Below are 72089 nucleotides of genomic sequence, written 5' to 3'. Positions count from 1 at the left end.
GCATTGGGGGGTTCTTGGGGTGGGGTTCATTCTCTTGGTTGTTGGTGCGTTGGGGGTTCTTGGGGGTGGGGTTCATTCTCTTGGTTGTTGGTGCATTGGGGGTTCTTGGGGGTGGGGTTCATTCTCTTGGTTGTTGGTGCATTGGGGGTTCTTGGGGGTGGGGTTCATTCTCTTGGTTGTTGGTGCATTGGGGGTTATTGGGGGTGGGGTTCATTCTCTTGGTTGTTGGTGCATTGGGGGTTCTTGGGGGTGGGGTTCATTCTCTTGGTTGTTGGTGCATTGGGGGTTATTGGGGGTGGGGTTCATTCTCTTGGTTGTTGGTGCATTGGGGGGTTATTGGGGGTGGGGTTCATTCTCTTGGTTGTTGGTGCGTTGGGGGTTCTTGGGGGTGGGGTTCATTCTCTTGGTTGTTGGTGCGTTGGGGGTTCTTGGGGTGGGGTTCATTCTCTTGGTTGTTGGTGCATTTGGGGGTTCTTGGGGGTGGGGTTCATTCTCTTGGTTGTTGGTGCATTGGGGGTTCTTGGGGGTGGGGTTCATTCTCTTGGTTGTTGGTGCATTGGGGGTTCTTGGGGGTGGGGTTCATTCTCTTGGTTGTTGGTGCGTTGGGGGTTCTTGGGGGTGGGGTTCATTCTCTTGGTTGTTGGTGCATTGGGGGGTTCTTGGGGGTGGGGTTCATTCTCTTGGTTGTTGGTGCATTGGGGGTTCTTGGGGGTGGGGTTCATTCTCTTGGTTGTTGGTGCATTGGGGGTTCTTGGGGGTGGGGTTCATTCTCTTGGTTGTTGGTGCATTGGGGGTTATTGGGGGTGGGGTTCATTCTCTTGGTTGTTGGTGCATTGGGGGGTTCTTGGGGGTGGGGTTCATTCTCTTGGTTGTTGGTGCATTGGGGGGTTATTGGGGGTGGGGTTCATTCTCTTGGTTGTTGGTGCATTGGGGGTTATTGGGGGTGGGGTTCATTCTCTTGGTTGTTGGTGCGTTGGGGGGTTCTTGGGGTGGGGTTCATTCTCTTGGTTGTTGGTGCGTTGGGGGGTTCTTGGGGGTGGGGTTCATTCTCTTGGTTGTTGGTGCATTGGGGGTTCTTGGGGGTGGGGTTCATTCTCTTGGTTGTTGGTGCATTGGGGGTTCTTGGGGGTGGGGTTCATTCTCTTGGTTGTTGGTGCATTGGGGGTTCTTGGGGGTGGGGTTCATTCTCTTGGTTGTTGGTGCATTGGGGGTTCTTGGGGGTGGGGTTCATTCTCTTGGTTGTTGGTGCATTGGGGGGTTCTTGGGGGTGGGGTTCATTCTCTTGGTTGTTGGTGCATTGGGGGTTCTTGGGGGTGGGGTTCATTCTCTTGGTTGTTGGTGCATTGGGGGGTTCTTGGGGGTGGGGTTCATTCTCTTGGTTGTTGGTGCATTGGGGGTTCTTGGGGGTGGGGTTCATTCTCTTGGTTGTTGGTGCATTGGGGGGTTATTGGGGGTGGGGTTCATTCTCTTGGTTGTTGGTGCATTGGGGGGGTTATTGGGGTGGGGTTCATTCTCTTGGTTGTTGGTGCATTGGGGGTTCTTGGGGGTGGGGTTCATTCTCTTGGTTGTTGGTGCATTGGGGGTTCTTGGGGGTGGGGTTCATTCTCTTGGTTGTTGGTGCATTGGGGGTTCTTGGGGGTGGGGTTCATTCTCTTGGTTGTTGGTGCATTGGGGAGGTTCTTGGGGTGGGGTTCATTCTCTTGGTTGTTGGTGCATTGGGGGTTCTTGGGGGTGGGGTTCATTCTCTTGGTTGTTGGTGCATTGGGGGTTCTTGGGGGTGGGGTTCATTCTCTTGGTTGTTGGTGCATTGGGGGTTCTTGGGGGTGGGGTTCATTCTCTTGGTTGTTGGTGCATTGGGGAGGTTCTTGGGGGTGGGGTTCATTCTCTTGGTTGTTGGTGCATTGGGGTTCTTGGGGGTGGGGTTCATTCTCTTGGTTGTTGGTGCATTGGGGGTTCTTGGGGGTGGGGTTCATTCTCTTGGTTGTTGGTGCATTGGGGGTTCTTGGGGGTGGGGTTCATTCTCTTGGTTGTTGGTGCATTGGGGGTTCTTGGGGGTGGGGTTCATTCTCTTGGTTGTTGGTGCATTGGGGGTTCTTGGGGGTGGGGTTCATTCTCTTGGTTGTTGGTGCATTGGGGGTTCTTGGGGGTGGGGTTCATTCTCTTGGTTGTTGGTGTATTGGGGGTTCTTGGGGGTGGGGAATGGAATTAATTGTATTTTTATTGTCCTCGGGGAGGACTGTGGGAGGATCTTGACTGGTTGAGGGACAGCTATTGGGGAACTGTGGGAGGGATCTTGACTGGTTGAGGGACAGCTATTGGGGAACTGTGGGAGGGATCTTGACTGGTTGAGGGACAGCTATTGGGGAACTGTGGGGGGGATCTTGACTGGTTGAGGGACAGCTATTGGGGAACTGTGGGGGATCTTGGAGGGTTCGGGTTTCACAAGATTGTAATCATGAAAAAGGAAACTATGACATATTTCACATCACTATCATGCACACGCACCCTCACACATATGGATGGCTCTGTTGCAGAAAGACTGATACATGTTTGATAGTAGTAGTAGTAGACACCCTCACACATAAGGATGGCTCTGCTGCAGAAAGACTGATACATGTTTGATAGTAGTAGTAGTAGACACCCTCACACATAAGGATGGCTCTGCTGCAGGACGACTGATACATGTTTGATAGTAGTAGTAGTAGACACCCTCACACATAAGGATGGCTCTGCTGCAGAAAGACTGATACATGTTTGATAGTAGTAGTAGACACCCTCACACATAAGGATGGCTCTGCTGCAGAAAGACTGATACATGTTTGATAGTAGTAGTAGACACCCTCACACATAAGGATGGCTCTGCTGCAGAAAGACTGATACATGTTTGATAGTAGTAGTAGACACCCTCACACATAAGGATGGCTCTGCTGCAGGACGACTGATACATGTTTGATAGTAGTAGTAGGCAGCCTCACACATAAGGATGGCTCTGTTGCAGAAAGACTGATTCATGTTTGATAGTAGTAGTAGACACCCTCACACATAAGGATGGCTCTGCTGCAGAAAGACTGATACATGTTTGATAGTAGTAGTAGACACCCTCACACACAAGGATGGCTCTGTTGCAGAAAGACTGATACATGTTTGATAGTGGTAGTAGACACCCTCACACATAAGGATGGCTCTGCTGCAGAAAGACTGATTCATGTTTGATAGTGGTAGTAGACACCCTCACACATAAGGATGGCTCTGTTGTGGAAAGACTGATTCATGTTTGATAGTAGTAGTAGACACCCTCACACATAAGGATGGCTCTGCTGCAGAACGACTGATACATGTTTGATAGTGGTAGTAGACACCCTCACACATAAGGATGGCTCTGTTGTGGAAAGACTGATTCATGTTTGATAGTAGTAGTAGACACCCTCACACATAAGGATGGCTCTGCTGCAGAAAGACTGATACATGTTTGATAGTGGTAGTAGACACCCTCACACATAAGGATGGCTCTGCTGCAGAAAGACTGATACATGTTTGATAGTGGTAGTAGACACCCTCACACATAAGGATGGCTCTGTTGCAGAAAGACTGATACATGTTTGATAGTAGTAGTAGTAGACACCCTCACACATAAGGATGGCTCTGCTGCAGAAAGACTGATTCATGTTTGATAGTGGTAGTAGACACCCTCACACATAAGGATGGCTCCGTTGCAGAAAGACTGATACATGTTTGATAGTGGTAGTAGACACCCTCACACATAAGGATGGCTCTGCTGCAGAAAGACTGATTCATGTTTGATAGTGGTAGTAGACACCCTCACACATAAGGATGGCTCTGCTGCAGAAAGACTGATTCATGTTTGATAGTAGTAGTAGACACCCTCACACATAAGGATGGCTCTGCTGCAGAAAGACTGATACATGTTTGATAGTAGTAGTAGTAGACACCCTCACACATAAGGATGGCTCTGCTGCAGAAAGACTGATACATGTTTGATAGTAGTAGTAGACACCCTCACACATAAGGATGGCTCTGCTGCAGAAAGACTGATTCATGTTTGATAGTAGTAGTAGACACCCTCACACATAAGGATGGCTCTGCTGCAGAAAGACTGATTCATGTTTGATAGTAGTAGTAGTAGACACCCTCACACATAAGGATGGCTCTGCTGCAGAAAGACTGATACATGTTTGATAGTAGTAGTAGACACCCTCACACATAAGGATGGCTCTGCTGCAGAAAGACTGATTCATGTTTGATAGTAGTAGTAGACACCCTCACACATAAGGATGGCTCTGCTGCAGAAAGACTGATACATGTTTGATAGTAGTAGTAGACACCCTCACACATAAGGATGGCTCTGTTGCAGAAAGACTGATACATGTTTGATAGTAGTAGTAGACACCCTCACACATAAGGATGGCTCCGTTGCAGAAAGACTGATTCATGTTTGATAGTAGTAGTAGACACCCTCACACATAAGGATGGCTCCGTTGCAGAAAGACTGATACATGTTTGATAGTAGTAGTAGTAGACACCCTCACACATAAGGATGGCTCTGTTGCAGAAAGACTGATACATGTTTGATAGTAGTAGTAGACACCCTCACACATAAGGATGGCTCTGTTGCAGAAAGACTGATTCATGTTTGATAGTAGTAGTAGTAGACACCCTCACACATAAGGATGGCTCTGTTGCAGAAAGACTGATACATGTTTGATAGTAGTAGTAGACACCCTCACACATAAGGATGGCTCTGTTGCAGAAAGACTGATACATGTTTGATAGTAGTAGTAGACACCCTCACACATAAGGATGGCTCTGTTGCAGAAAGACTGATTCATGTTTGATAGTAGTAGTAGACACCCTCACACATAAGGATGGCTCTGTTGCAGAAAGACTGATACATGTTTGATAGTAGTAGTAGACACCCTCACACATAAGGATGGCTCTGCTGCAGAAAGACTGATTCATGTTTGATAGTAGTAGTAGACACCCTCACACATAAGGATGGCTCTGTTGCAGAAAGACTGATTCATGTTTGATAGTAGTAGTAGACACCCTCACACATAAGGATGGCTCTGTTGCAGAAAGACTGATTCATGTTTGATAGTAGTAGTAGTAGACACCCTCACACATAAGGATGGCTCTGTTGCAGAAAGACTGATTCATGTTTGATAGTAGTAGTAGTAGACACCCTCACACATAAGGATGGCTCTGTTGCAGAAAGACTGATTCATGTTTGATAGTAGTAGTAGTAGACACCCTCACACATAAGGATGGCTCTGCTGCAGAAAGACTGATTCATGTTTGATAGTAGTAGTAGTAGACACCCTCACACATAAGGATGGCTCTGTTGCAGAAAGACTGATTCATGTTTGATAGTAGTAGTAGTAGACACCCTCACACATAAGGATGGCTCCGTTGCAGAAAGACTGATACATGTTTGATAGTAGTAGTAGACACCCTCACACATAAGGATGGCTCCGTTGCAGAAAGACTGATACATGTTTGATAGTAGTAGTAGACACCCTCACACATAAGCATGGCTCCGTTGCAGAAAGACTGATTCATGTTTGATAGTAGTAGTAGACACCCTCACACATAAGGATGGCTCTGTTGCAGAAAGACTGATACATGTTTGATAGTAGTAGTAGTAGACACCCTCACACATAAGGATGGCTCTGTTGCAGAAAGACTGATACATGTTTGATAGTAGTAGTAGTAGACACCCTCACACATAAGGATGGCTCTGTTGCAGAAAGACTGATACATGTTTGATAGTGGTAGTAGACACCCTCACACATAAGGATGGCTCCGTTGCAGAAAGACTGATACATGTTTGATAGTAGTAGTAGACACCCTCACACATAAGGATGGCTCCGTTGCAGAAAGACTGATACATGTTTGATAGTGGTAGTAGACACCCTCACACATAAGGATGGCTCCGTTGCAGAAAGACTGATTCATGTTTGATAGTGTCTTGATGCTGTAGTGTTTGATAGTGTCTTGATGCTGTAGTGTTTGATAGTGTCTTGATGCTGTAGTGTTTGATAGTGTCTTGATGCTGTAGTGTTTGATAGTGTCTTGATGCTGTAGTGTTTGATAGTGTCTTGATGCTGTAGTGTTTGATAGTGTCTTGATGCTGTAGTGTTTGATAGTGTCTTGATGCTGTAGTGTTTGATAGTGTCTTGATGCTGTAGTGTTTGATAGTGTCTTGATGCTGTAGTGTTTGATAGTGTCTTGATGCTGTAGTGTTTTGATAGTGTCTTGATGCTGTAGTGTTTGATAGTGTCTTGATGCTGTAGTGTTTGATAGTGTCTTGATGCTGTAGTGTTTGATAGTGTCTTGATGCTGTAGTGTTTGATAGTGTCTTGATGCTGTAGTGTTTGATAGTGTCTTGATGCTGTAGTGTTTGATAGTGTCTTGATGCTGTAGTGTGTGATAGTGTCTTGATGCTGTAGTGTGTGATAGTGTCTTGATGCTGTAGTGTGTGATAGTGTCTTGATGCTGTAGTGTGTGATAGTGTCTTGATGCTGTAGTGTTTGTCCTTCATGTTCTAATACTTTAATGTTACCCCTTCCTTGTTTTTTGTAATAAAAAAGATAGAAGCCACTGCTCCAAAACCGCCATAAAAAGCCAGACTACGGTTTGCAACTGCACATGGGGACAAAGATTGTACTTTTTGGAGAAATGTCCTCTGGTCTGATGAAACAAAAATAGAACTGTTTGGCCATAATGACCATTGTTATGTTTGGAGGAAAAGGGGAGGCTTGCAAGCCGAAGAACACCATCCCAACCGTGAAGCACGGGGTGGCAGCATCATGTTGTGGGGAGCTTTGCTACAGGAGGGACTGGTGCACTTCACAAAATAGATGGCATCATGAGGGAGGGAAATGATGTGCATATATTGAAGCAACATCTCAAGACATCAGTCAGGAAGTTAAAGCTTGGTCGCAAATGGGTCTTCCAAATGGACAATGACCCCAACCAACCCCAACAAAGTCAAGGTATTGGAGTGGCCATCACAAAGCCCTGACCTCAATCCCATAGAAAATTTGTGGGCAGAACTGAAAAAAGCGTGTGCGAGCAAGGAGGCCTACAAACCTGACTCAGTTACACCAACTCGGTCAGGAGGTATGAGCCAAAATTCACCTTACTTATTGTGGGAAGCTTGTGGAATGCTACCTGAAAGGTTTGACCCAAGTTAAACAATTTAAAGGCAATGCTACCAAATACCAATTGAGTGTGTGTAAACTTCTGACCCACTGGGACTGTGATGAAATAAATAAAAGCTGAAATAAATCATCCTCTACTGTTATTCTGACATTTTATATTCTTAAAATAAAGAGGTGATCCTAACTGTCCTAAAACAGGGGATTTTTACTAGGATTAAATGTCAGTAATGGTGAAAAACTGAGTTTAAATGTATTTGGCTAAGGTGTATGTAAACTACAGACTTCAACTGTATAGACAGTGAATCGACCATATGTTTGAAAAAAATGTAGATATGATTTTTAGGCCATGTACGCACACCGATCGTGCTAGCCCCTGTACGCACACCGATCGTGCTAGCCCCTGTACGCACTGATAGTCCTAGCCCCTACAGGACTGTAACTACTCATTGGATATCATGAAATTGGGGATAAAAAGGGGCAAAAAAAATAAAAATTCACAAAAGAAAAAGTGATTTTGAGGTCAAAAAACCTGAAGACAAAAACTTGGGTTAATCAGTCTTTTTGCTGGGTATCAAGTATTGATTTTTCCAATTCTGCCCTCTAGAGGATTTAGCAGAAAATTACAAATGGCATTGAAATCTGCAATAAATAAATGTTGTACTTTATTTTAAGTCTCTTTTTGCACTTTAACAGCTACAATAAATCCAAATCAATGTAAAAATCTAAAACTTTCTTCGTCACATGCGCCAAATACAACAAGTGTAGACCTTACCGTGACATGCTTACTGACAAGCCCTTAACCAACAGTGTAGACCTTACCGTGACATGCTTACTGACAAGCCCTTAACCAACAGTGTAGACCTTACCATGACATGCTTACTGACAAGCCCTTAACCAACATTACAGTTCTAGAAAGAGTTAGGAAAATATTTTCTAAATACACTAAAGTAAATTATAGAAAACACAATGACATAACAATAACGAGGCTATATACAGGGGGTACCGAGTCAATGTGCGGTGGTTCAGGTTAGTAATGAGGCTATATACAGGGGGTACCAGTAGAGTCCATGTGCAGTGGTTCAGGTTAGTAATGAGGCTATATACAGGGGGTACCGAGTCAATGTGCGGTGGTTCAGGTTAGTAATGAGGCTATATACAGGGGTACCAGTACTGAGTCAATGTGCAGGGGTTCAGGTTAGTAATGAGGCTATATACAGGGGGTACCAGTACTGAGTCAATGTGCAGGGGTTCAGGTTAGTAATGAGGCTATATACAGGGGGGTACCAGTAGAGTCCATGTGCGGTGGTTCAGGTTAGTAATGAGGCTATATACAGGGGTACCAGTAGAGTCCATGTGCAGGGGTTCAGGTTAGTAATGAGGCTATATACAGGGGGTACCAGTAGAGTCCATGTGCGGTGGTTCAGGTTAGTAATGAGGCTATATACAGGGGGTACCAGTAGAGTCCATGTGCGGTGGTTCAGGTTAGTAATGAGGCTATATACAGGGGGTACCAGTACTGAGTCAATGTGCAGGGGTTCAGGTTAGTAATGAGGCTATATACAGGGGGTACCAGTACTGAGTCAATGTGCAGGGGTACAGGTTAGTAATGAGGCTATATACAGGGGGTACCAGTACTGAGTCAATGTGCAGGGGTTCAGGTTAGTAATGAGGCTATATACAGGGGGTACCAGTACTGAGTCAATGTGCGGTGGTTCAGGTTAGTAATGAGGCTATATACAGGGGGTACCAGTACTGAGTCAATGTGCAGGGGTTCAGGTTAGTAATGAGGCTCTATACAAGGGGGTACCAGTACTGAGTCAATGTGCAGGGGTACAGGTTAGTAATGAGGCTATATACAGGGGGTACCAGTACTGAGTCAATGTGCAGGGGTTCAGGTTAGTAATGAGGCTATATACAGGGGGTACCAGTACTGAGTCAATGTGCAGGGGTTCAGGTTAGTAATGAGGCTATATACAGGGGGTACCAGTACTGAGTCAATGTGCAGGGGTTCAGGTTAGTAATGAGGCTATATACAGGGGGTACCAGTACTGAGTCAATGTGCGGTGGTTCAGGTTAGTCGAGGTAATTTGTACATGGAGGTAGGGGTGAAGTGGCTATGCATAGATAATAAACAGAGAGTAGCAGCAGTGTACAAAACAAATGGAGGGGGGGGGGTCAATGTAAATAGTCCAGTGGCCATTTGATTAGTTGTTCAGCAGTCTGATGGCTAGAAGCTGATAAGGAGCCATTTGGTCCTAGACTTGGCGCTCCGGTACCGCCTGCAGTTTCAGTGAGCGGGAAAAGGTGTTGTCGTGCCCTCTTCACGACTGTCGTGGTGTGTTTGGACCATGATAGTTATTTTGACGATAAACACAAGGGCATGCTAATTTAAAAGATGGCTAGTCATCATTAGCCTGGTTCTGTATGGAGGCACATTATGGAACACTAACGAAATGGTGCAACCAACTGAAAAGGTTGGTAGCACAGTAGTAATGTTACGGTTGTTTCCAAAGCTCCGAGGCATCGACATTGCTAAGCAGTTTCATTCGAAACAGTGTGCTGATGCTTGTATCACTTTATCAGAAATACGTGATCAATTACGTCCGATGCTTATTTTTGTCGAACAACCACCTGAGAAGATAAAAGGCTACTGGCATGTGCGACGTCATTTATAATAATGTGGCTATTCTAAATGATTTTGACCAGCAGGTGCGACTAGCCCCTATTTAGCAGTGTCCCCAACACCATTGCTGAGTCCAAACTAGCCCCTGGCCTTACCCCTCTTAGTCTAGACCAGGATGGGACAACTCCAGTTGAGGCCTAATTGGTGTCCCCAGCTAATAATCAACGAATCATGATCTTCAGTTAAGAATGCAATTCGTTAATCCGCTGTGTTTGTTCGGGATGTGGAACACCGCTCTGACCATCTCAGGTAACACATTCTGCTGTGTCAGATGGAAACGTATCGTAATAGTGAACTGGTTAGTTAACGTTAGCTAGCTAACTACCTCGTATAAGTCAAATATAACAGCAGGTTAATTACATAACAATCTCGTTAGATCGGGTCCGTCGTGCAGATAACTTGGTCGATGGACCGGATCTAATGACTACCGTTAGCGAGCATATAGTCAGTAAAACATTACAACACCGGGATCGTAACATTACCTTCAGAAGCACGTCTGTCAGATAGACGAAGCACCAGCCGCACAAAACACACACCACGAGCGGCACGGGAATCATGACGAGAGAAAGAGCAGACACATAGAGGGGGAGAAGAAATATAACACACTCAATCTCTACACGGTTACAGACAAGCTCATCATCTTCCCCACTGTGCGACGCCACTTCCGGGACGATGCCGCAAGGCCAGAGCAGTCGATAAGGTCAGACAGTAGTGTAGAATGATCGTCCGGGTAAATGCCGGTGTGGTGCCGAAAATCTCCCCCTTCCCGTGAAACCGCACACACTCAGTTCTTCATTGGTGCGACTTGCTTGATCGTTGACACTCCGTTGTCAGTTTAGCCAACATTTCACTGATCTTAGAAAGCATTTTTTTATTTGTGTCCTTCAGGGCAGCTGTCAATGATCACGTTAGGCTGCGTTACATTTTATTTTTATGGCGGTTTGATCGCGGGGGAGGCACTAGTAATGTCTGCAGTTTTCGGTTTGGTTATTTGTTTCAAGTGTATTAGTCTATAAATACATCTATTTGTCAAAATGCGTCATCTCTCCCAAGTCTTATTCGACTAGTAGTTGTTCTAAAATGTTTATATCTTACCTACATTTTACTCCCTCTTTTGTTTAATATGAGTTTTGAGTTTATTTTATTTTTACATGGACAGTGCACATTAATCAACGTGCCGGTTTTAGCCAGCGGCTAATTTTCAACCGCAGTCCCTGGGCAGGTTATTAAAACATAGAACATAGAACAAAAAGCAGCAAGACAAAATTCAGAAAAGCAACAAAGTGTTTCCACACCTCACAAGCTACAGACAACAGATAACATGGAGAGCGGCAACACACAGCTAGGGACCATGTTCACAAATCTGATTGACCTTTAGCCATGTCTTCATGCATTTTGTGAAAGTGTGATAGGTGGTGCAGTTATGTCTGGAATACACTGCCATCAGACACACATGGGAAGCTCTCACAGAGAAAAGGGATTTACTAAACTATACAGTCACCTCTCATGGCAGACCTTGTGGATCTGCTGCCATATGTTTGGGTTTTCTTTTTAACAAAAATACTGAGTGGAGGGGGAGCCAGGCCATTTAGGATCTTGAATACAAGACATGCGTAGGTGTATTGCACAAGATTTTACCAACTCAGGAGCTCATGCTTTCTGAGGATGTAACAGTGATGATGGCTATTGGGCTTCCTATCAAGCACTTTGATAGCCTGTTTGTAGACCGACTGAATAGGTCCTAATGTTGTACAGCAAGCTTGGGCCCAACTAGTCAAGCAGTATGTTAAGTGGGGGAGTATCATAGATTTGAAGTACAGTTTTGCTACCTCTGTAGTCAAACAATTTCGTATAAATCGGAAATTAGCTAGGTTGAATTTGGTTATTTGAATTACCTTTTTCACATGCTTTTTAAAAGAGAGGTTGGAATCAAGTATGATGCCAAGGTACTTAAAATCAGATACCACCTGGAGCTTCTCCCCTGACACATAGACATCTGGCTCAGTAGCATCAGATACCACCTGGAGCTTCTCCCCTGACACATAGACATCTGGCTCAGTAGCATCTGTTGCCCTCTTTGTGAAGAACATGCAAACAGTTTTTTTCACATTGAGATGCAAACACGAGTCACTGAGCCACTTTGTAACCTGGACCATTACAGTAGTGAGTTCTTGTGCAGCTTGTTGTTTGCTCTTTGCATGCACATATATCACTGTATCATCTGCATACATTTGAACTTCAGACCCAGTACAGACAGAAGGCAGATCATTAATGTACAGGCTGAACAGGAGGGGCACCAGTATTGACCCTTGGGGCACACCCACATCATAGCTAAGAGTGGGCGACAGCTCATTGCTCCCTCTGACACACTGAGTTTTGCCTTCAAGGTATGATTTCATCCATCTCAAGGCATCAGGGGAAAAGTTGAACTTGGACAATTTTGTGATGAGAATCTCATGATTAACAGTATCAAAAGGCCTCCTTAGGTCCAGAAACACAGCCCCAACAACGACCCCTTTGTCCATCTTGGACTTCACATTTTCCAGAAGAAAGCAGTTGGCCGTATCTGTGGAGTTTTTCGCTCTGAAGCCAAACTGCATGGAGTGTAATGTGAAGGGACTGTTGAGGTGGGCAATCAGTTGTTCTGCTACACACTTTTCAACAACCTTTGACACCACAGGTAGAATACTAAAACACTGTAGTTACACATACATCAATTATTCATTTCGGTTGCCTATCCTGACGTGAAGTTTGTTCTAGAGAAAGTATTTCACTCTGATCTGTGCCACAGAAAGTATTTCACTCTGATCTGTGCCACAGAAAGTATTTGACTCTGATCTGTGCCACAGAAAGTATTTGACTCTAGTGACAAAATTAAGGAAATTAGAAGGGGGGGGGGGGTAGTGTACCATCTGTGTATAAACTCAGCAAAAAAAGAAAACGTCCCTTTTTCAGGACCCTGTCTTGCAAATATAATTCATAGAAATCCAAATAACTTCACAGATCTCCATTGTAAAGGCTTTAAGCACTGTTTCCCATGCTTGTTCAATGGACCATAAACAATTAATGAACATGCATCTGTGGAATGGTCGTTAAGACACTAACAGCTTAGGCAATTAAGGTCACAGTTATGAAAACTTAGGACACTAAAGAGGCCTTTCTACTGACTCTGAAAACCCCCCAAAAGAAAGATGTCTCCCTGCTCTTCTGCGTGAATGTGCCTTAGGTATGCTGCAAGGAGGCATGAGGACTGCAGATGTGGCCTGGGCAATAAATTGCACTGTCCGTACTGTGAGACGCCTAAGACAGCGCTACAGGGAGACAGGACGGACAGCTGATCGTCCTCACAGTGGCAGACCACGTGTAACAACACCTGCACATGAACGGAACATCCGAACATCACACCTGCGGGACAGGTACAGGATGGCAACAACAACTAACCAAGTTACACCAGGAACGCACGATCCCTCCATCAGTGCTCAGACTGTCCGCAATAGGCTGAGAGAGGCTGGACCAAGGGCTTGTAGGCCTGTTGTAAGGCAGGTCCTCACCAGACATCACTGGCAACAATGTCGCCTATGGGCACAAACCCACCGTCACTGGACCAGACAGGACTGCCAAAAAGTGCTTGTCACAGTTTTGTCTCACCAGGGGTGATGGTCAGATTCGTGTTAATCGTCGAAGGAATGAGCGTTACACCGAGGCCTGTACTCTGGAGCGGGATCGAGTTGGAGGGTCCGTCAAGGTCTGGGGCAGTATGTCACAGCATCATTGGACTGAGCTTGTTGTCATTGCAGGCAATCTCAATGCTGTGTGTTACAGGGAAGACATCCTCCTCCCTCATGTGGTACCCTTCCTGCAGGCTCATCCTGACATGACCCTCCAGCATGACAATGCCATCAGTCGTACTGCTCGTTCTGTGGGTGATTTCCTGCAAGACAGGAATGTCAGTGTTCTGCCATGGCCAGCGAAGATCCCGGATCTCAATCCCACTGAGTACGTCTGGTACCTGTTTGATCGGCAGGTGAGGGCTAGGGCCATTCCACCCAGAAATGTCCGGGCACTTGCAGGTGCCTTGGTGGAAGAGCGGGTAACATCTCACAGCAAGAACTGGAAAATCTGGTGCAGTCCATGAGGAGGAGATGCACTGAAATACTTAATGCAGCTGGTGGCCACTTTCGATTTTGACCAAGCCCCCTTTGTTCAGGGACACATTATTCAATTTCTGTTACTCACATGTCTGTGGAACTTGTTCAGTTTATGTCTCAGTTGTTGAATCTTGTTATGTTCATACAAATATTTACACATGTTAAGTTTGCTGAAAATAAACGCAGTTGACAGTGAGAGGAAGTTTCTTTTTTTGCTGAGTTTAGCCCCACTATTGTTATTTACTGCTGCTCTTTAATTATTTGTAATTCTTATCTCTTACTTTTTTAGGGATTTTCTTAAAACTGCATTGCTGGTTAAGGGCTTGTAAGTAAAGTAAGCACTTCACTGTACATCTGTTGAATTTGGCACGTGACAAATTACATTTGATTTGATTTTAAGAACCATCCACATTGCAATAAGAGTATTCTTCCATTTACTTAGCTATGTCAACAGCAGTTATTCAATTCCCAGTTTCTCTCCCTATGATTTTTACTTCTTAGGTGTGGGTGCTGTTTAGGTAAGGGTGTGATGTCTGTACAAAAACAAAACAGGTTATTTTAAGTTACCCATATAGAAAATGTTTTGAACAATTAGACACCCTATAACCCATTTACTCATGTATCAATCTGACTAATGGATTGTGTTGTGCAGTAAGCAGGCTCAGGTGTATAGCAGTGGCTCCTTACACCTTCAAAGAATAGGCCAGAGGACCGACCATGGAGAATACTCCTTCCGGCACCGACAGAGATCGCCGCCTCGCTTTGCGTTGCGTTGTTTTTTTACATTGGTACCCCAGGTCATCTTAGGTTTCATTACATACAGTCGAGAAGAACTACTGAATATAAGAGCAGCGTCAACTCACCATCAGTACGACCAAGAATATGACTTTCGCAAAGCGGATCCTGTGTTCTGCCTTTCACCCAGGACAACGGAATGGATCCCAGCCGGCGACCCAAAACAACGACTTCGTAAAAGAGGGAAACGAAGCGGTCTTCTGGTCAGACTCCGGAGACGGGCACATCGCGCACCACTCCCTAGCATACTTCTCGCCAATGTCCAGTCTCTTGACAACAAGGTTGAGGAAATCCGAGCAAGGGTAGCATTCCAGAGGGACATCAGAGACTGTAACGTTCTTTGCTTCACGGAAACATGGCTCACTCGAGAGACGCTATCGGAGTCGGTGCAGCCAGCTGGTTTCTCCACGCATCGCGCCGACAGAAACAAACATCTTTCTGGTAAGAAGAGGGGCGGGGGCGTATGCTTTATGGTTAACGAGACGTGGTGTGGTCACAACAACATACAGGAACTCAAGTCCTTCTGTTCACCTGATATAGAATTCCTCACAATCAAATGTCGACCGCATTATCAACCAAGGGAATTCTCTTCGATTATAATCACAGCCGTATATATTCCCCCCAAGCAGACACATCGATGGCTCTGAACAAACTTTATTTGACTCTTTGCAAACTGGAATCCACATATCCTGAGGCTGCATTCATTGTAGCTGGAGATTTTAACAAGGCTAATCTGAAAACAAGACTCCCTAAATTGTATCAGCATATCGATTGCGCAACCAGGGCTGGTAAAACCTTGGATCATTGCTATTCTAACTTCCGCGACGCATATAAGGCCCTCCCCCGCCCTCCTTTTGGAAAAGCTGACCACGACTCCATTTTGTTGCTCCCTGCCTACAGACAGAAGCTAAAACAAGAAGCTCCCGCGCTGAGGTCTGTTCAACGCTGTTCCGAATAATCTGATTCCACGCTCCAAGACTGCTTCCATCACGTGGACTGCGATATGTTTCGTATTGCGTCAAACAACAACATTGACGAATACGCTGATTCGGTGAGCGAGTTCATTAGAACGTGCGTTGAAGATGTCGATCCCATAGCAACGATTAAAACATTCCCAAACCAGAAACCGTGGATTGATGGCAGCATTCGCGTGAAACTGAAAGCGCGAACCACTGCTTTTAATCAGGGCAAGGTGACTGGAAACATGACCGAATATAAACAGTGTAGCTATTCCCTCCGCAAGGCAATCAAACAAGATAAGCGTCAGTATAGAGACAAAGTAGAATCGCAATTCAACTGCTCAGACACGAGGTATGTGGCAGGGTCTACAGTCAATCACGGATTACAAAAAGAAAACCAGCCCCGTCACAGACCAGGATGTCTTGCTCCCAGGCAGACTAAATAACTTTTTTGCCCGCTTTGAGGACAGTACAGTGCCACTGACACGGCCCGCAACCAAAACATGCAGACTCTCCTTCACTGCAGCCGAGGTGAGTAAAACATTTAAACGTGTTAACCCTCGCAAGGCTGCAGGCCCAGACGGCATCCCCAGCCGCGCCCTCAGAGCATGCGCAGACCAGCTGGCTGGTGTGTTTACGGACATATTCAATCAATCCTTATCCCAGTCTGCTGTTCCCACATGCTTCAAGAGGGCCACTATTGTTCCTGTTCCCAAGAGAGCTAAGGTAACTGAGCTAAACGACTACCACCCCGTAGCACTCACTTCCGTCATCATGAAGTGCTTTGAGAGACTAGTCAAGGACCATATTACCTCCACCCTACCTGACACCCTAGACCCACTCCAATTTGCTTACCGCCCAAATAGGTACACAGACGATGCAATCTCAACCACACTGCACACTGCCCTAACCCATCTGGACAAGAGGAATACCTATGTGAGAATGCTGTTCATCGATTACAGCTCAGCATTTAACACCATAGTACCCTCCAAACTCGTCACAGACCCTGGGTCTCGACCCCACCCTGTGCAACTGGGTACTGGACTTCCTGACGGGCCGCCCCCAGGTGGTGAGGGTAGGTAACAACATCTCCACCCCGCTGATCCTCAACACCACAAGGGTGCGTTCTGAGCCCTCTCCTGTACTACCTGTTCACCCACGACTGCGTGGCCACGCACGCCTCCAACTCAATCATCAAGTTTGCGCACGACACAACAGTGGTAGGCTTGATTACCAACAACGACGAGACGGCCTACAGGGAGGAGGTGAGGGCCCTCAGAGTGTGGTGTCAGGAAAATAACCTCACACTCAACGTCAACAAAACTAAGGAGATGATTGTGGACTTCAGGAAACAGCAGAGGGAACACCCCCTATCCACATCGATGGAACAGTAGTGGAGAGGGTAGTACGTTTAAGTTCCTCGGCGTACACATCACAGACAAACTGAATTGGTCCACCCACACAGACAGCATCGTGAAGAAGGCGCAGCAGCGCCTCTTCAACCTCAGGAGGCTGAAGAAATTCGGCTTGTCACCAAAAGCACTCACAAACTTCTACAGATGCACAATCGAGAGCATCCTGTCAGGCTGTTTCACTGCCTGGTACGGCAACTGCTCCGCCCACAACCGTAAGGCTCTCCAGAGGGTAGTGAGGTCTGCACAATGCATCACCGGGGGCAAACTACCTGCCCTCCAGGACACCTACACCACCCGATGTCACAGGAAGGCCATAAAGATCATCAAGGACAACAACCACCCGAGCCACTGCCTGTTCACCCCGCTATCGTCCAGTAGGCGAGGTCAGTACAGGTGCATCAAAGCTGGGACCGAGAGACTGAAAAACAGCTTCTATCTCAAGGCCATCAGACTGTTAAACAGCCACCACTAACATTGAGTGGCTGCTGCCAACACACTGACACTGACACTGACACTGACTCAACTCCAGCCACTTTAATAATGGGAATTTATGGGAATTGATGTAAAATATATCACTAGCCACTTTAAACAATGCTACTTAATATAATGTTTACATACCCTACATTATTCATCTCGTATGTATACGTATATACTGTACTCTATATCATCTACTGCATCTTTATGTAATACATGTATCACTAGCCACTTTAAACTATGCCACTTTGTTTACATACTCATCTCATATGTATATACTGTACTCGATACCATCTACTGCATCTTGCCTATGCCGCTCTGTACCATCACTCATTCATATATCTTTTATGTACATATTCTTTATCCCTTTACACTTGTGTGTTTATGGTAGTAGTTTTGGAATTGTTAGTTAGATTACTCGTTGGTTATTACTGCATTGTCGGAACTAGAAGCACAAGCATTTCGCTACACTCGCATTAACATCTGCTAACCATGTGTATGTGACAAATAAAATTGATTTGATTTTTGATTTTGAATAATAAGACACTCCATTAGTTCTATAACTACGCTGTATGGTTTGTCCTCGTGTGTCCGTTCATGTTTTTCAGCATAAAGTATAAAGCATGTAGGATTCCTGTTGAACACTGTCGCTTTAACTACTACAGTCTCTCTCCTTCACTTCATCCCTCTCTCCCCTTCTCCCTAAATGACCTAGGTTATATCAGTTGTGTCGGTGAATCCCTCCCACATGTGAACTGGCTACCTAGAGGGCACAGCATGATCAGAGGTGAGCGGTCACTTGGTCAGGTCAACAGGAATTATTATTAAAGAGATGCTTTACATTGCAATATAGAGATGCAGTAGTCCCAGAGTTAATGATCCAAGATCAGTTTTGCATTTCACCTGCTGACGATTATGATGACTGAGAGCATTAGCATGTTTAATCCTTGTATTTTTAAAATATATTTTTAAATTCTATCTCTCTCTCTCTCTCCATATGTAGGTATGTTTTGATGTGAGAGAGGATGCCAACCCCCAGTCCCATTATCACCACATCGTTACCCGCTCTTAAAATAACCTTCGGGCCAACTGGGAGCCCAAGGCTGGTTAGGAGACACCACTAGAGACACTATTATGTAATTGTGATGAACTGAGAGAATATTAGGGTAGCACTGTGATTCATTAATCATATGCTGCCTTCCCTGTTCTTACCTCTTTCCCTTTCTGTCTTTTACACCTCCCTCACCACCTCTTTCTTCCTCTGTTTTTATAATTCACAACTGATGTGCATTGAAGTACAGATTGAACTTGTATTTATTATATATTATAATATTTATAACGCATGTATTTATAACACTTGGATAATTAACTTATCCTGTGTTTATCAGATCAATGCAGATGAAGGAAATTACATATTGAGATGAACCAGTTTTAAACTATTTACATGATGCATTGGAAGTGTAGTGTACTGTTTTATTTATATTTCTGTATATATTAAATACAAATCAGCCTTTAACTAGTTAAATCATGTTTCTAGTCTATTACATAGTTGTATAATCTGAATGACATCAATGAAACCTATGGATTGAGTAGAATAAAATAACTTTGTGCCAAGGATGCAAGTTATTAACATGCATGAGATCCCCACATTGGAGCACATTTAATATATTCACTGATCATGTACTGTACATTGGCAAAAAAAAAGGTGCAGTTCCGTTATGAATGTCTGGGATTATTTTTCAGTCCTATCCAATACCAGGAGTATCAAATTCCAGTCTTTGAATGATGCCGTGTCTGCATGTTTGTATTACAATTATAACAATTAACACTTCAACAGTGTTTACCAATCTTGGTCCTGGGACATCAATGGTTACACATTGTGCATCGAGGACGTTGTCCCCACAGTGACTGTACGTACATACCCCCACCAGAAGCCATGGATTACAGGCAACATTCGCACTGAACTAAAGGGTAGAGCTGCCGCTTTCAGGGTGTGGGACTCTAACTAGGAAAATTTAAAGAAATCCTGCTATGCCCTGTGACGAACCATCAAACAGGCTAAGCGTCAATACAGGGCTAAGATTGAATCATACTACACTGGCTCCGACGCTCGTCAGATGTGGCAGGGCTTGCAAATTATTACAGACTACAAAGGGAAGCACAGCCACAAGCTGCCCAGTGACACGAGCCTACCAGACGAGCTAAATCCCTTCTATGCTCGCTTCGAGGTAAGTAACACTGAGGCATGCATGAGAGCTCTCCGTCGCCAATGTGAATAAGACCTTTAAACAGGTCAACACACACAAGGCTGCGGGGCCAGAAGGATTACCAGGACATGTGCTCCGGGCATGTGCTGACCAACTGGCAGGTGTCTTCACTGACATGTTCAACATGTCCCTGATTGAGTCTGTAATACCAACATGTTTCAAGCAGACCACCATAGTCCCTGTGCTCATGAACACAAAGGCAACCTGCCTAAATGACTACAGACCCGTAGCACTCACGTTTGCAACCATGAAGTGCTTTGAAAGGCTGGTCATTGCTCACATAAACACCATTATCCCAGAAACCCTAGACCCACTCCGATTTGCATACCGCCCAAACAGATCCACAGATGATGCAATCTCTGTTGCACTCCACATTGCCCTTTCCCACCTGGACAAAAGGAACACTTATGTGAGAATGCTATTCATTGACTACAGCTCAGCTTTTAACACAATAGTACCCTCAAAGCTCATCACTAAGCTAAGGAACCTGGGACTAAACACCTCCCTCTGCAACTGGATCCTGGACTCCCTGACGGGCCACCCCCAGGTGGTGAGGGTAGGTAGCAACACATCTGCCACGCTGATCCTCAACACTGGAGCTCCCCAGGGGTGCGTGCTCAGTCCCCTCCTGTACTCCCTGTTCACCCACGACTGCATGGCTAGGCACAACTCCAACACCATCATTAAGTTCGCAGACGACACAACAGTGGTAGGCCTGATCACCGACAATGACGAGACAGCCTATAGGGAGGAGGTCAGAGACCTGGCCGGGTGGTGACAGAATAACAACCTATCCCTCAACGTAACCAAGACTAAGGAGATGATTGTGGACTTCAGGAAAGGAGCAGCGAACACACCCCCATTCTCATTGACGGGGCTGTAGTGGAGCAGGTTGAGAGCTTCAAGTTCCTGGGTGTCCACATCAACAACAAACTAGAATGGTCCAAACACACCAAGACAGTTGTGAAGAGGGCACGACAAAGCCTATTCCTCCTCCGGTAACTAAAAAGATGGCATTGGTCCTGAGATCCTTAAAAGGTTCTAGGTTCTGCAACATCCAGAGCCTCCTGACCGGTTGCATAACTGCCTGGTACGGCAATTGGTCGGCCTCTGACCGCAAGGCACTTCAAAGGGTAGTGCGTCTGGCCCAGTACATCACTGGTGCAAAGCTGCCTGCCTTCCAGGACCTCTACACCAGGCGGTGTCAGAGGAAGGCCCTAAAAATTGTCAAAGACCCCATTTACCCCAGTCATAGACTGTTCTCTCTACTTCTCTCTATTACCCCCAAGCCATAAGACTCCTGAACAGGTAGCCAAATGGTTACCCGGACTATTTGCATTGTGCCCCCCCCCCAACCCTCTTTTACGCTGCTGCTACTCTCTGTTTATCATATATGCATAGTCCCTTTATTAACTATGCATTCATGTACATTCTACCTCAATTGACCCGACATACCAGTGCTCCCTCACATTGGCTAACCGGGCTATCTGCATTGTGTCCCACCACCCGCCAACCCCTCTTTTTACGCTACTGCTACTCTCTGTTCATCATATGTGCATAGTCACTTTAACTATACCTACATGTACATACTACCTCAATCAGTCTGACTAACCGGTGTCTGTATATAGCCTTGCTACTGTTATTTTCAAATGTCTTTTAGTGTTGTTTTATTTCTTTACTTACCCCCCACACACACACACACCTTTTTTCCACACTATTGGTTAGAGCCTGTAAGTAAGCATTTTACTGTATTTCACCTGTTGTATTCGGAGCACGTGACAAATACACTTTGATTTCAACTATGTAATAGACTAGAAACATGATTTAACTAGTTAAAGGCTGATTTGTAATTCATTTATATTGAAATATATTTAAACAGTACACTACACTTCCTATGCACCATGTAAATATTCAAACCGGTTCATCTCAATATCTAATTTCCTTCATCTGTCCCCCTCATCTGTTTCACCTGTTCCTTTGATTGTCCCCACCCCCTCCAGGGGTCGCCTATTTTCATCTTGAATGTTTAGTCAAGTCAACCAGCGTATTTTTCCCATTCTCCTTTTGCTATTCTCCTTTTTCTAGTCCTCCCGGTTTTGACCCTTGCCTGTCCCTGGACTCTGTAGCTGCCTGCCTGACCATTCTGCCTGCCACTTTGTACCTCCTGGTTTTGACCTTTTTGCCTGTCCACGACCATTCTCTTGCCAACCCCTTTGGATTATTAATCATTGTAAGACTCCAACCATCTGCCTCCTGTGCCTGCATCTGGGTCTCGCCTTGTGCTTTGATACCATCTGCATTGATCTGATAAACAGAGGATATGTTTAATATTTCATCAAATGAGAGACTTGATTTCAACCAGTAGAGAAAGTGAAATGCTTTATTGAAAGAAGTTAATAATCCAAGTGATATAAATACATGCATTATACATACTTTAATTGTAATATATAATAAATACAAGTTCAATCTGTACTTCAATGCACATCAGTTGTGAATTATAAAAACAGAGGAAGAAAGAGGTGGTGAGGGAGGTGTAAAAGACAGAAAGGGAAAGAGGTAAGAACAGGGAAGGCAGCATATGATTAATGAATCACAGTGCTACCCTAATATTCTCTCAGTTCATCACAATTACATAATAGTGTCTCTAGTGGTGTCTCCTAACCAGCTTTGGGCTCCCAGTTAGCCCGAAGGTTATTTTAAGAGCGGGTAACGATGTGGTGATAATGGGACTGGGGGTTGGCATCCTCTCTCACATCAAAACATACCTACATATGGAGAGAGAGCGATATAATTAAAAAAAATACAAGGCTTAAACATGCTGTCAGTCATCATAATCATCAGGAGGTGATATGCAAAACTGACCTTGGATCATTAACTCTGGGACTACTGCATCTCTATATCTCAATGTAAATCATCTCTAACAATACTTCATGTTGACCTGACCAAGTGACCTCTCACCTCTGATCATGCTGTGCTCTCTATGTAGCCAGTTCACATGTGGGAGGGATTCACTGACAACTGATATAACCTAGGTGATTTAGGGAGAAAGGGAGAGGGATGAAGTGAAGGAGAGAGACTAGTAGTTAAAGCAACAGTGTTCAAGAGGAATCTGTGTGTGTGGCCTCACCTGGTGTCCACACTAAGTGGCTGCAGAGTACTTTATGCTGAAAAACATGAACGACACACACGAGGACAAACCATACAGCGTAGTTATAGAACTAATGGAGTGTCTTATTATTCTCCGTGGTCGGTCATCTTATCTATTATTTGAAGGTGGAAGGAGCCACAGTTATACACCTGAGCCTGCTTACTGCACAACACAATCCATTAGTCAGATTGATACATGAGTAAATGGGTTATAGGGTGTCTAATTGTTCAAAACATTTTCTATATGGGTAACTTAAAATAGCCTGTTTTGTTTTTGTACAGACATTACAGACATGCTACAGACCTATATCTATCCTACCCTGCCTTTCTAAGGTCTTCGAAAGCCAAGTTAAACAGATCACCGACCATTTCGAATCCCACCGTACCTTCTTTGCTATGCAATCTGGTTTCAGAGCTGGTCATGGGCGTACCTCAGCCACGCTCAAGGTCCTAAACAATATCATAACTGCCATCGATAAGAGACATTACTGTGCAGCTGTATTCATCGACCTGGCCAAGGCTTTCGACTCTGTCAGTCACAACATTCTTATCGGCTGACTCAACAGCCTTGGATTCTCAAATGACTGCCTCGCCTGGTTCACCAACTACTTCTCTGACAGAGTTCAGTGTGTCAAATCGGAGGGACTGTTGTCCGGACCTCTGACAGTCTCTATGGGTGTGCCACAGGGTTCAAACCTCGAGCCAACTCTCTTCTCTGTATACATCAATGATGTCGCTCTTGCTGCTGGTGATTCTCTGATCCACCTCTACGCAGGCGACACCATTCTGTATACTTCTGGCCCTTCTTTGGACACTGTGTTAACTAACCTCCTTCAATGCCATACAACTCTCCTTCCGTAGCCTCCAACTGCTCTTAAATGCTAGTAAAACTAAATGCATGCTCTCCAACCGATCGCTGCCCACACCTGCCCGCCCGTCCAGCATTACTACTCTGGACGGCTCTGACTTAGAATACGTGAACAACTACAAATACCTAGGTGTCTGGTTAGACTGTAAACTCTCCTTCCAGACTCACATTAAGCATCTCCAATCCAAAATGAAATCTAGAATTGGCTTCCTATTTCGCAACAAAGCATCCTTCACTCATGCAGCCAAACATACCCTCGTAAAACTGACCATCCTACCAATCTTCGACTTTGGCGATGTCATTTACAAAATAGACCCCAACACTCTGCTCAACAAATTGGATGCAGTCTATCACAGTGCCGTCCGTTTTGTCATCAAAGCCCCATATACTACCCACCACTGCGACCTGTACACTCTCGTTGGCTAGCCCTTGCTTCATACTCGTCGCCAAACCCACTGGCTTCAAGTCATCTATAAGTCTCTGATAGGTAATGCCCTGCCTTATCTCAGTTCACTGGTCACCATAGCTGCACGTGCTCCAGCAGGTATATCTCTCTTGTCACCCCCAAAGCCAATTCCTCCTTTGGTCGTATTTCCTTCCAGTTCTCTGCTGCTGGAGACTCTTACCTCCCTCACTAGCTTTAAGCACCAGCTGTCTGAGCAGCTCACCTATCACTGCACCTGTACATAGCCCATCTGTAAATAGCCGATCCTACCTCATCCCCATACTGTATTTATTTATCTTGCTCCTTTGCACCCCTCTCTCTCTACTTGCACATTCATCTTCTGCACATTAATCACTCTAGTGTCTAATTGGTATAATGTAATTACTTCACCACCACGGCCTATTTATTGCCTTAACTCCCTTTTATTAACTCATTTGCACACACTGTATATAGATTTTCTTCAACTGTATTATTGACTGTATGTTTGTTTTACTCCATGTGTAACTACATGTGTGTTGTTGTTTGTGTCGAACTGCTTCGCATTATTCTTGGCCAGGTTGCAGTTGTAAATTAAAACTTGTTCTCAACTTGCCTACCTGGCTAAATAAAGGTAAAAAAAAAAATCACACCCTTACCTAAACAGCACCCTCACCTGAGAAGTAGAAATCATAGGGAGAGAAACTGGGAATTGAATAACTGCAGTTGAAATAGCAGTTGATGGCTCTTAAAATAGCCTTTGGTTGTGCATAGTGTAGTCTATGGTGTTGCCAGGGAACAGCACCCTGTTCGAAGAAGTAGGAGTTGGAAATCTTCCGCACACAGATTGCCTCTCTTGCTGTGTTGTTGGTCCCCATCCTTGAACCCTCCTGCAGTGCAGCAGACTTCTCCTCTGGCACACAGCGGCGAGCTGCAGATCCCCTCCTGGTCCTTGTGTCCATCCTCATGAAGTTATGCAGGACACCGGTAGGGTTCACACACATGAATTCCTCCAGGAGGCAGTCCCAGATGGCCCTGGTCACCCAACCTTGCAGTGCCCTACACGTTAACTGTAGGCAATCGTTTTGAAGGGATCTCCAGTTACAAGGTATCTGTAGGAATATGGAACACAATGTAATTATTAGACTGTTACATCACCAGGTCATTGTGGATTACGAAAGTATAATATCCCTGATAACAAATCATGATCACATTGGATTGATAGATGCATGTGTACACACATATGTGCATGTGTAGCATGTGACAATAACAGGATTGTATCAAGGATGGCATCACAAATTAATACATAAAGCATGATGATGACTTGATCATTTGAATCAGCTGTGCAGTGCGAAGGCAAAACAAAAATGTGCCCCTCTGAGTCCCCAGGACTGAGAACCACTGCTCTTCATTGGGACCTCTTCATATGTAGACTGGCTTTCACAGCTCTCTGCATCTGAGGACTGAGAACCACTGCTCTTCATTGGGACCTCTTCATATGTAGACTGGCTTTCACAGCTCTCTGTATCTGAGGACAGAACACCTTACAAGAAACACTTCATAATACTCAAATTACACAGCATTGAATATTATGTTACTATTATCTCCATCCTCACTTCTAGGGACTGGAACTACACAAAAGTACCTGCCCTATCCAGAATAGCCTACTCTCTCACCTTGAAACATTATCCTTTCACCCTCCTCCATGGCTGTTAGCTAGATACCTACAAATGCATTTGGAGTTGTTTTTACAGTGATGAATACATCAAGATAGCTAATATTAAGTTAGGTAGCTGGTGATATTTAATGAACTTAGTCAGCTATCTATGCAGTATGTAAAGTTGCCTAGATAGATAGCCATTTAGCAGCTCATTTGAGTTAGTCTGCACTGTAGCTAGTTAGCTAATAATACATTGTTTTTCCCACATTTTCTGAATGTATGGACTTACTTGAATAGGTTCACCCAGCCATGTGAACGACCGGAAACAGTGCAGCAAAGTTCGCGCTTTCAGCATTCGTGTGAAACTGAAAGCGCGAACCACTGCTTTTAATCAGGGCAAGGTGTCTGGTAACATGACCGAATACAAACAGTGCAGCTATTCCCTCCGCAAGGCTATCAAACAAGCTAAGCGTCAGTACAGAGACAAAGTAGAATCTCAATTCAACGGCTCAGACACAAGAGGCATGTGGCAGGGTCTACAGTCAATCACGGACTACAGGAAGAAATCCAGCCCAGTCACGGACCAGGATGTCTTGCTCCCAGGCAGACTAAATAACTTTTTGCCCGCTTTGAGGACAATACAGTGCCACTGACACGGCCTGCAACGAAAACATGCGGTCTCTCCTTCACTGCAGCCGAGGTGAGTAAGACATTTAAACGTGTTAACCCTCGCAAGGCTGCAGGCCCAGACGGCATCCCCAGCCGCGCCCTCAGAGCATGCGCAGACCAGCTGGCCGGTGTGTTTACGGACATATTCAATCAATCCCTATACCAGTCTGCTGTTCCCACATGCTTCAAGAGGGCCACCATTGTTCCTGTTCCCAAGAAAGCTAAGGTAACTGAGCTAAACGACTACCGCCCCGTAGCACTCACTGCCGTCATCATGAAGTGCTTTGAGAGACTAGTCAAGGACCATATCACCTCCACCCTACCTGACACCCTAGACCCACTCCAATTTGCTTACCGCCCAAATAGGTCCACAGACGATGCAATCTCAACCACACTGCACACTGCCCTAACCCATCTGGACAAGAGGAATACCTATGTGAGAATGCTGTTCATCGACTACAGCTCGGCATTCAACACCATAGTACCCTCCAAGCTCGTCATCAAGCTCGAGACCCTGGGTCTCGACCCCGCCCTGTGCAACTGGGTACTGGACTTCCTGACGGGCCGCCCCCAGGTGGTGAGGGTAGGCAACAACATCTCCTCCCCGCTGATCCTCAACACTGGGGCCCCACAAGGGTGCGTTCTGAGCCCTCTCCTGTACTCCCTGTTCACCCACGACTGCGTGGCCACGCACGCCTCCAACTCAATCATCAAGTTTGCGGACGACACAACAGTGGTAGGCTTGATTACCAACAACGACGAGACGGCCTACAGGGAGGAGGTGAGGGCCCTCGGAGTGTGGTGTCAGGAAAATAACCTCACACTCAACGTCAACAAAACTAAGGAGATGATTGTGGACTTCAGGAAACAGCAGAGGGAACACCCCCTATCCACATCGATGGAACAGTAGTGGAGAGGGTAGCAAGTTTTAAGTTCTTCGGCATACACATCACAGACAAACTGAATTGGTCCACTCACACAGACAGCATCGTGAAGAAGGCGCAGCAGCGCCTCTTCAACCTCAGGAGGCTGAAGAAATTCGGCTTGTCACCAAAAGCACTCACAAACTTCTACAGATGCACAATCGAGAGCATCCTGGCGGGCTGTATCACCGCCTGGTACGGCAACTGCTCCGCCCTCAACCGTAAGGCTCTCCAGAGGGTAGTGAGGTCTGCACAACGCATCACCGGGGGCAAACTACCTGCCCTCCAAGACACCTACACCACCCGATGTTACAGGAAGGCCATAAAGATCATCAAGGACATCAAACACCCGAGCCACTGCCTGTTCACCCCGCTATCATCCAGAAGGCGAGGTCAGTACAGGGTCATCAAAGCTGGGACCGAGAGACTGAAAAACAGCTTCTATCTCAAGGCCATCAGACTGTTAAACAGCCACCACTAACATTGAGTGGCTGCTGCCAACACACTGACACTGACACTGACACTGACTCAACTCCAGCCACTTTAATAATGGGAATTGATGGGAAATGATGTAAATATATCACTAGCCACTTTAAACAATGCTACCTTATATAATGTTACTTACCCTACATTATTCATCTCATATGCATACGTATATACTGTACTCTATATCATCGACTGCATCCTTATGTAATACATGTATCACTAGCCACTTTAACTATGCCACTTGGTTTACATACTCATCTCATATGTATATACTGTACTCGATACCATCTACTGTATCTTGCCTATGCTGCTCTGTACCATCACTCATTCATATATCCTTATGTACATATTCTTTATCCCCTTACACTGTGTTTAAGACAGTAGTTTTGGAATTGTTAGTTAGATTACTTGTTGGTTATTACTGCATTGTCGGAACTAGAAGCTCAAGCATTTCGCTACACTCGCATTAACATCTGCTAACCATGTGTATGTGACAAATAAAATTGGATTTGATTTGATTTTGTTTGTCAACAGAGCATTTTAGAGAATATTACTATTGAACTATGTACCCATTTAATTACCCGACCTTCATACAAACTCGCTCTGCTGAATTCTTTACGCACAATCGAACAGCTGCCTTATGTGAACATTCCCCTTCAGTAGCCAGATGCTTTTGAGAAGTTACTTATCCACCCAATGTTCAAAAGCTTTTAAAACTCAGAAGCCAAACTTGGAAACGATGGATACAACTTCCCTCAATGCTTGTGTATTAACATAATTCATGTGCCCCACTAGAAATCCCTGTATAAGCATGTTTCTGTTAGCTGATACATCATATTACTGTCCTGCTAATGCGCCTGGACCTTGTAGGCTAAACTGCTGATTAAAAAAACAAACACAACTGATCCAAATGGGTTCCCAGTCACGCAGGCTAGATGCACTTATTTTGAAGTGATGAATATTCATTCAAAATGCTAGGCTTTTGAGTGGTTATTCAAATAACATAGGCTATTCACAGCAGTTTCAACTGAAACAATGGAGTAGCTTTCGGAGCTGCACAAGTCCCCCTGACCCCAGGGTGCAATTCTGGGCCGGGCTCAATGTGGGCGGAGTCAAACGGGTGGCCCCGCCCACTTTTGACCATCTGAATTTTGACAGTCACACACTGAACACAAACGGAACACAAACACACTGAACACAGTCACACACTGAACACAGTCACACACTGAAGACAAACACACTGAACACAAGTACACGTTGAATACAGACATATTTCATTTTTGAAGAGTGTAAGAAATATTTTATAAAGCGGCACCAGCAGATGTGTTGCAACACTTTTTGCTTCATGCTATATTTGAGACAAGCTACTGATATTGTTGCAGTGAACTACAGACTTGTGTATGTACTGTTAAAATTGTGTTGACAAATATTATAACTATAAAATTATATAATTTCATTGAGCATACAGACACACACACACTTACTACCTGTCCTGATTTATAATGCTATTTACTTTCCTCATGAGAATGGAGACAGACTATACTATATAGACATACTGACAAGCTGAATGTGCTTTGTTCATTCAGTTATACCAGCTCCAGTACAGAGATCAGAGACTCGGGTGACTTTTACATCATCTTTACTAAACAACACAATTAACAACTGAAACAATTAACACAACAAAAACAAGGTTTGACCTCTCCTCAAAAATGGCTTGACTCCTGCTCCTCAGCAGAGGCAAAGACAGTAATGTTCTTGTTGTCAACTGCCTCCACGTAGAACATCTCATAATCTCTCTGTAACATGAATGGTTCCTTGACGAGAATATGTTTCTCTTCATCCAGGCCATCATACAACCGTAGTTCTTAAAGGGTTGTAATGCGATCTTCCCTGTAGATCCCAATTAGACCTGGGAGGGAAACGGTGCCTTTAAATGTTTGGCGTTTGCACCACCTTGATGCATCAAGGGTGTCCCTTAGAAGGACATCTGCTTCCTTGAAGAAAAAGGAAGAATATATATTAAGAGTAGTGCCTCATTAGATGATCAAGACAAACTACACCCCACTTTCACAATACCACCATGCAAACAAAAGACACTATTACTAAAGGGGTTTTCAGTGATATCTATAACTACTCAACAAGTCATCACAACTATTATATCTCACCATGCTACAAGCCTTCAGCATTACACACAGTAGACTACATACCCAGTTCACCATGCTACAAGCCTTCAGCATTACACACAGTAGACTACATACCCAGTTCACCATGCTACAAGCCTTCAGCATTACACACAGTAGACTACATACCCAGTTCACCATGCTACAAGCCTTCAGCATTACACACAGTAGACTACATACCCAGTTCACCATGCTACAAGCCTTCAGCATTACACACAGTAGACAACATACCCAGTTCAGGGCTCCCAGTTCGCCGTGCATTTTTTTTCAGTATCATCTAGAAAGAAAACAGATTGTGGTCATTAAGTAACGTAAAGGAACATCTAGGGATGTGTGTACAAGAATGCACCTTACTTTAGCTAATAGCCTATATAGGAGCTGATCCTGAAGGGCTGGATGCTGATGTGACATGCTGGGACTTCTTGGGGGGGGTTACCACTCATCATATGAGGTTGGGGGGTCAAGTCTTTAAACATTGGTTTAAGACTATACCACTCACCATATGAGGGTGGGTTTAAGGAGGGTGGGGGGTTAAGTCTTTAAACATTGGTTTAAGACTATACCACTCATCATATGAGGGTGGGGGGTTAAGTCCACTTTAAACATTGGTTTAAGACTATACCACTCATCATATGAGGGTGGGGGGTTAAGTCTTTAAACATTGGTTTAAGACTATACCACTCATCATATGAGGGTGGGAGGGTCTTTAAACATTGGTTTAAGACTATACCACTCATCATATGAGGGTGGGGGTTAAGTCTTTAAACATTGGTTTAAGACTATACCACTCATCATATGAGGGTGGGGGGTTAAGTCTTTAAACATTGGTTTAAGACTATACCACTCATCATATGAGGGTGGGGGGGTTAAGTCTTTAAACATTGGTTTAAGACTATACCACTCATCATAGGACACCTCCTACCTGTAGTGTGTTTTGTTTTTGCCGCCTCTCTTCTTCAGACCTTAGTGAGTGAATGACATAACTGAATATATGTTCATATTGAATGTATGTCAGGTCAGTCTGGCTACAGTGAAACAAGTGATTTTAAGGATGGAAGACTTAAGGCATGGGAAAGTTCTGCAGGAGAACCAGGCACCACCATTGCCTAATTTGATGCGTGTTTTCCTTTGAAACAGAAAATCACACAGTCGGATGGTTTTCCCAAAAAACATTACATCCACTATTGATGAGAATTTCCTACATACCTCAGTGAAATCACATCGTGCTCCCAGTGCAATGTACAGAACGTACTGTAAGTTAAGAAAGAGGAGGTTGTTAAGTTTGATAGTTAAGATAACAACAATAATGATAATAGTAAATCATAATAACACCCCCCCAGGAATATATTTCAGGATGTAGAAGACACACCCCCCAGGAATATATTTCAGGATGTAAAAGACATCCTCCCACAAGAAGTCACAGCATGTCACATCAGCATCTAGCTCTGCAGGAGTTTGATGTATGAATTGTGTATGTAGTGTAAAAACTGTAGGAAATAGGTCCTGCAGGTTCCCGGACATTTCTGGGTAGAATGGCCCTAGCCCTCATCCTCCGATCCAACAGGTCCCAGACTTTGCTCAACGGGATTGAGATCCGGGCTCTTCGCTGGCCATGGCAGAACACTGACATTCCTGTCTTGCAGGAAATCACGCACAGAACGAGCAGTACGGCTGGTGGCATTGTCATGCTGGAGGGTCATGTCAGGATGAGCCTGCAGGAAGGGTACCACATGAGGGAGGAGGATGTCTTCCCTGTAACACACAGCATTGAGATTGCCTGCAATGACAACAAGTTCAGTCCGATGATGCTGTGACACACAACGCCAGACCATGACGGACCCTCCACCCTCCAAATCGATCCCGCTCCAGAGTACAGGCCTCGGTGTAATGCTCATTCCTTCAACGATAAACGGGAATCCGACCATCACCCCTGGTGAGACAAAACCGCGACTCGTCAGTGAAGAGCACTTTTTGCCAGTCCTGTCTGGTCTAGCAACGGTGGGTTTGTGCCCATAGGTGACGTTGTTGCCAGTGATGCCTGGTGAAGACCTGCCTTACAACAGGCATACAAGCCCTCAGTCCAGCCTCTCAGCCTATTGCGGACAGTCTGAATACAGATGGAGGGATTGCGCGTTCTTGGTGTAACTCGAGCAGTTGTTTTTGTCATCCTGTACCTGTCCCTGCAGGTGTGATGTTCGGATGTACCGATACTATGCAGGTGTTGTTGCATGTGGTCTGCCACTGTGAGGACGATCAGCTGTCCGTCCTGTCTCCCTGTAGCGCTGTCTTTGATGTCTCACAGTACGGACATTGCAATTTATTGCCCTGGCCACATCTGCAGTCCTCATGCCTCCTTACATTATGCCTAAAGCACATTCACACAGATGAGCAGGGACCCTGGGTATCTTTCTTTTGGTGTTTTTCAGAGTCAGTAGAAAGGCCTCTTTAGTGTCCTAAGTTTTCATAACTGTGACCTTAATTGCCTACCTTCTGTAAGCTTTTAGTGTCTTAACGACCGTTCCACAGGTGCGTGTTCATTAATTGTTTATGGTTCATTGAACAAGCATGGGAAACAGTGTTTAAACCCTTTACAATGACGATCTGTGAAGTTATTTGGATTTTTACTAATTATCTTTGAAGGACAGTATCCTGAAAAAGGGACGTTTCTTTTTTGCTGAGTTTATATGCATAGAGATGCAGTTGCACAAATAATACAGCAGGTGGCCCCACAACTACACATTCACACACTTAACCTGGCTGCTTAATTACAACAAAACTTATACAACTAAGGATGTCTATTTCAACCATGTTACTCATATTTAAATACAAAAACACAGTCTTGGGAAGCACAAATAAAACGTCACAAATCAACCAGAAAAACTGTTATCTTCCTCAACAAATAAGTCCCCAATGACTTTAAATTGCCTGAACAGCACCAGAACCGCAAGATGAAATGTATTTAGAATTTTGTTCCAGTAATATGGTGAATTAAAACTAAAAGCAGAAGGAGTTTATGAAGTAGGGCATTGTATACAAAAAGGGATTCATGTAGAGATCTGTGGGTCTATAGCGAAGTCCAGCCAACCTTTTGATACAGGATGCAGTGATGAGTATCAAAACTTTCCCCTGTTAGAAAACAAAGGGCACTATGGTAGATGGTATCCAAAGGTTTAAGAGTAGTAGCATCTGCACTTTGATAAATAATATCACCATAATCAAGAACAGATTAAAGGTTGACTGTAGGAAAGATAACTTTTAATGTTATCTTTTCAAACAGCTCATCTACTGTGTAGGTTTTCTAAATGTAAAATTTGTATCAATCCTAATGCCTAAGTATTTATATGCGGGAACATGTTTAATTAGAGAACCATCTAATGGTATATACCCACTCAGTTTGAAGAATATAACGTACAAATTCCTCATGAGTTTAGTTCAACTGTCACACTCCATCAGAACCCAACATATAATATTGTTTTTTCTCCAATGTTTGTAAACAAAGTAAATGTAAGCAAACACAATACAGCCTCAAAATATGGTTAAAACAATAGTTTTGATATCATGGATGGTCAGTCCTTGCATCCATAGCTATGTCTATTAATCTGAGAGTGGTCGTATTTCTCCAGGCCCATCCATCAGCTTTTTAAGAGTTGAGCGCATATGAACCCAGTCCAAAACCTATTCTGTGGATCTTATCTTTTTGTCAATGAGAGCGTAATGGGTGAGATTCAACAGTGAGTGCAGTACAAAGAAATCCATCTCAACTGGATCACCACAGTTCTCAGTCATCTATCCTGTCCCTATGTACAGTATATTTGGATGACTGTAGGAGCAGCTGCCCTGAGATAGCATATACTGTATCATATATTCCGATGATACTGTTATTCTTGATACATGGAATTCTAGGGTGAAGACATGGGTAGATGATCGGGAGGGAATGGAAGAGGGGGTGTCTGTAAGTAGAGGTCTGTCAAAAAAGTCTAATCAAATGTGAGTGTGTTTGTCTCTGCTTGCTTACTCACTCAGTCAGTCAGTCACTTCGTCAATCACTCAGTCAGTCAGTCACTTCGTCACTCACTCAGTCAGTCACTTCGTCACTCACTCAGTCAGTCAGTCACTTCATCACTCACTCAGTCAGACACTCAGTCAGTCAGTCACTTCGTCACTCACTCAGTCAGTCAGTCACTTCATCACTCACTCAGTCAGTCAGTCAGTCAGACACTCAGTCAGTCAGTCAGTCATTCCGACACTCAGTCAGTCAGTCACTCCGACAGTCAGTCAGTCAGTCAGTCAGTCAATCACTCAGTCAGTCACATGTTTGGGCAGTTAAGATTAAAACCTGCTATTTGATCTCTTAATGTTCATCGTTACATAATATAGTCCAGACCTCTTCAACTGGTCTCCTCTATTTACCCAATGTAAGGAATCTACTTCAATAGAACCACATAACTCGCTATATATCTTTATGCTGACTGTCCAAGATCATTTTCTGAAGGCACAAGTCATTCTAAACTCCAGAGTGCTAAATTGAAATCAGTAAGAACGTATGAGCATATGATGGTCAAAGAGCAATCATGTCTTCCACTTGTTAAAACCAAAACATTACCCTGACTCCATTCATGTGCAGTATGTGTTACATCAAAACCATTCCACAGATCTGAATGCATTTCCTCTGTGTGTTACATCAAAACCATTCCACCGATCTTAATGCATTTCCTCTTCATCAAAACCATTCCACCGATCTGAATGCATTTCCTCTGTGTGTTACATCAAAACCATTCCACAGATCTGAATGCATTTCCTCTGTGTGTTACATCAAAACCATTCCACCGATCTGAATGCATTTCCTCTGTGTGTTACATCAAAACCATTCCACTCTGAATGCATTTCCTCTGTGTGTTACATCAAAACCATTCCACAGATATGAATGCATTTCCTCTGTGTGTTACATCAAAACCATTCCACAGATCTGAATGCATTTCCTCTGTGTGTTACATCAAAACCATTCCACCGATCTGAATGCATTTCCTCTGTGTGTTACATCAAAACCATTCCACCGATCTGAATGCATTTCCTCTGTGTGTTACATCAAAACCATTCCACCGATCTGAATGCATTTCCTCTGTGTGTTACATCAAAACCATTCCACAGATCTGAATGCATTTCCTCTGTGTGTTACATCAAAACCATTCCACAGATCTGAATTCATGTCCTCTGTGTGTTACATCAAAACCATTCCACAGATCTGAATTCATGTCCTCTGTGTGTTACATCAAAACCATTCCACAGATCTGAATTCATGTCCTCTGTGTGTTACATCAAAACCATTCCACAGATCTGAATGCATGTCCTCTGTGTGTTACATCAAAACCATTCCACCGATCTGAATTCATGTCCTCTGTGTGTTACATCAAAACCATTCCACCGATCAAAACATCATTCCACAGATCTGAATGCATTTCCTCTGTGTGTTACATCAAAACCATTCCACAGATCTGAATGCATTTCCTCTGTGTGTTACATCAAAACCATTCCACAGATCTGAATGCATTTCCTCTGTGTGTTACATCAAAACCATTCCACCGATCTGAATGCATTTCCTCTGTGTGTTACATCAAAACCATTCCACAGATCTGAATGCATTTCTCTGTGTGTTACATCAAAACCATTCCACCGATCTGAATTCATGTCCTCTGTGTGTTACATCAAAACCATTCCACCGATCTGAATTCATGTCCTCTGTGTGTTACATCAAAACCATTCCACTGATCTGAATTCATGTCCTCTGTGTGTTACATCAAAACCATTCCACCGATCTGAATTCATGTCCTCTGTGTGTTACATCAAAACCATTCCACCGATCTGAAATTCATGTCCTCTGTGTGATCTGAATGCATTTCCTCTGTGTGTTACATCAAAACCATTCCACCGATCTGAATGCATTTCCTCTGTGTGTTACATCAAAACCATTCCACAGATCTGAATGCATTTCCTCTGTGTGTTACATCAAAACCATTCCACCGATCTGAATGCATTTCCTCTGTGTGTTACATCAAAACCATTCCACCGATCTGAATGCATTTCCTCTGTGTGTTACATCAAAACCATTCCACAGATCTGAATTCATGTCCTCTGTGTTACATCCAAGCCCTCTCACCTTTCTTGCATGAAGATGTCACTATGGCTTAGACTTAGACCCCCGTGGCTCCAGTTCATGCCGTAGTGTCTTGATGAACAGCTTAAGAGCTGTCTGGGAGAATCCATATGCTGCTTGGCAAAGGAAGAAATGTAGATAAGATGTAACATAACTACATTACCTACTTCTACACCAAATGATTGACTTTAAAAAAGTAAATAATGTACATGGCTCTGTTCATGATTAACGGGTTGGGCTGATATACAATAACTAGACACTAACCAATATTATCGGCCAATATAATTCCACCAATAATCGATATTCAATAACCAGGATTAAAAAGAGAAACATTATTATCTGACCCCTAGCGGAAGGTTACCAGGCCAACAAACTGGTCAAATGTAATGTCAAAAAGAGGGGTAGAGATGAACTTGCAGGTGGGAGAGGTAATATTTTTTTTCAGTTTGACTACATTGAAAAATTGCAAAAGAAGTGTGACTACAGAGTAAAGCATATTTCATGTTCATACCACAGGCTAAACTCAGTGGCAACACATCATCAAAGTGGTTGAAAGCATACCACATAGTAAATTACCTAGTGGACATCTACCTTGAGGATGATCAACATGTGCAACCAGTGTACAGATGACTTAATTAAGGACCGAGTTCATAAAGGACCTCACTACCATGCTCTACCAGACTTGGAGGAAGTCCCCTAATCCTGGGGGGCTATTGACAGAGGTCATTTAATTAAGCAATAAGGCCCGAGGGGGTGTAGTTCTGTTCTTATACAGCCGTTACCTGTGGTATATTGGAAATATATCACAAAACCTAGAGGTGCCTTATTTCTATTATAAACTGGTTAACAATGTAATTACAGCATTAAAAATAAATGTTTTGTCATACCCGTGGTATACAGCTGTCAACCCAATCAGCATTCAGGGCTCGAACCACACAGTTTATAATGTCAAATAAATTATTGCCAAAAGTTGAGAAAAGTGGTTATTGTTAAAGTGCATTAAGATGTGGTACAACCACCAGTGTTGCAGTGAGAATGACAACAGGAACAACAGCTGGTATTCAGGGTACGAGCAATGCCGTCGGGGGTACGCCAGATAAAATGTGATTCACATTTTATTTTATCATTCTTCACACTTTCAAACAGTACATTTATATTTCCTACGTCAAAAGCGTGAGGAAAAGACGAAGGAAAAGAGGACGCTGATCAGGCTGACTTTTGAGAATCCGTAGGCGAGCGAGTAAACTCCCACTGCCATCAATTATACTTGCTAACATCCAATCATTAGAAAATAAAATGGATGATTTACGATTATCCTACAACCGGGAAATTACAAACTGTAATATCATATGTTTCACAGAGTTGGGGCTGAACGACGACAGTGGCTCGGATGGTTGTTGTCCTTCAGGTGCTGGAGGTGTCCTGGAGGGCAGGTGATGCATTGGGCAGACTGTACCACCCTCTGGAGAGCCCTGAGGTTATTAGTCACACACAAAATTAGCAGAGGTTATTGCGGGTGTAGTGAAATGCTTGTGTTCCTAGCTCCAACAGTGGCTCAGGTGGATGATGTTCTTGATGATCTTTTTGGCCTTACTTTGACATCGGGTGCTGTAGGTGTCCTGGAGGGCAGACAGTGTGCCCCCTGTGATGTGTTGTGAAGACCGTACCACCCTCTGGAGAGACCAGTGGATGTGGGCAGTTGCCATACCAGGCAGTGATACAGCCCGACAGGATGCTCTCATTTGTGCACCTGTAAAAGTTTCTGAGGGTCTTAGGGGCCAAGCCAAATTTGTTCAGCCTCCTGAGGTTGAAGACGTGCTGTTGCGCCTTCTTCGCCACACTGTCTGTGTTGGTGGACCATTTCAGATTGTCAGTGATGTGTACGTGAGGAACTTGAAGCTTTCCACCTTCTCTAATGCTGTCCCGTTGATGTGGATGAAGGTGTGCTCCCTCTGCTGTTTCAAGATCAGTCCAAGATCAGCTACTTCGTTTTGATTACATTGAGGGAGAGGTTATTTTCCTGGCACCACCCCACCAGGTACCTAACCTCCTCCATGTAGGCGGTCTTGTCATTGTTGATAATCAGCCCTACTGCTGTTGTGTCGTCTGCAACCTGCAATGTTAATTATCTCAACCTGCCACGTTAATTATCCTAACCTGCCATGTTAATTGTCCTAACCTGCCATGTTAATTATCCTAACCTGGCTCGTTGAACATGTCATTGTATTCATCCTAACATGCCACGGCATTTATCCTAACCTGCCATGTTAATTATCCCAACCTGCCACGTTAATTATCCTAACCTGCCATGTTAATTGTCCTAACCTGCCATGTTAATTATCCTAACCTGGCTAACCTGCCATTGAACATGTCATTGTATTTATCCTAACATGCCACGGCATTTATCCTAACCTGCCATGTTAATTATCCCAACCTGCCACGTTAATTATCCTAACCTGCCACTTTATTTATCCTAACCTGACACGTTAACTATCCTAACATGCCCTATAAACAAACTTTCTTTGGTGACAAATAATCAGTATCACCAAAACAGAAGCCAATCACAGAATCTGACAGACCTTTTGCAGAATTGTACTGCAAAAGATGAAAACATCTTCCAACACAATAAATAGATGAGTTTATGTTAAATATTTGACAGTATGGGAAGGCAACAGTATTGGTGTGTGATAGGAGCGTGACATCATTGCCTAATTAAACTCAGAGCCTATCCCAAGGCAGGACATAAACACCCAATAATTTATTGCTAAACAACATTTTGAACAATAATTTATCTTTTGCATAGATGTCTGGGCTGTGGCATTTAGCCTACTTTTAAATTGTTTTGAATATACAATCAGTATTGCAGAACTGGTGGACAGGTACTCACTATACTGTAGGTATGCTAAACTAATTGTTTAATTTAAAAAGTCACTGGAAAATATCAAAACATTCTGCCCAAACCACTATGTGATCAAAATTGCCGTTGCTCTTTCTTTTAGAGACTGCAGTGGCCTAATTCCAATAGTTCCAAGTTACTGCAGTGGCCTAATTCAATAGTTCCAGAACTGCAGTGGCCTAATTCCAATAGTTCCAAGTTACTGCAGTGGCTAATTCCAATAGTTCCAAGTTACTGCAGTGGCCTAATTCCAATAGTTCCAAGTTACTGCAGTGGCCTAATTCAATAGTTCCACTTACTGCAGTGGCCTAATTCAAATAGTTCCAAGTTACTGCAGTGGCCTAATTCCAATAGTTCCAAGTTACTGCAGTGGCCTAATTCCAATAGTTCCAAGTTACTGCAGTGGCCTAATTCCAATAGTTCCAAGTTACTGCAGTGGCCTAATTCCAATAGTTCCAAGTTACTGCAGTGGCCTAATTCCAATAGTTCCAAGTTACTGCAGTGGCCTAATTCCAATAGTTCCAAGTTATACAATGGGCTCCCGAGCGGCGCAGCAGTCTAAGGCACTGCATCTCAGTGCAAGATGTGTCACTACAGTCCCTGGTTCGAATCCAGGCTGTATCACATCTGGACGTCATTGGGAGTCCCAAAGGGTGACGCACAATTGGCCCAGCGTTGTCCTGATTTGGCCGGGGTAGGCTGTCATTGTAAATAAGAATTAGTTCTTAACCGACTTGCCTAGTGAAGTAAATAAAAAATACAGCAAATGAAGGGTGTTATTGTCACCATAAAAGGTGAATGAAGGGTGTTATTGTCACCATAAAAGGTGAATGAAGGGTGTTATTGTCACCATAAAAGGTGAATGAAGGGTGTTATTGTCACCATAAAAGGTGAATGAAGGGTGTTATTGTCACCATAAAAGGTGAATGAAGGGTGTTATTGTCACCATAAAAGGTGAATGAAGGGTGTTATTGTCACCATAAAAGGTGAATGAAGGGTGTTATTGTCACCATAAAAGGTGAATGAAGGGTGTTATTGTCACCATAAAAGGTCTAATTTATAACGGGAAACATGCATATGTACGGTCTGCGCCAAGTTTATAAATCACAATCTTTTCAGAAAAGTTGCACGCTGAAATTTAGTGTGAAATTTACGCAACGGTTATAAATGACCTGGACCCTCTATTTCCCATGAGAGCCTCAAGTGACAAAATGGACAGGAAGCAATGGTCACCAGTCAGACAACTGCTGTCTGATCCCAGATAACCTTTTATGTGTGTGTGTGTAGAGAGTGGAGGCTAGGGAGCAGGCTCATATCATGGTTGAGTCTAGAGAGACAAGGAGAGAGGAGAAACAGAAGGAGAGGGAGAAAGAGAGGGAGTTAGTAAGTTTACCTGTTGAGAGAGGGAGAAGCCAGGGAGAGAGAAAGACAGTTATTAGTTAGTTTACCTGTTGAGAGAGGGAGAAGCCAGGGAGAGAGAGTTAATATGCCTGATCCACCTTCTATTAGTCGTTAATGTCTGGCATCTTGTGACGTTCTCGTGACAATTTACACCACTGTCTTGTAATGTTAAATCAACTGTTCATGTTTCATGTGTCTCTTCTAGTTGTTGTCATTCTATAATCCCAGAGTTTCATTTTGGGGCGGAGCTTTGTGTCTGAGAGCCAACCACACAGAGCAGAATCAGGTCAGTCTGCTGGAGAGGACCTGAAAAAACCAGGCACAGAGCACAGCAGGAGGTAAGAGACACAAATACCCCCGAAACACACTGTCTGTGTGTCACACACTGTCTGTCTGTCTGTCTGTCTGTCTACCCCCTGTCTGTCTGTCACTGTGTGTGTGTGTGTGTGTGTGTGTGTGTGTGTGTGTCTGTCTGTCTGTCTGTCTGTCTGTCTGTCTCTCTGTCTGTCTGTCTGTCTGTCTGTCTGTCTGTCTGTCTGTCTGTCTGTCTGTCTGTCTGTCTGTCTGTCTGTCTGTCTGTCTGTCTGTCTGTCTGTCTGTCTGTCTGTGTCTGTGTCTGTGTGTGTGTGTGTGTGTGTGTGTGTGTGTGTGTGTGTGTGTGTGTGTGTGTGTGTGTGTGTGTGTGTGTGTGTGTGTGTGTGTGTGTGTGTGCTACTCAGAATAGAAATAGGGCAATGCCATTTTATATTTAGGTAAAGATTTGCTTGAACATGTTAGGTCCATTCACTGTCAGACTTAACTCAGTAGTTAACTGTGAGAGGAGGACATGTTTGAATGAGGATTGTGTGTTTATGAGTATATGCTTGTGTGCATGAGTGTGTGTGTCTCTGTGTGTCCATCTGTGTGAGTGCGAGTTTTTTGTATATGTGAGTGTGTGTGTATCTATGTTTGTGAGTGTGTGTATCTATTTTGTGAGTGTGTGTGTGTATATGTGTGAGTGTGTGTGTGTGTATATGTGTGAGTGTGTATGTATCTATGTTTGTGAGTGTGTGTATCTATTTTGTGAGTGTATATGTGTGTATGTGTGAGTGTGTGTGTGGACAGAAAGCAGGTCCCCTCTGTGTATTTCTCTGCTATTTATAGTTAGAACAAATCCCAGATATGGGAAGAATCTGAGAGAGAGAGAGAAAGAGAGAGAGAGAGAGAGAGAGCGAGAGCGCGAGAGAGAGAGAGAGAGAGAGAGAGCTGATATCAAAAGTTAGAGGTTACAGGAAGAGAGAGAGAGATAAAGGTCGACTAAGGGTAACTGGGATCAAACGTCAGAGAGGTTACTGTTACATCAACAGGTAAGAGACTCAGAGAAATACGTGTGTGTCTCCCTCGCTCTGTGCGTGGAAAGCTATCTTGATGTCCAGAGCCTTGTACTACGAATCAGGTCTGAGGAGTTAGTGAGGTAACTTTGGTCAACTCTGAGTTCAACTCAGGTTAACCGGTACCATGAAAGGGGCTGACCTTTTAGCCAGCTATGGCAACAAGTCCTTCAGAACTAACCTGCTCTGAAGCAGGCTAACTCCATTTATCCTAAATGAAGTGTTTGAGCCACGAGTTGAGGACAAATGAAATTAGATTCTCTCCCTCTAGCAATGATTGTGTCATCATCCCCCTCATTTGAGGAAGACTACTTATTTAATATTTTACTAATCAAATGTTTTTTTATGTAAAAAATGATCATTAAAATACAGATGACATGACACATTTAGTAAGGACAGAATGCATTTGAAACTTCACGCACAGTAAAACTTCTGTATGACTTCATACAATTATTTTATCATTAGGAGATGGATTAAAGTTGCATGTGCATTGGTAACCACAACAAAGACGGCATTAATGAGTAGTAATAAAATAAAGGCACTTCTAAAAGCCTATTTTCAACCACAGGTTGCTGAATCACAGCTGAATTTGTAAAGATAACTTTTCTTTCATTTGAATTCTATTTGTATCGATGTTTCAGCATTGTCTCAATGACTAGTTTGGCTATGTGCAACATGCATGTGCAGTTACAAGCTTTTTGGAGTTAGTGGTAGGCAGACAAGCAATATCCAAGCATTGTAGTACGGATGAAGCCTGAGCTGGAATGTGAAGCTAACTGATCCTGGCTAGATTTCTTTGTAGTATACCCCTCTGGTAGGTTCTGACTGAGATCATCATCATCATTATTATTATTCATAGTATTACATTCATTTGAACAGGGACAATGTATATACTGAACAAAATTAGAAATGCAGCATGCAACCATTTCTAAGATTTGACTGAGTTACAGGAAATCAGTCAATTTAAAAACATTTATTAGGCCCTAATCTATGGATTTTACATTACTGGGAATACAGACATGCATCTGTTGGTCCCAGATACCTTAAAGAAAAGGTAGGGGCGATCAGAAAACCAGTCAGTATCTGGTGTGACCACCATGTGCCTCATGCAGTCTCCTTGACATAAAGTTTATCAGGCTGTTGATTGTGGCCTGTGGAATGTTGTCCCTCTTCACGCTGTCGTACACGTCAATCCAGAGCATCCCATTTTTTATTTAGCCTTTATTTAACTAGGCAAGTCAGTTAAGTACAAATTCTTATTTACAATGACGGCCTACACCGGCCAAACCCGGACGACGCTGGTCCAATTGTGCCGCCGCGCTATGGACTCCCAATCACGTCCGGTTGTGATACAGCCTTGTCTCGTCACAGTCTCTCTGTGAATTCAAGTTGCCATCAATAAAATTGTATTCTATTTGTTGTCTGCAGCTTATGTCTGCCCCATACCAAAACCCCACCTCCACCATGGGGCACGTCATGTGGGCGAGCAAAACTGCTCGCCCACATGACGTCATACACATCTGTCATCTGCCCTGTACAGTCAAAACCAGGTTCTGTGAAGAACACACTTCTCCAGCGTGCCAGTGGCCATCGAAGGTGAGCATTTGCCCACTGAAGTAGGTTACGACGCAGACCTGGTGAGGACGACAAGCACACAGATGAGCTTCCCTGAGATGGTTTTTGACAGTTTGTGCAGAAATGATTTGGTTGTGCAAACCAACAGTTTCTTCAGCTGTCCGGGTGGCTAGTCTCAGATGATCACGCAGATGAAGAAGCTGGATGTGGAGGTCCTGGGCTGGCGTGGTTACACGTGTTCTGCGGTTGTGAGACCAGTTGGATGTACAGCCAAATTCTCTAAAATGTCGTTGGAGGCGGCTTAAGGTCGAGAAATTAACATCAAATTCTCTGGCAACAGATCTGTTGGACATTTCTGCAGTCAGCTTGCCAATTGCACGTTCTCTCAAAACTTGAGACATCTGTGGCATTGTGTTGTGTGACAAAACTGCACATTTTAGAGTGGCCTTTTATTGATCCCAGCATAAGGTGCACCTATGTAATGATCCTGTTGTTTAATCATCTTGTTGATATGCCATACTTGTCAGGTGGATGGATTATCTTGGAAAAGGAGAATTGCTCACTAACAGGGATGAAAACACATTTGTGCCCAAAATTTGAGAGAAATAATATTTTTGTGCTTATGGAAAATTTCTTACATCTTTTATTTCAACTCATGAAACACTTTACATGTTGAGTTTATATATATATATTTTGTTTGTTCAGTATACAACAAACATAAGTCTCAGTACACTTGAGAAAAGATTCATCAACCAGCTAATTCCCTGGGTAACATACAAACATCAGCCATTTAAAAATAAACCATAAAAACAGAGGTCAGGACAAGCAAAAGTTCCTACAACAATTTATCCTCACATCTCCTCGCCAAGTGGAACTCATCAGTGAGAGCCCAAGATTGGGTCTGCCAACACCAGGACGAGGGAGGCTTGATGCAGCAGGGACTTCAACTCCACAGCAGGCTCCCCAAGCAGTAATGAGGCCAGCCCCAGCACCAGGAGACAAGTCCAGCAGCGCAAACATCCACCCTCCAGCATTCCTGAGGAAGGAGCCGAAGATCTCTTCATACCACCAGGGGTAAGACATTGAAAACTGCCTGCTGAGGTTTGAACGAATGGCCAAGATGTGACGGTGGCCAGAGGTACAATGAGCCTGCAATCTTGTCCCATTGCTCACAATTCAGTTTGTCTGTGATGTGTATGCCGAGGAACTTAAAACTTACTACCCTCTCCACTACTGTCCCATCGATGTGGATAGGGGGGTGCTCCCTCTGCTGTTTCCTGAAGTCCACAATCATCTCCTTAGTTTTGTTGACGTTGAGTGTGAGGTTATTTTCCTGACACCACACTCCGAGGGCCCTCACCTCCTCCTGTAGGCCGTCTCGTCATTGTTGGTAATCAAGCCTACCACTGTAGTGTCGTGCGCAAACTTGATGATTGAGTTGGAGGCATGCATGGCCACGCAGTCATGGGTGAACAGGGAGTACAGGAGAGGGCTCCGAACGCACCCTTGTGGGGCCCCAGTGTTGAGGATCAGAGTGGTGGAGATGTTGTTGCCTACCCTCACCACCTGGGAGCGGCCCGTCAGGAAGTCCAGTACCCAGTTGCACAGGGCGGGGTCGAGACCCAGGGTCTCGAGCTTGATGACGAGTTTGGAGGGTACTATGGTGTTAAATGCTGAGCTGTAGTCGATGAACAGCAATCTTACATAGGTATTCCTCTTGTCCAGATGGGTTAGGGCAGTGTGCAGTGTGGTTGAGATTGCATCGTCTGTGGACCTATTTGGGCGGTAAGCAAATTGGAGTGGGTCTACGGTGTCAGGTAGGGTGGAGGTGATATGGTCCTTGACCAGTCTCTCAAAGCACTTCGTGATGACGGAAGTGAGTGCTACGGGGCGGTAGTCGTTTAGCTCAGTTACCTTAGCTTTCTTGGGAACAGGAACAATGGTGGCCCTCTTGAAGCATGTGGGAACAGCAGACTGGGATAAGGATTGATTGAATATGTCCGTAAACACACCAGCCAGCTGGTCTGCGCATGCTCTGAGGGCGCGGCTGGGGATGCCGTCTGGGCCTGCAGCCTTGCGAGGGTTAACACGTTTAAATGTTTTACTCACGTTGGCTGCAGTGAAGGAGAGTCCGCATGTTTTGGTAGCGGGCCGTGTCAGTGGCACTGTACTGTCTTCAAAGCGGGCAAAAAAGTTATTTAGTCTGCCTGGGAGCAAGACATCCTGGTCTGTGACGGGGCTGGTTTTCTTTTTGTAATCCGTGATTGACTGTAGACCCTGCCACATACCTCTTGTGTCTGAGCCGTTGAATTGCGACTCTACTTTGTCTCTATACTGACTCTAAGCTTGTTTGATTGCCTTGCGGAGGGAATAGTTACACTGTTTGTATTCGGTCATGTTTCCGGTCACCTTGCCCTGATTAAAAGTAGTGGTTCACGCTTTCAGTTTCACGGTTTCTGGTTTGGGAATGTTTTAATCGTTGCTATGGGAACAACATCTTCAATGCACGTTCTAATGAACTCGCACACCGAATCAGCGTATTCGTCAATGTTGTTGTTCGCCGCAAAGCGGAACATATCCCAGTCCGGCCTCAGCGCGGGAGCTTCTTGTTTTAGCTTCTGTCTGTAGGCAGGGAGCAACAAAATGGAGCAGGCCTTGGACAAGGGCGTTAGCCACTATAGCCACTCCGGTGTGTCCGGTGCAAAGATCCAGAGCTTACGGCAGGAATCCGGTGATGTAGTGGCTTCTAGTCGTGTTAATGAAGAGTCCAGGAGGCATCAGCTGTGTAGCCGAGTGATCATAGGGTCCACTGAGCAGGCCGGGAGATGGGCCTGGCTCAAGGCTAGCTTCGGGCCTGGGCCACTCGGTAGCAGCTAGCTAGCTGCGATGATCCAGTGTAATGGTCCAGAGCTTACAGCAGGAATCCAGTGATGTAGTGGAGAAAAGCAGTCCGAAAAGCAGTTCTTAATAAGTACGACGCAACACGGAGTGCCCTGATACAGCCCTTAGCCGTGGTATATTGTCAATATACCAATACGTTGATGGGAAAGCACTAGTTTGCTGGCACCATAATTTATGTTTATACTTTTGCAGCAGTACTGTTGTTTTGGAAATCACTATGTAAATAAACACCCTTGCACGGAAGTGCTTTTGCAACTCCACCATTTGTAGAGTTTAAATTTAGTATAGACTTAAGTTACAATTATGTTTTTTCAGTTTAGCTTTCTGGCCTACAATACACAACAAATACCATGTGTATCTTTCACTATAGAATACCATGTATCTTTCACTATAGAATACCATGTATCTTTCACTATTGAATATCTTTCACTATAATCATGTATCTTTCACTAAATCATTTTTCATGAACAGTTTAAATCATTTTAAACTTTAACTTTTAGTAGCTACTAGGATGTGAAAAAACTTGTATGACCTCTTTTATATAATCAATATATCTCTGTCATAGCTCCGAGTCACACAACAAACACACAACTCTCTCTCTCACACACACACACACACACACACACACACACACACACACACACACACACACACACACACACACACACACACACACACACACACACACACACACACACACACACACAGATATTACCATTCTTACATAGCTGCATCTGTTTTTAATGTGGATTTAATGTAGCATGATATTTGAAAATGGACAGTGTGATGTGGATCTGGTATGTGTGTGTGAGGGATCAGTGGGGTGTTAGGGGGCAGCTGTCCTGTCCTCCCCACTCAAGGCTCTCTGTCTGGGTATATATATTATATCCACGTCCTGGAGTGTGTGTGTGTGTGTGTGTGTGTTAGAGCAGCAAAGCTCCATGTTGTGTAAACAACACCCTGGTTACGGTAACCAAGGCCTGCTGGGCTATATATATCGAACCCTTTACCTTGAGAGAGACAGAAAGAGTGATACTGGCTAGCTAGCTAACAGACTACTGAGATAGAATAGCTTCAACGCTAGCTAACAGGCATAGCCCACAGGTTAGCCAGCTAGTCATTGTGATAGCATAGCCCACAGGCTAGCCAGGTAGTGATTGTTATAGCATAGCCCACAGGTTAGCCAGCTAGTGATTGTGATAGCATACCCCGCAGGTTAGCCGGCAAAACATTGTGATAGCATAGCCCACAGGTTTGCAGGTGTAACAGTATAACTTTAGACCGTCCCCTCGCCCATACCCGGGCGCGAACCAGGGACCCTCTGCACACATCAACAACAGTCACCCACGAAGCATCATTACCCATCGCTCCACAAAAACCACGGCCCTTGCAGATTAAGGGGAACTACTACTTCAAGGTCTCAGAGCAAGTGACGTCACCGATTGAAACGCTATTTAGCGCACACCACCGCTAACTAAGCTAGCTGTTTCACATCCGTTACACAGGCAAGACATTGTGATAGCATAAAGGGGAAAGGGGGATACCTATACATAACCCTGCTTAGCCAGCTAGCACTCAACAACTCTAGAGATTATATGAAGTAGTTGACTGAGGGTTGAATGTGTTTCAAACAACAGTCGAGACAACAGACCAGACAACCAGACCAGACAACAGACTAGGGCCCGGTTGAATAAAGCATCTTGTTTCCATTAAGATTTACCTTAAAGAATACTTTCCCCTTACCTGGGGGGATTGTTTAAGGGTGTTGCATACAGGCATGTAGGGGGCAGCAGGTAGCCTAGCAGGTTAGAGAGGTGAGCCAGCAAATGGAGGGTTGCCAGTTTGAATCCAGGGTCCGACGGGAAAAATCTGATGGTAAATGAGCTGGCAAATGGAGGGTTGCTGGTGTCAAATTCTAGAGGCCATTGCCTTCCGTTGTGCCCTTGAGCAAGGCGCTTAACCCAGGGCCATCCCGCCCATTAGGCAGGATTGGGCGGCCGCTTAGAGCAGCAGATTGATGAGGGAGGCATTTTCTGTGCTAAACGGACCAACAACACAAAATTCTTCCCCAAAACAATGATAACTTCTTTCAGCAAGTGGCATATGGGCTATTAAGGTGAGCATGATAAGCAGTACCCACTATGCCAATGGCAGGGGCACAAAATATGTATCGTGTTCATGCCCAGTGATCCTCTCCATGGTACTGTTGAAGAGACAGCCCTGTGGCGCTCCACCAACACTCCGTCAAAGTCATGTAACATTAATAATGTAGCCTGTATGGAAGAAAGAGTATATTGCCTCTGTGGACTTTTCTGTAGCCTACAGGGCGACCAAATTTATGACAATCTCATGAGACACTCACTCACCAAGATGGCGCCGATAGACTTGGCAGCTCTGTTTCTAGCTGCTAAGCAACTTTGCACTATTTGTACAGTATATTTGCAGTATTTTACATTATTAGCCTAGAATGTTTTTTGCGTTATTACATACAGCCGGAAATAATTTTTGGATATTAGAGCGATAGTAACTCACCAGCAATCCAACCAGAAATACGACTTTCACAATTGAATCCAAGGCGTACGAGTATATTACTCTATAATGTTCAGTCCCTGGACGAAAAAGTAGACCACCTCAGGGCGAAGATCTCCTTCCAGAGAGACATCAGGGACTTTAACATACTCTGTTTCACGGAATCACGGCTCTCTCCAGCTATACTGTCTCGTCCAAACAGCCAGCTGGGTTCTCAGTACATCGTGCAGACAGGAATAAAGAACCTTTCTTGGAAAAAGAAAGGCTGACATGTCTGTTTCTTGATAAACTACTTATGCTGTGATTGTGGTAATTCAAGTCCATTTGTTCACCCAACCTAGAATACCTCACAATCAAATGTTGACTGTATTACCTCACAAGAGAATTCTCTTCGGTTATCGTCATAGCCGTGTATATCCCCCCTCAAGCCGATACCACGACGGCCCTCAAGTAACTACACTGGACTTTGCTCAAACTTTAAAACACATATTCTGAGGACGCATTTATTGTAGCTGGGGACTTTAACAAAGCAAATCTGAGGAAAACGCTACCGAAGTTCAACACGTTGCCTGTAGTACCCGCACTTCAAAAACTCTCAACCATTGATACTCACCCTTCTGGGATGTCTACAAGGCCCTCCCCCACCCTCCCTTCAGCAAATCAGATCACAACTCCATTCTGCTCCTCCCTTCCTATAGGCAGAAACTCAAACAGGAAGTACCCATGCTAAGGTCTACTCAACACTGGACTGACCAATCAGGATCCATGCTTCAAGATTGTTTTGAGCACGTGGACTGGGATATGTTCCGTGTTGCCTCTGAGAATAACATTGACGTATACAATGACACTGTGACTGAGTTCATCAAGAAGTGTATAGGGATGGTGATCCCACTGTGATTATTTAATCCTACCCAAACCAAAAACCATGGACAGATGGAAGCATTTGCGCAAAACTGAATGCACGAACCACCACATTTAACCACGGCAAGGTGATTGGGAATATGGTTTAATACAAACAGTGCACTCTGTAATGTAACGAAAAAAGGAAAAAGTCAGTACAGAGACAAGGCAGAGTCGCAATTCAGTGTCTCAGACACGAGACGTATGTGTCAGGGACTCCAGGCAATCCCGGATTACAAAGGGAAAACCAGCCATGTTGCGAACACCGACATCTTGTCGGGCTGTATCACTACCTGGTATGGCAACTGCACCATCTGCAACCGCAGGGCTCTCCAGAGGGTGGTGCAGTATTCCCAAACGCATCACTGGGGGCACACTGCCTGCCTTCTAGGACATCACAGGAAGGCCAAAAAGATCATCAAGGACATCAACCACCCGAGCCACAGCCTGTTCATCCCTTTATTAAGACAATGTCAGTACAGGTGAATCAAAGCTGGGACCGAGAGACTGAAAAACAGCCTCTATCTCAAGGCCATCAAACTGTTAAATAGCCATCACTAGCCGACCTCCTACCCAGTACCCTTCCCGACTACCACCCGGTTACTCAACCTTGCACCTTAGAATCTGCTGTACATAGACATCGGCCACTTTAATAATGTTTACATACTGTTGTACTCATTTCATATGTATATACTGTATTCTAGTCAAGGCCATCCTATTTAACTATTGCTGTATATATACCATCACATATATATACTATTCTATAAATATACTAAATATCATATCCACATACTGTCCATGTCTATATATACCATCACATATATATATACTATTCTACGTATTCTATAGATATACTAAATATTATATCCACATACTGTCCATGACTATACATCCCATCACATATATATATATATATGTATATAACCCAATATATATATATATATATATTGTATATATATATATATTGTATATATATATATTGTATATATATATTGTATATATATATATATATATATATATATATTTATACTGTATTTATACTCTGGACTCTGACATTGCTCATCCTTATATTTATCTATTTCTTAATTCCATTCATTCACTTTTAGATTTGTGTGTGTTGTTGTGAATTGTTAGTTATTACTGCACAGTTGGAGCTAGAAACATAAGCATTTCGCTACTCCCACAATAATCTGCTAAATACGTGTATGTGATAAAATGTGATTTAATTCGATTTTTTTGCCCTATCAAATCAGAATACTCTTTGATATGAATATGAATGAAAATATCCTAAAAATAGGACAGGTAAAGGTAAAATGGACAACAACCTATGCAATCAAATTAGGCTACTCACAACTGCTGTCCGGGAGTTTCACTTAGTGGGATAAATTGCCAATATAATTAGTCATTTCAAATCTGTATTTGTCCATTTCTGAGCTGATCGTGACGAAGAAGAACATGCGAACTGCATTTTCCAAGAAAATGCGACGCCTGACAACATGGGTAGCTGAGATAGGCAGCGAGTGAGTTTCAATTTTGTAGAAGCTTATGTACAATTTATCCTACCATTTCTACCCAAATTTGAGGAATGCGAGAGCACCAGCCTCTGCCATATGGACACATTGATTCACAGTGAGCCATTGCGGTAAAGAAATGAGCACATGGAACGTGGAGATCAGTCACAGCAGTAGGCCTATATATCAAATCAAAGTGTATTGGTCGTGTACACAGATTTGCAGATGTTATCACAGGTGCAGCAAAATGCTTGTGCAGTAATAATACACAGAAAGCAATACAATACAATACAATACAATACAATACAATACAATACAATACAATACAATACAATACAATACAATACAATACAATACAATACAATATAATGCAAAATGCAAAAAAAAAAAGAAAGACATTAAGATCAGAATATCAGAACGTGTCAGAGTTCGGAATATAATATATCCTCAGTATCCAGTTTATTAGGTACACAACCCCAGACAGGCATTCAGTTGCTGTTCCATTGAACGTTAGACTGGGTAAAAATAGTTATCGAAGAGATTTTGAGCGTGATATGATTGACGGTGCCAGGCACGCCAGTTCCAGTGTCTCAGAAATGTCCGGCCTCCTGGGCTTTTCATGCACGACAGTGCAATGTTTCTACAACTTGATTAGAGTCCACCAGTGGTAAATTCACTTGATTGGACAAGATTTGGAAAGGCACACACCTGTCTATATAAAGTCCCACAGTTGAAAGTGCACGTCAGAGAAAAAACCAAGCCAGAGCCCAGACTTGAACCCGATCTAACATCTCTAAAGAGACTTGAAATTAGCTGTGCAGATACGCTCCCCATCCAACCTGACAGAGCTTGAGAGGATCTGCAGAGAAGAATGGGAGAAACTTCCCATATACAGGTATGCCAAGCTTGTAGCGTCATACCCAAGAAGACTTGATTGAGGCTGTAATTGTTGCCAAAGGTGCTTCTACAAAGAACTGAGTAAAGGGTCTGAACACTGATGTAAAAGTGATATTTCAGTTTTTTATTTGTAATACATTTGCTGCAATTTCTAAAAACCTATTTTTGCTTTGTTGTTATGGGGTATTGTGTGTAGATTGATGAGGGGGGAAATGTATGTAATCCATTTTAGAATAAGGCTGTAACGTAATTATTTGGGGGGAAAGGTCTAGGGGTCTGAATACTTTCCGAATGCGCTGTAGATAATAAACAAAAGTGAAATAAACAATGAAAAATGAACACAAACTCATAAAAGTTCCAAAGGAATAGAGACATTTATAATGTCATATTATGGCTATAAACAGTGTTTTAACGATGTGCAAATAGTTAATTAAAGAAAAAAGGGAAAATAAATAAACACAAATATGCGCTGTATTTATAATTTTACACCACTCCATTTCATACATATGGGTTGTATTTAACATGGTGTGTGTTCTTCACTGGTTGCCCTATTCTTGTGGCAGCAGGTCACAAATATTGCTGTTGGGATGGCACACTGTGGTATTTCACCCAATCGATATGGGGGTTTATCAAAATTAAGTATCCCCAAGTATCCCTAAGTATCCCTGCATGCATTGTTTGGGGTTTTAAGTTGTACACATAATATTTTTGCAGAATTCTGCATGCAGTCTCAATTTAGTAAATTATTGTTTGTGACCAGACCCCAGACCTCACAACCATAAAGGACAATGGGTTCTATAACTGATTCAAGTAATTTTAGCCCAGATCCTAATTGGTGTGTCAAATTTGATGTTCCTTTTGATGGCATAGAAGGCCCTTCTTGGTCACTCAGATCGTTCACAGCTTTGTGGAAGTTACCTGTGCCGATGTTTAGGCAGAGGTATGTATAGTTATTTATGTGCTCTAGGGCAACGGTGTCTACATGGAATTTGTATTTAAGGTCCTGGCAACTGAACTTTACTTGGAACACCATTATTTTTGTCTTACTGACATTTACTGTCAGGGCCCAGGTCTGACAGATTCTATGCAGAAGGTCTAGGTGGTGCTGTTGGTCCTCCTTGGTTGGAGACAGAAGCACCAGATCATCAGCAAACAGTAGATATTTGATATTTGATTTTAGTATACACTTGCAAATTCCATGCATATGAGGAAGCAGCATCACAGGCAGCCCAGATCTTTATTCCATTGGTTTTAGACGGTATGTACTGCCTGAAGGGGCAGCGGCCCCTAAATGGCATAAGCTGTCATCAACAGTAACATTGGGCCCAGAGTTGTAAAACAGGGGAAAGTGGTCCACCCACTTGTCCCACACTAATCTGATTGCAGCTAGCTTGTCTCTCTGCTGTCGAACTGGTGCATCGGTTATCGAAGTGGATATTCCTGGAAATAATGTGGAAGTTTTCCAGACATTGTTGCATGGAAAAGTCATTTTCCAGTTCCTGCATCCCACAGGGATTCTGTTGATTCCCCATTTGATTTGAAAACACCAGCAAGGATTAGAACCCCAAAGTATGCATGTAAATGAGTTTGGTCCTTCTCCTTCCATCTCTCTCCAAAAACACGCCTTCCCTCCAAAATAGTGCAGTCCAGAATGATTTTCTGGATGGTGTCTGGGATGAACATTTCAAAAGAAGACTTTATGTCCTGCACATGAGTACCGCCATCTGCGTCGGCCCTGGTTGTATCCTTATCACATTGGCAACTGAGGGGGGGCTCATTCCTGGGCAAGAAGACCATTACATTTCAAAAAGTTTTGACATCCATAATTCTCCTCCTGCAGACTGCTGATGAGCTGGTCCTGGGGCTGGCTGAGGGTTGACCTCATCCTCTTCCAACTCACTGTCAGACTCCGAATTAACATAGACACAATCCTCATATTCTGAACATTTTTCGTCCTCCTTCCACACTGGCTTCTCTCTCTGCATATTTTTTTTTTTACTCTAAGGCCCTCTAAGCAGAGATCATTTTTTTGCCATACTGATTGATTGGGATAAGGAGCCACACATGCAAAGCTATTTATTTGTTGTGTCCCTCCCTCAATTTGCACCTGGCAGGGGTAGAGTTTGGGAAAATACAGATTTTTTTTTTACAATGTATCTTCCAGGTTCCCGCAAGAGATTGTGTAGTTTCACACACTACAAAGTGTAAAAAGTGCAAGAAAAGCAGGAGACAGGCAGACAGGCAGACAGACAGACAGGCAGACAGGCAGACAGACAGACAGGCAGACAGGCAGACAGACAGACAGGCAGACAGGCAGACAGACAGACAGGCAGACAGGCAGACAGGCAGGCAGACAGGCAGACAGACAGACAGGCAGACAGGCAGACAGACAGACAGGCAGACAGGCAGACAGACAGACAGGCAGACAGACAGACAGGCAGACAGGCAGACAGACAGGCAGACAGACAGACAGGCAGACAGACAGACAGACAGACAGACAGGCAGACAGACAGACAGGCAGACAGGCAGACAGGCAGACAGGCAGACAGACAGGCAGACAGGCAGACAGACAGACAGGCAGACAGGCAGACAGGCAGACAGACAGGCAGACAGACAGACAGGCAGACAGACAGACAGACAGGCAGACAGGCAGACAGGCAGGGAGACAGGCAGACAGGCAGACAGGCAGGGAGATGGACAGGTTCTTGGTGCTGTGTTGAAACAGCAGACCCAGGAAGGAGGAGGAAGACAGAGTGAAGGCACACAGCAAATCTTTTTGTTTCATTTTTACTTGTTTTTACCTACACACACACTTTTATTACCCTCGGGTCCAGTGGCCCAGAAAACCACAAACGTTTTAAGTATAGCCAATTGGAATTTGTGGTCAGTATATTTGATCATTTCATGTCTCATTTCCATCAACACTAGAGGCCTTTTTGGTTGGAGGGTTTGTGTTTTGTCCTGTAGTTCAATCAATTGAATTGGAGAATCCAGTGGGTTCTGGTAGTCTTCAATAGTTGATTCTAGGATTGACATTTGATCATGTATATGTTTTTGCTGTTTGTTCTTTGTTATAGAGCGAGAAAGATTAGAGAAGTGGTTCATCCATACATCTCGGTTTTGATAGATAACTGTTGGTGTTTGTTCAGTGTGTTCCAATTTTCCCAGAAGTGCTCTATGGATTCTTCTCTCTCTCTCTCTCTCCCTCTCTCTCTCTCTCTCTCTCTCTCTCTCCCCCACCCCCTTCTCTCCACTCCCCTCTCCTCCTCTCTCTCTCCTACTCTCTCCACTCCCTCCCCCTCTCCCACTCTCCCATATTCTCTAACTTTCTCTCTCTCTCTCTCTCTCTCTCTCTCTCTCTCTCTCTCTCCTCTCCTCTTTCTCTCCATCCCTCCCCCACTCCCTCTTTATACCTCCCCCTTTCTCTCCCCCTCTCTATCTCTCCTCTTTCTTCTCTCTCTCCCCCTCTATCTATTACTTCCTCTCTCTGTCTGTTAAATTATTCAGGTGTTAGTTTTGTACCTGCCTCTCTCTTTGGGAGTCGCCAGGCAACTGAAAGACTATCCCAGGCCCCTGAACCAACCCACATGACAGCAATGCCCCCCACCCCCAACACACACACACACACACACACACACACACACACACACACACACACACACACACACACACACACACACACACACACACACACACACACACACACACAGACACACACACACACACACGCACACAAACACACAAACAAACACACTCAGTCTCTCACCAGTCCTGTCTGGTCTAATCTCGTCAGTTTGATCTGAGCCAGGCTCTCTCACCTGTCTAACTCTAACCCTAACCCTTCTCAATGCTTTGTATTTCCTGCAGGATAGTTGACTGACTGAACAAGCAGCATGTCTAAACCATCGTCCAACGTCAAAGCCCTGCAGGTAGGAGTGTGTGTGTGTGTGTGTGTGTGTGTGTGTGTGTGTGTGTGTGTGTATAATTTCTCTCAATAAAATATAGTACTGTTTTGAATCCATCTACAGTAGTTATTTTGTTTAAAATATAAATGACACTACAGAGGGACCTCCTCACTAAAATCTGTAGCTCTCCCAGCGGTCTAGTGTAGTTAGAGCTGGGTTAGAGATACAACCTGTAGCTCTCCCACTGGTCTAGTGTAGTTAGATGCCAGTGGTCTAGTTGTAGTTAGAGCTGGGTTAGAGATACAACCTGTAGCTCTCCCAATGGTCTAGTGTAGTTAGAGCTGGGTTAGAGATACAAACTGTAGCTCTCCCAGTGGTCTAGTGTAGTTAGAGCTGGTTTAGAGATACAACCTGTAGCTCTCCCACTGGTCTAGTGTAGTTAGATGCCAGTTGTCTAGTTGTAGTTAGAGCTGGGTTAGAGATACAAACTGTAGCTCTCCCACTGGTCTAGTGTAGTTAGAGCTGGGTTAGAGATACAACCTGTAGCTCTCCCAGTTTCTAGTGTAGTTAGAGCTGGGTTAGAGATACAACCTGTAGCTCTCCCAGTTTCTAGTGTAGTTAGAGTTGGGTTAGAGATACAACCTGTAGCTCTCCCACTGGGCAAAGACATCAGTTCAACATCTAGCATTGATTTACATTTGGTTGAGTTCAATGTGAATTCAACGTGAATTCAATGTGAAATCAACAAAACATGTCATTGGATTTAGGTGATAAAAATAGTAAATGTCCTTACATTGATTACTTTTTTCAAATCCAAATAGTTTTCCACAATGATTCATCAACATCACATTTGATTTTTTGTTTGAAAACACTTGGAAAGCTATCCAGGACTAGGTCCAGAACTAGTAACTCTGTTGCTCTGTAGCTCTCCAGGACTGGGTTGAGACATAAAGCGTGTAGCTCTCAAGGACCAGGACTAGAACTAAAACCTGCAGTTCTGTAACTCTCCAGGAGCAGGGGTAGTGCATGGCTCTAACTAAAGCCTCTAGCTCTCAAGGACCAGGGATAGAACTAAAACCTGCAGTTCTGTAACTCTCCAGGAGCAGGGATAGTGCATGGCTCTAATTAAAGCCTCTAGCTCTCAAGGGCCAGGACTAGAACTAAAGCCTGTAGCTCTGTAGCTCTCCAGGACCAGGACTAGAACTAAAGCCTGTAGCTCTGTAGTTTTCCAGAACCAGGACTAGAACTAAAGCATGTAGCTCTGTATCTCTCCAGGACCAGGGCGCATGCAGGGTTATAGGACCAGGAATATAACTAAAGCCTGTATCTGTGTATCTCTCTACAACCAGAACTAAAGCTAAACCGTGTCGCTCTGTAGCTCTCCAGGACCAGGGCGCATGCAGGGTTATAGGACCAGGAATATAACTAAAGCCTGTATCTGTGTATCTCTCTACAACCAGAACTAAAGCTAAACCGTGTCGCTCTGTAGCTCTCCAGGACCAGGACTGGAACTAAAGCCTGTAGCTCTGTAGTTTTCCAGGACCAGGACTGGAACTAAAGCCTGTAGCTCTGTAGTTTTCCAGGACCAGGACTGGAACTAAAGTCTGTAGCTCTGTAGCTCTCCAGGACCAAGACTGGAACTAAAGCCTGTAGCTCTGTAGCTCTCCAGGACCAGGACTGGAACTAAAGCCTGTAGCTCTGTAGCTCTCCAGGACCAAGACTGGAACTAAAGCCTGTAGCTCTGTAGCTCTCCAGGACCAGGACTGGAACTAAAGCCTGTAGCTCTGTAGCTCTCCAGGACCAAGACTGGAACTAAAGCCTGTAGCTCTGTAGCTCTCCAGGACCAGGACTGGAACTAAAGCCTGTAGCTCTGTAGCTCTCCAGGACCAAGACTGGAACTAAAGCCTGTAGCTCTGTAGCTCTCCAGGACCAGGACTGGAACTAAAGCCTGTAGCTCTGTAGCTCTCCAGGACCAAGACTGGAACTAAAGCCTGTAGCTCTGTAGCTCTCCAGGACCAGGACTGGAACTAAAGCCTGTAGCTCTGTAGCTCTCCAATACCAGGGCTATAATTAAAGCAAGTTCGTCGCCCCAGTGCCTTACCATTCAACATCACACCCCTGGGAAAGACTACACTCAATCAAAGGACATACTGAATAGATGAGTCTTCAATAAAAAAATATAAAAAACATACTATTTAACCTTTATTTAACCAGGTAGGCTAGTTGAGAACACCTTTTTTAACCAGGTAGGCTAGTTGAGAACACCTTTATTTAACCAGGTAGGCTAGTTGAGAACACCTTTATTTAACCAGGTAGGCTAGTTGAGAACAAGTTATCATTTGCAACTGCGACCTGGCCAAGACAAAGCATAGCAATTCGACACATTCAACAACACAGAGTTAAACATGGAATAAACAAAACATACAGTCAATAATACAGTAGAACAATACTGGTAGAGATACTGGGGTGCACAGGAGCTAAATAAATAAATACCAGTATGGGGATGAGGTAGGTAGATGGGCTGTTTACAGATGGTCTATGTACAGGTGCAGTGATCTGTAAGCTGCTCTGACAGCTGGTGCTTAAAGCTAGTGAGGGAGATGTGAGTCTCCAGCTTCAGAGATTTTTGCAATTCGTTCCAGTCATGGGCAGCAGAGAACTGGACGGAAAGATGACCAAAGGAGGAATTGGCTTTGGGGGTGACCAGTGAGATATACCTGCTGGAGCGCGTGCTACGAGTGGGTGCTGCTATGGTGACCAGTGAGCTGAGATAAGGCGGGGCTTTACCTAGCAGAGACTTGTAGATAACCTGTAGCCAGTGTATTTGGAGACGAGTATGAAGCGAGTGCCAACCAACGAGAGCGTACAGGGAACAATGGTGGGTAGTGTATGGGGCTTTGGTGACAAAACGGATGGCACTGTGATAGACTGCATCCAATTTGTTGAGTAGAGTGTTGGAGGCTATTTTATAGATGACATCACTGAAGGCGAGGATCGGTAGGATGGTCAGTTTTACGAGGGTATGTTTGGCAGCATGAGTGAAGGATGCTTTGTTGCGATATAGGAAGCCGATTCTAGATTTAATGTTGGATTGGAGATGCTTAATGTGAGTCTGGAAGGAGAGTTTACAGTCTAACCAGACACCCAGGTATTTGTAGTTGTCCATGTATTCTAAGTCAGAGCCGTCCAGCATCACTACTCTGGAGAGCAGGTTCGGGCAGTGATCGATTGAAAAGCATGTATTTAGTTTTACTTGCGTGTAAGAGCAGTTGGAGGCCACGGAAGGAGAGTTGTATGGCATTGACGCTCGTCTGGAGGTTAGTTAACACAGTGTCCAAGGTGGGGCCAGAAGTATACAGAATGGTGTCGACTGCGTAGAGGTGGATCAGAGAATCACCAGCAGCAAGAGCAACATCATTGATGTATACAGAAAAGAGAGTCGGCCTGAGAATTGAACCCTGTGGCATCCCCATAGAGACTGTCAGAGGTCCAGACAACAGGCCCTCCGATTTGACACACTGAACTCTATCAGAGAAGTAGTTGGTAAACCAGGCGAGGCAATCATTTGAGAAACCAAGGCTGTCAAGTCTGGCCAGGTCGATGAATACAGCTGCACAGTAATGTCTCTTATCGATGGCGGTTATGATGTCGTTTAGAACCTTTAGCATGGCTGAGGTGCACCCGTGACCAGCTCTGAAACCAGATTGCATAGCGGAGAAGATATGGTGGGATTCGAAATGGTCAGAATCTGTTTGTTAACTTGGCTTTCGAAGACCTTAGAAAGACAGGGTAGGATAGATATCGGTCTGTAGCAGTTTGGGTCTAGAGTGTCACCCCCTTTGAAGAGGGGGATGACCGCGGCAGCTTTCCAATCTTTGGGAATCTCAGACGATACAAAAGAGAGGTTGAACAGGCTAGTCATAGGGGTTGCAACAATTTTGGCAGATCATTTTAGAAAGAGAGGGTCCAGATTGTCTGGCCCGACTGATTTGTTGGGGTCCAGATTTTGCAGCTCTTTCAGAACATCTGCTATCTGGATTTGGGTAAAGGAGAAATGGTGGGGGCTTTGGCTGGTTGCTGTGGTGGGTGCAGGGCAGTTGACTGGGGTAGGGGTAGCCATGTGGAAAGCATGGCCAGCCGTAGAGAAATGTTTATTGAAATTCTCAATTATAGTGGATTTATCGGTGGTGACAGTGTTTCCTAGCCTCAGAGCAGTGGGCAGCTGGGAGGAGGTGCTCTTATTCTCTTAACTTTTTTGAGTTATTACTACAGGATGCAAATTTCTGTTTGAAAAAGCTTGCCTTAGCTTTTCTAACTGCCTGTGCATATTTGTTCCTAACTTCCCTGAAAAGTTGCATATCACGGGGGCTATTCGATGTTAATGCAGAATGCCACAGGATGTTTTGATGCTGGTCAAGGGCAGCAGGTCCGGAGTGAACCAAGGACTATATCTATTCCTAGTTCTACATTTTTTGAGATGGGCATGCTTATTTAAGATGGTGAGGAAGGCACTTTTAAAGAATAGCCAGGCATCATCTACTGACGTGATAAGGTCAATGTCATTCCAGGATACCCCGGCCAGGTCGATTAGAAAGGCCTGCTTGCAGAAGTGTTTCAGGGAGCGTTTGACAGTGATGAGGGGTGGTCGTTTGGTCGCAGACCCATTACGGATGCAGTCAATGAAAAAGTGATCGCTGAGATCTTGATTGAAAACAGCAGAGGTGTTTTTGGAGGGTGAGATAGTTAGGATGACATTTATGAGGGTGTTTACTGATTTGGGGTTGTACCTGCTCGGTTCATTGATAATTTGTGTGAGATTGAGGGCATCAAGCTTAGATTGTAGGATGGCCGGGGTTTTAATAAGCATGTCCCAGTTTAGGTCACCTAGTAGCACGAGCTCAGAAGATAGATGGGGGGCAATCAATTCACATATGGTATCGAGGGTACAGTTGGGGGCAGAGGGAAGTCTATATCAAGCGGCAACAGTGAGAGACTTGTTTCTGTAAAGGTGCATTTTTAGAAGTAGAAGCTCAAATGGTTTGGGTACAGACTTAGATAGTAATACAGAACTCTGCAGGCTATCTTTGCAGTAGATTGCAACACCGCCCCCTTTGTCAGTTCTATCTTGGCGGAAAACGTTATAGTTAGCGATGGAGATTTCAGGGTTTTTGGTGGTTTTCCTAAGCCAGGATTCAGACACGGCTAAGACAACATAAAGACTTAAAGGTCAAGACCGACTCTGAGTCTCTCACATGGATAGGCAGACGATTCCATAAAAGTGTAGCTAGGGTAGCCTAGTGGTTAGAGAGTTGGACTAGTAACCAAAAGGTTGCAAGTTCAAATCCCCGAGCTGACAAGGTACAAATCTGTCGTTCCGCCCCTAAACAGGCAGTTAACCCACTGTTCCTAGGCTGTCATTGAAAATAAGAAGTTGTTCTTAACTGACTTGCCTAGTTAAATAAAGGTAAAATAAAAAAATAAAAAAATATGAGAAAGCCCTGCCTCCAGCTGTTTGCTAACAAATTCTATGAACATTAAGGAGGTCTGTGTCTTGTGACCATAACGTATGTGTAGGTACAGTATATACAACAGGACCAAATCAGAGAGATAAGTAGGAGAAAGTCCATGAAAACCTTGAAATCAGCCCTAGCCTTAACAGGAAGTCAGTGTAGAGAGGCTAGCACTGGAGTAATATCATACATTTTTGGGGTTCTTGTCAAGATTCTAGCAGCCGTATTTACCACTAACTGAAGTTGCTTTAGTGCTTTATCCGGGTAGCTAGAGAGTACTCCATTGCAGTCATCTAATCTAGAAGTGATAATAGCATGGATTAGCTTTTCTGCATCATTTAAAAAAAAAAGATTTTTGCAAGGTTAAGAAGATGGAAAAAAGCTGCCCTTGAAATATTCTTGATATGTTCGTCAAAATAGAAATTAGGGTCCAAAGTAACGCAGTCCTTCGGAGATTTATTTGTGACGGCAGTACAACCATCAAGATTAATTGTCAGATCCAACAACAGATCTCGTTATTTCTTGGGACCTAGAACTAGCATCTCTGCCACCATCCACTTCCTTATGTCTGAAACAGAGACTTCCAGGGTAGGCAATTTTAGGGTTTTACCATGTTTCATCATAATGTGCAGCTGTGTGTCGTCTGCATAGCAATGAAAGTTGACATTGTGTTTCCGAATGACATTACCAAGAGGTAGAATATATAGTGAAAACAATAGTGGTCCTAAAACGGAACCTTGAGGAATACTGAAACGTACAATTTATTTTTCAGAGGACAAACCCCCCACAGAGACAAACTGATATAAGATCTAAACCGGGCCAGAACTTGTCCATGTATGTAACGATGTGCGCTGAGAGTCGGGAACCAAGTTCAGGGAGTGAGTGTTTTAATAAATTAACACAACATAATACAAACTAAGAAACACGGACAGCACACAGACATGGAACAGAAACAATGACGCCTGGGGAAGGAACCAAAGGGAGTGACATATAAAGGGCAGTTAATCAAGGAGGTGATGGAGTTCAGGTGAGTGTCATCATATGCTGATGCACTTAATGATGGTGACAGGTGTGCGCCATAACGAGCAGCCTGGTGACCTAGAGGCCAGAGAGGGAGCAGACCAATTATGACTTCCAATCTCTCCAAAAGAATGTGGTGATCAATGGTGTCAAAAGTGTCACTAAGGTCTAGGAGCACGAGGAAAGATGCAGAGCCTTGGTCTGTCGCCATTAAAAGGTTATTTACCACCTTCAATAGTGCAGTCAGTACGATGATGGGGTCTAAAATGTACTGGAGTGTTTCGTATACGTTATTTGTCTTCAGGAAGGCAGTAAGTTGCTGCAACAGCTTTTTCTAAAATGGTTAAGAGGAATGGGTGATTAGATATAGGCCGGTCAAGGTTTGGCTTTTTCAGGAGAGGCTTTATTACTGCCACTTTTAGTGAGTTTGGTGCACATCCGGACGATAGGGTGGACGATGTTTATTATGTTCAACATAGGAGGGCCTAGCAAAGGAAGTAGCTCTTTCAGTAGTTTAGTTGGAATTGGGTCCAGTAAGCAGCTGGTTTAGAGGCCATGACTATTTGGTGAATGTGTCGAGAGAGCATAAAAAACTTGAGTGTCTCTATTGATCCTTTATCTTGGCCAGGTCGCAGTTGCAAATAAGAACTTTTTCTCAACTAGCCTACCTGATTAAATAAAGGTGAAATTATTATTATTTTTTTAAATCCTAGGTCGTGGCAGTTCTATGCACTCAGGATAACTAAGTTTTGGAGAAATACGCAGATTCAACGAGGAGTCCATAGTTTGCTTTCCGATGATCATGATCTTTTCATCAAAGAAGATCATCAAGTCATCACTGATGAAGTAAAGGCCATACTCACTTGGGGAATGCTGCTTTTTGCTTTGCGACAGTATCAAAGATACGTAAATGTTCGATTGTTTTTATTCTCCTCAATTAGGTTGGAAAAGTAGGCTGATCAAGCAGCAGTGAGGGCTTCTGGATACTGCACGGTACTGTCATTCCAAGCTAGTCGGAAGACTTCCAGTTTGGTGGTGAGGGCTCTTCTGGATACTGCACGGTACTGTCATTCCAAGCTAGTCGGAAGACTTCCAGTTTGGCGGTGGGCTCTTCTGGATACTGGGTCATTCCAAGCTTCGGAAGACTTCCAGTTTGGTGGTGAGGGCTCTTCTGGATACTGCACGGTACTGTCATTCCAAGCTAGTCGGAAGACTTCCAGTTTGGTGGTGAGGGCTCTTCTGGATACTGACGGTACTGTCATTCCAAGCTTCGGAAGACTTCCAGTTTGTGGTGAGGACTCTTCTGGATACTGCACGGTACTGTCATTCCAAGCTAGTTGGAAAACTTCCAGTTTGTTGGAGCGCCATTTCCTTCACAGATGAAAGCAGGTTCACACTAAGCACATGTGACAGATGTGACAGAGTCTAGAGACGCCATGGAGAACGTTCTGCTGCCTGCAACATCCTCCAGCATGACCGGTTTGGCGGTGGGTCAGTCATGGTGTGGGGTGGCATTTCTTTGGGGGGCCGCACAGCCCTCCATGTGCTCGCCAAAGATAGCCTGACTGCCATTAGGTACCGAGATGAGATCCTTAGACCCCTTGTGAGACCATAGGCTGGTGCGGTTGGCCCTGGGTTCCTCCTAATGCAAGACAATGCTAGACCTCATGTGGCTGGAGTGTGTCAGCAGTTCCTGCAAGAGGAAGGCATTGATGCTATGGACTGGCCCGCCCGTTCCCCAGACCTGAATCCAATTGAGCAAATCTGGGACATCATGTCTTGCTCCATCCACCAACGCCACGTTGCACCACAGACTGTCCAGGAGTTGGCGGATGCTTTAGTCTCCTGGTCTCCTGAGGAGATCCCTCAGGAGACCATCCGCCACCTCATCAGGAGCATGCCCAGGCATTGTAGGGAGGTCATACAGGCACGTGGAGGCCACACACACTACTGAGCCTCATTTTGACTTGTTTTAAGGACATTACATCAAAGTTGGATCAGCCTGTAGTGTGGTTTGCCACTTTAATTTTGAGTGTGACTCCAAATCCAGACCTCCATGGGTTGATACATTTGATTTCCATTGATCATTTTTGTGTGATTTTGTTGTCAGCACATTCAACTATGTATAGAAAAAAGTATTTAATAAGAATATTTCATTCATTCAGATCTAGGATGTGTTGTTTTAGTGTTCCCTTAATTTTTTTGAGCAGTGTATAATAAGATGGGGGTCCGATAGTCCAGGATTATGAGGAAAAACATTTCGATCCACAATATTTAACCCATGGGACTAAACTAGATCCAGGGTATGACTGTGACAGTGAGTAGGTCCAGATACATTGACTATGACTGCCTTGGAAGTGAGGTATCTAACATGAATTAGTCCTATTAAGATGTGAGATTATCACAATCTATTTCAATAATGGCAGGAATGGAGGAGGTCTTTATTCCAGTGAGATTGTTAAGGTGAACACCGCCATGTTTAGATTTGTGGCACAGACACGGTCTCAATGAGGAAAGCTTAGCTGACAACACTGACTGTGCTAGTGGCAGACTCCACTATGCTGGCAGGCTGGCAAACAGCCTGCTGCCTGGCCTGCACCCTATCTCATTGTGGAGCTAGGGAGTTAGAGCCCTGTCTACGTTGATAGATAAGATGAGACAATACCGACATTCATAATATGTTAAGCACACTGTGTGTGTGTGTGTGTGTGTGTGTGTGTGTGTGTGTGTGTGTGTGTGTGTGTGTGTGTGTGTGTGTGTGTGTGTGTGTGTGTGTGTGTGTGTGTGTGTGTGTGTGTGTGTGTGTGTGTGTGTGGGTGTGTGTTTCATTTCCATACTCTTAATAGAACAGGACCAAACCAGGATGTAGTGTCTGTAACCAAAGCAGATGGTTTTGTGGCAAGACAGACACTAGGTTCACACACACATCAGTCAATACACACGCAATACTTAGGGATCTATAAGTAAATAACTTGCAAAGAGTCTAGAGGAGGTTTACACCAATCCAATGCTCTTAAATGTGTGCTGAGGAGTGAACGAATGCTGAGGAGTGAACGAATGCTGAGGAGTGAATGAATGCTGAGGAGTGAACGAATGCTGAGGAGTGAACGAATGCTGAGGAGTGAACGAATGCTGAGGAGTGAACGAATGCTGAGGAGTGAACGAATGCTGAGGAGTGAACGAATGCTGAGGAGTGAACGAATGCATTTCAGGAGAAAGGACAGAGAATTGGAAAGCTGTACATGTGGCCTCGAGAGTTGAGTGTGTCTGATTGGTTGTTGCTCCTGTCCAACAGGCAAATCTAAATATTCCGATGGGAGCGCTGCGTCCAGGTGCGGGACATCCTGTCAAGAGGAGAGAGGATACTGTAGACACAGAGGAGGTCAGACACACACACACACACACACATAAACAAACACGCACCAATATGGCTTGAGGACCTACAGTTGAAGTCGGAAGTTTAGATACACTTAAGTTGGAGTAAATAAAACTCGTTTTTCAACCACTCCACAAATTTATTGTTAACAAACTATTGTTTTTGTGCATGACTATCTACTTTGTGCATGACACAAGTCATTTTTCCAACAATTGTTTACAGACAGATTTTTTCACTTCTAACTCACTGCATCACAATTCCAGTTGGACAAGAGTTTAGATACACTAATTTGACTGTGCCTTTAAACAGCTTGGGAAATTCCAGCAAATGATGTCATGGCTTTAGAAGATTCTGACATAATTTGAGTCAATTGGAGGTGTACCTGTGGATGTATTTCAAGGCGTACCTTCAAACTCAGTGCCTCTTTGCTTGACATCATGGAAAAAATCAAAAGAAATCAGCCAAGACCTCAGAAAAAGAATTGTAGACCTCCACAAGTCTGGTTCATCCTTGGGAGCAATTTCCAAATGCCTGAAGGTACCACGTTCATCTGTACAAACGATAGTATGCAAGTATAAACATCATGGGACCATGCAGCCGTCAAACCACTCAGGAAGGAGACGCGTTCTGTCTCCTAGAGATGAACGTACTTTGGTGTGAGAAGTGTAAATCAATCCCAGAACAACAGCAAAGGACCTTGTGAAGATGCTGGAGGAAACAGGTACAAAAGTATCTATATCCACAGTAAAACGAGTCCTATACTGACATAACCTGAATGGCTGCTCAGCAAGGAAGAAGCCAGTTCTCCAAAACCGCCATGAAAAAGCCAGACTACGGTTTGCAACTGCACATTGGGACAAAAATCGTACTTTTTGGAGAAATATCTTATGGTGTGATAAAACAAATATAGAACTGTTTGGCCATAATGACCATCGTTATGTTTGGAGGAAAAAGGGGAGGCTTGCAAGTCGAAGAACACCATCCCAACCGAGAAGCACGGGGTGGCAGCATCATGTTGTGTGGGTGCTTTGCTGCAGGAGGGATTGATGCACTTCACAAAATAGATGGCATCATGAGGGAGAAAAATTGTGGATATTTTGAATCAACATCTCAAGACATCAGTAAGGAAGTTAAAGCTTGGTTGCAAATGTATCTTCTAATGGACAATGGCCCCAAGCTTCCAAAGTTGTGGCAAAATGGCTTAAGGACAACAAAGTCAAGGTATTGGAGTGGCCATCACAAGACCCTGACCTCAATCCTATGGAAAATGTGAGGGAAGAACTGAAAAAGCACGTGCAAGCAAGGAGGACTACAAACCTGACTCAGTTACACCAGCTCTGTCAGGAGGAATATGCCAAAATTCACCCAACTTATTGTGGGAAGCTTGTTGAAGGCTACCCAAAACATTTGACTCAAGTTAAACAATTTAAAGGCAATGCTACCAAATACTAATTGAGTGTATGTACACTTCTGACCCACTGGCAATGTGATGAAAGAAATAAAAGCTGAAATAAATCATTCTCTCTACTATTATTCTGACATTTCACATTCTTAAAATAAATTTAACAGGGATTTTTACTAGGATTAAATGTCAGGAATTGTGAAAAACTGAGTTTAAATGTATTTGGCTAAGGTGTATGTAAACTTCCGACTTCAATTGTAAATACACAATAGGAAACTCTTTTTGAACAGGCTCCTCCCCCAGACCCCCTGCAGGAAGCCACGGCCCTGTCGCCAGAGGAGAAGAAGCCATTGCCAGGATCGATGAAGCTTCCTGGTCCAGCAGTCAACCTATCAGAGCTGCAGAACGTCAAGAGTGAACTACGATGGGTCACCAAGGACTAACACACACACTGGTACAGACACACACTGGTACAAACACACACACACACACACACACACACACACTGATGTCCACTTCAACCATGAAAAACATTGCAGTAGATGCATTTTTAGGATTTCACTACAAGATGTCAGTGTGGGATGTGTATTATTCTTATTAGGGGTTATGAGTACTTATTTGGGGTTGTGAGTACTTATTAGGGATTATGGGAATTTATTTGGATTATAGGTACTTATTTGGGTTATGACCACTTATTTGGGGTTATGGGTACTTATTAGGGATTATGGGAATTTATTTGGATTATAGGTACTTATTTGGGTTATGACCACTTATTTGGGGTTATGGGTACTTTTAGGGGATCAGGGTAATTATTTGGGTTATGACTACTTATTAGGGGTTATGGAGCCAGTTATTTGGGTTATGAATACCTATTAGGGGTTATGAGTACTCATTTGGATTGTGAGTACCTATTTGGGTTATGAGTACTTATTTCAGTTATGAGTACTTATTAGGTGCTATTAGTACGTATTAGGGATTATGAGTGCTTATTTGGGTGATGAGTATTTATTAACGGTTATGTGTACTCATTTGGATTGTGAGTATTTATTTGGGTTATGAGTATTTATTAGAGTATATGAGTATTTATTTGGGATTATGACTTCTTATTTGGGTTTGATACTTATTTGGGTTATTTGTACTTATTTGGTTTGAAGACTTATCAGGGGTTATGAGTACTTAAAAAAATATATATATTTCACCTTTATTTAACCAGGTAGGCTAGTTGAGAACAAGTTCTCATTTACAACTGCGACCTGGCCAAGATAAAGCAAAGCAGTGCGACACAAACAATAACAGAGTTACACATGGAATAAACAAGCATATAGTCAATAACACAATAGGAAAAAAAAGAAAGTCTATATACAGTGTGTGCAAGTGACGTGAGGAGGTAAGGCAATAAATAGGCCATAGTAGCGAAATCATTACAATTAAGCAAATTAACACTGGAGTGATAGATGAGCAGATGATGATGTGCAAGTAGAAATACTGGTGTGCAAAATAGCCGAAAAGTAAATAAAACAATATGGGGATGAGGTAGGTAAATTGGCTGGGCTATTTACAGATGGACTATGTACAGCTGCAGTGATCGGTTAGCTGCTCAGATAGCTGATGTTTAAAGTTAGTGAGGGAAATATAAGTCTCCAGCTTCAGTAAGCGTACAGGTCACAATGGTGGGTAGTATATGGGGCTTTGGTATCAAAATGGATGGCACAGTGATAGACTGCATCCAGTTTGCTGAATAGAGTGTTGGAGGCTATTTTGTAGATGACATTGCTAAAGTTGAGGATCGGTAGGATAGTTAGTTTTATGAGGGTATGTTTGGCGGCATACGTTTTGGTTATGAATACTCATTTGGGTTATGAGTACTTATTTGGGTTATGAGTAGAAAGGTTTTCTGTTTGGCCCTGGAAATGTGTTGTTTTTAATGCGTAACTTTGTGAACACTGTATGGTTAAATAAGGGTGACATTAAAATATGAAAAAGATAACCTAGCTAAGTCTTTATGTTTCTGTGTCCTACAGCGGTGTTTCCCAACTTCTCCTCCAGTACTGAATCAGGTGTGCTTGTCCAGGGATACAATAAAATGTGTACTGTTGGGGATACTCAAGGAGTACTACAGGTTTCTCATCAGACCCACACCCACCCTGCATCTTCTACTGATGGACTACAACTACCACACCCACCCTGCATCTTCTTCTGATGGACTACAACTACCACACCCACCCAGCATCTTCTACTGATGGACTACAACTACCACACCCACCCTGCAGCTTCTACTGATGAACTACAAATACCAGACCCAACGTAAATCATCAACTGATAGACGACAACTATACCAGACTACACCTAACCCTATCAGCTACAGACAGCTATACCAGACTACACCTAACCCTATCAGCTACAGACAACTATACCAGACTACACCTAACCCTATCAGCTACAGACAACTACCACCAGACTATACTTGACCCTATCAGCTACAGACAACTATATCAGACTACACCTAACCCTATCAGCTACAGACAGCTATACCAGACTACACCTAACCCTATCAGCTACAGACAACTCCACCAGACTATACTTGACCCTATCAGCTACAGACAACTACCACCAGACTATACTTGACCCTATCAGCTACAACTATATCAGACTACACTAACCCTATCAGCTACTACACCTAACCCTCAGCTCAGACAACTCCACAGACAGACCCTATCAGCTACAGACAACTATACCAGACTACACCTAACCCTATCAGCTACAGACAGCTATACCAGACTACACCTAACCCTGTCAGCTACAGACAACTCCACCAGGCGAATGACCTGCAATAGGCCATCTACTTCAACAAACGCATAACTGGTTTAATTTCCCATGCAGTGAAGTTAGGGTTAGGGATAGACTGAATTGAAGTGAACTAAATTTAACAATAATACATCCAGCCCTGGTAGCTATAGGTCTCTGTGTTACCTCATATAGAAAAGACTACAACCAGACTAGTTATAGGGTTTGTTTGTAAATTCACTCTGGAGTGCAAGAGTGCAGAATTAGTAAATTCAGAGCGTTTCACTCTTGGACTAATCAGAGCTCACACTGGACACTGGCGGTTAATCAGAGCTCACACTGGACACTGGCGGTTAATCAGCTCAGCGTTCTGACCTAACAACGGCTGTCAAGCACCCAAGATAACTGGCTAAAGTTGACTAGCTTGCTAGCTACTTCCAGACACAAATGAAACAACACCTCACTCTGACCATTTACCATAGCAGAGCTGGATAGGATGTTTTCATGTTATCCAGAGCATTGGTGACTGTAATTGTGCTGCTGACAACAATATATTTATATTTCTTTGCCAACGTTTACTGACACTGATCATATTCAATGGGTGCTCGTAAATTAATCAGTTATTTTGGACTCTGGTACACTCAGACGATGAGTGCTCTGGAATAGGATTAGATAGTCAGAGTGAATTTACTAACGCACCAATAGACATCACAACATTACAGCTCTGTTACAGCTCTGCTACCTTTTACATCTTTAACTGTCAATGTGAACAAGACACAATCTGGAGAATGTATCTGGTGGACTGATGTCATCAGAATGTGTATGGTGGGTTGTGATGTCATCAGAATGTGTATGGTGGGTTGTGATGTCATCAGAATGTGTATGGTGGGTTGTGATGTCATCAGAATGTGTATGGTGGGTTGTGATGTCATCAGAATGTGTATGGTGGGTTGTGATGACATCAGAATGTATTCGGTGGACTGTGATGACATCAGAATATTGTGATGTTTTAATTGTTTGAAATTCCCTTATAATCAAAATGGTTTCTAGGAGATGATGGATTCCTTAGCAACTGTTGCAATAAATTATATCTTGATTCTACATAGTGGCACGGTCTCTGTCATATACACAACAGGCAGCCACACAGACAGACACATGACACACACACACACACACACACACACACACACACACACATACACACACAGAGCAGTGTGTAGGTCCGTGTGTATGTGTCATCACTTTCACTCCTCTGTTCCCACCCTTCAGTATCACTACATGAATCACAAGACACTCATCCATCATCGTCACACACACACTCACACAGAGTCTGCCCTGGAGAGCAAAAGCAGAGGGCAGATGTGTCTAAATTTAGTTTCCACCAGGTCACAGTGTATTCGACTGGTTACAACTGCTAGTCGGGGTACTGCAGCCTACAATAAAAACAATATGGCTACAGACCACAGCACCAAACCAAACGTCAACACTATACCAGACTGCAAATCTACTGGGGTAAAACATTAAATTTAAGATTAATTTCACACAGCGTCTGTGTTAAAAATATATATTTTTAATGAGTATGATGACACCATTTTCAGGAGAATGGAGAACAAACACACACGTACACACAAACGCCTGAGGCTAATCACAGGTATTTGAGCACGACAGATAATAAAGTCATAATA

At 43.8% G+C, this 72089-nt stretch overlaps 2 protein-coding genes and 1 long non-coding RNA gene across 7 annotated transcripts in view; 1 reads left to right on the top strand and 2 right to left on the bottom strand.

The window, feature by feature from the left end:
- The window catches only part of LOC112256304 (membrane-bound transcription factor site-2 protease), a 32495-nt gene extending 21818 nt beyond the window's left edge, over positions 1 to 10677 (bottom strand). Inside the window, exon 1 of one of the 2 annotated variants that reach the window (XM_042314234.1) lies at positions 10347 to 10677. In XM_042314234.1, coding sequence (XP_042170168.1) covers positions 10347 to 10421 — 75 coding nt within the window. In that variant the 5' untranslated portion in view covers positions 10422 to 10677. The remainder of the gene's footprint in view (positions 1 to 10346) is intronic. The other variant, XM_042314235.1, reaches the window with a different exon arrangement.
- Positions 10678 to 29718: 19041 nt separating this feature from the next.
- LOC112227512 lies at positions 29719 to 30708 on the bottom strand. The gene is made up of 3 exons (XR_002949873.2): positions 30631 to 30708; positions 30508 to 30553; positions 29719 to 30090 (listed from the first exon to the last, which is right to left on the bottom strand). It is a non-coding gene; the product is annotated as an uncharacterized LOC112227512 (long non-coding RNA).
- Positions 30709 to 41008: 10300 nt separating this feature from the next.
- On the top strand, positions 41009 to 70245 carry LOC112227602 (small muscle protein X-linked). Of its 4 annotated transcripts, XM_042314233.1 has the most exons (6): positions 41783 to 42070; positions 44539 to 44743; positions 56275 to 56336; positions 66138 to 66224; positions 67911 to 68074; positions 69642 to 70245. In XM_042314233.1, the coding sequence occupies exons 3-5, from the start codon at positions 56301 to 56303 to the stop codon at positions 68061 to 68063; spliced, it is 276 nt and encodes a 91-aa protein (XP_042170167.1). In that variant the 5' UTR covers positions 41783 to 42070; positions 44539 to 44743; positions 56275 to 56300; the 3' UTR covers positions 68064 to 68074; positions 69642 to 70245. The 4 variants fall into 4 exon arrangements, with proteins under 4 accessions (XP_024248164.1, XP_024248162.1, XP_042170167.1 ...); XM_024392396.2 differs by lacking the exons at positions 41783 to 42070; positions 44539 to 44743 and adding an exon at positions 41009 to 41062 and having other exon boundaries at positions 67911 to 68090; XM_024392394.2 differs by lacking the exons at positions 41783 to 42070; positions 44539 to 44743 and adding an exon at positions 41010 to 41062.
- Positions 70246 to 72089: the final 1844 nt, after the last annotated feature.

This window comes from Oncorhynchus tshawytscha, unplaced genomic scaffold, assembly GCF_018296145.1.
Source record: "Oncorhynchus tshawytscha isolate Ot180627B unplaced genomic scaffold, Otsh_v2.0 Un_contig_1997_pilon_pilon, whole genome shotgun sequence".
NCBI classification, from domain to species: domain Eukaryota; kingdom Metazoa; phylum Chordata; class Actinopteri; order Salmoniformes; family Salmonidae; genus Oncorhynchus; species Oncorhynchus tshawytscha.
This window is presented reverse-complemented; position numbering and strand designations above follow the sequence as displayed.

What these genes read in the sequence shown, in the direction of transcription:
- LOC112227602 (XM_024392396.2), top strand. Translation starts at nt 56,301, where the DNA reads ATGTCTAAACCATCGTCCAACGTCAAAGCCCTGCAG. An exon ending in CCAACGTCAAAGCCCTGCAG is followed by an intron (nt 56,337 to 66,137) that starts GTAGGAGTGTGT and finishes CCTGTCCAACAG; the next exon opens with GCAAATCTAAATATTCCGAT. An exon ending in ATACTGTAGACACAGAGGAG is followed by an intron (nt 66,225 to 67,910) that starts GTCAGACACACA and finishes CTTTTTGAACAG; the next exon opens with GCTCCTCCCCCAGACCCCCT.